The sequence below is a fragment of the Archocentrus centrarchus genome, chromosome 17, assembly GCF_007364275.1.
Source record: "Archocentrus centrarchus isolate MPI-CPG fArcCen1 chromosome 17, fArcCen1, whole genome shotgun sequence".
NCBI classification, from domain to species: Eukaryota; Metazoa; Chordata; class Actinopteri; order Cichliformes; family Cichlidae; genus Archocentrus; species Archocentrus centrarchus.
In genome coordinates, this window is record NC_044362.1 from 20918111 (window position 1) to 20979668 (window position 61558).

The 61558-nt window shown below is 40.6% G+C and overlaps 3 protein-coding genes across 5 annotated transcripts; 1 reads left to right on the top strand and 2 right to left on the bottom strand.

Annotated features, from left to right (window-relative positions):
* The first annotated feature begins 2838 nt into the window (after positions 1 to 2838).
* On the top strand, positions 2839 to 13985 carry thoc1 (THO complex 1). Its single transcript, XM_030751678.1, has 21 exons — positions 2839 to 2919; positions 3150 to 3223; positions 3354 to 3414; positions 3516 to 3585; positions 4610 to 4728; positions 4822 to 4870; positions 4953 to 5048; positions 5202 to 5284; positions 5365 to 5438; positions 5563 to 5671; positions 5804 to 5938; positions 7890 to 7990; positions 8107 to 8173; positions 9779 to 9829; positions 9953 to 10023; positions 10171 to 10266; positions 10452 to 10517; positions 10605 to 10688; positions 10803 to 10950; positions 11044 to 11128; positions 13601 to 13985. Exons 1-21 carry the CDS (start codon positions 2872 to 2874, stop codon positions 13876 to 13878), a joined length of 1965 nt encoding a protein of 654 aa, XP_030607538.1. The 5' UTR covers positions 2839 to 2871; the 3' UTR covers positions 13879 to 13985.
* Positions 13986 to 14062: 77 nt separating this feature from the next.
* On the bottom strand, positions 14063 to 23447 carry usp14 (ubiquitin specific peptidase 14 (tRNA-guanine transglycosylase)). Its single transcript, XM_030751790.1, has 16 exons — positions 23279 to 23447; positions 22274 to 22419; positions 21700 to 21732; positions 21474 to 21578; positions 20564 to 20667; positions 20396 to 20454; positions 20183 to 20313; positions 19974 to 20054; positions 19782 to 19864; positions 19500 to 19614; positions 17286 to 17351; positions 17105 to 17197; positions 16864 to 16992; positions 16698 to 16758; positions 15240 to 15347; positions 14063 to 15116 (listed from the first exon to the last, which is right to left on the bottom strand). The coding sequence occupies exons 1-16, from the start codon at positions 23292 to 23294 to the stop codon at positions 14971 to 14973; spliced, it is 1476 nt and encodes a 491-aa protein (XP_030607650.1). The 5' UTR covers positions 23295 to 23447; the 3' UTR covers positions 14063 to 14970.
* A 431-nt stretch (positions 23448 to 23878) lies between these two features.
* rock1 (Rho-associated, coiled-coil containing protein kinase 1) lies at positions 23879 to 59357 on the bottom strand. 3 transcript variants are annotated; one of them, XM_030752239.1, is made up of 33 exons: positions 58491 to 59357; positions 49110 to 49191; positions 47460 to 47560; positions 47202 to 47339; positions 46875 to 47050; positions 44730 to 44814; positions 43693 to 43837; positions 43458 to 43596; positions 43149 to 43240; positions 41276 to 41435; positions 40876 to 40948; positions 40688 to 40776; positions 40192 to 40240; positions 39862 to 39997; positions 38083 to 38174; positions 37729 to 37975; positions 37377 to 37483; positions 37129 to 37279; positions 36431 to 36591; positions 36169 to 36353; positions 35504 to 35573; positions 35322 to 35425; positions 34972 to 35137; positions 34741 to 34834; positions 34575 to 34663; positions 34277 to 34468; positions 34018 to 34183; positions 30840 to 30910; positions 30658 to 30746; positions 30460 to 30538; positions 30090 to 30351; positions 26161 to 26368; positions 23879 to 25433 (listed from the first exon to the last, which is right to left on the bottom strand). In XM_030752239.1, exons 1-33 carry the CDS (start codon positions 58581 to 58583, stop codon positions 25430 to 25432), a joined length of 4095 nt encoding a protein of 1364 aa, XP_030608099.1. In that variant the 5' UTR covers positions 58584 to 59357; the 3' UTR covers positions 23879 to 25429. The 3 variants fall into 3 exon arrangements, with proteins under 3 accessions (XP_030608099.1, XP_030608098.1, XP_030608096.1); XM_030752238.1 differs by lacking the exon at positions 23879 to 25433 and adding an exon at positions 25464 to 25891; XM_030752236.1 differs by lacking the exon at positions 23879 to 25433 and adding an exon at positions 25464 to 25894.
* Between the last annotated feature and the right edge of the window lie 2201 nt (positions 59358 to 61558).

Sequence of the window (61558 nt, forward strand, 5' to 3'; positions counted from 1 at the left end):
TTTTATAATATCTGTAAATACAGCATCAAATTTGTCTTATATTTTATGCAACAAGGTAATAATTAAATCCACCATTTATCTTAAAATAGCTTTAATTTATGAATAAAATAATGATAGACTGGATCTTTAATGATTGACATAACAGCTCAATGTTGCGTGTGACCTTTTGAACAATAGATCATATCAAAGCATTCAAGCCCTGCAGCCCAGTAGCTGCGATGTCAATTGTGTGCCCACAACACACGGAAATGTTCCTTCACAAAGACACATGCAAAAAACACATCAACATGACCTCTATCAGGTCTACTCATTAACACTGAATGCCAAACCTGAACACACTGGCCTGTCCCTGACCTGATCTCAACCTACATAGTACGCCTACAATAGAATTTTAATTTTAGTATCACTTCCATGCTTTAGATATAGAAATTAGAAAAGCTTAGCTTATCACCAGGAGAGGGTGAGTGTCAAATTTTCTCTAGGTTTAGAATGCACACACATACACCTATGTATGCAAACATACATGTACAAAACATACAAACATACAAAATGCAGCTTTCTAAGGCAATCTGGATGGCTTGGCAAAGTGTGAAAACTGCATTATTATTTTCATTTAAATATACAAGCATAAAAATTTCCAGCTGTTGACAAATTTCTTCAAGGCTCGAGGAGAAAAATTATGTTGTTTAGTCCCAAAAACTATACATATGATGGTTTTATGCTTTTCCAGATCCACTGTGGTCTGTAAGGCACATGGAAATAAGGCATATTTTTAAAACTGCACTTATTTTTGTTTTTAATCTCAGCCAGTTTATCAGATGGATTATTAAATCTAAACTTTTGCTTACATAAATTAAAAGAAAAGTGGGATATTATGTAATTGTTTATTGGGCTGACCCATCAAATTGCCCCGTATGTGGCCCATTAAGTAGAGTTTGACCCCCATGCTTTAAACTGTAACACAGGACCAAATGGTATAAAATACTGCCGCCTTCTGGTCTAACTTGGATTTATTCACTTGGCCACACTGAGGGGGTCACCATGCAGTTAAATCATTAGTTTATGAAGTTAATGAATTAAGCCAAATCCTAGACTAAAACAGCCTTTTAAACCAGATTAACAGAAATTATCTTTCTAAGTCATGATTTGAAATAATAGTATAAACAGATTTAGCCTAGTCCTCAATTATATGCACTGATTACTTGAAGGAAGATTAGAGCCATTCCAGGACTAAATTGAAGGTTTAAATAAACCTCACAGGATGCATGTTTATCTTCAGATTAATTTTGTTTGCTTGTTTTGCTAGGCAATTTCATTCACCCATTGCAGCAGTTTTAGAGATCATTTTCAAATGCACAAAGGAAATGATGTGGCAATTATTACACTTTTGGAATCCAAGCTTTCATCTGTGAGGATGGCCTGCACCAGTTTATACCAGGTGCTTATGACTTTAAGGTTTTTGGTATGTGATATTTTCTGCAGAGAAACTGAGGATTTCTGTGGGGTCAGTGAACCAAAGGTACTTGAGGTCAGTCACAGCATTTGCCGGGTTGTTTGAGAATTGAAAGGACATCAACCTCCCTGATGCAACAGCTACAAAGTACAATTCCATGAATGTGAGAACTTCCCAGGAGTCAAAGGTTGCATAGATTGAACGCATATAACACATATACCCAAAAATGTCACAAAAATTGTTTTTTCATAAATGTCCACAGTGTATGCACTCCCCAGATACAGTTTCAAAACAATGTGCATTGGAAAGGTGCAACTCATGATTCCTGTATTTTCCTAAACTAATCTCTGTGTACACAGTTTGAAAGGGGAGAGAATAATGAAATATTGCCCAGTGACAGCGGGTATGCTCAGAAGAATTTTTTTGTTTACACTATACTTGCACCCACTGGAGCTAATAATAAAGTTCTTTCAAATCAGATGAAACAAACAGTGAAAAGTTTGAAAGGAGAAAAAAAAAGGGCAAAGGGAGAAGTGCTCATATACTCATATACTGGTATATTGTCCAAAAGTTCCTGGCTCTTCATTATTCCTGTCTAATCTAAGTGGTGTTTGCCATTGTTTGCAGGTCCTCCACCAGGCTTAAGATTTTGATTTAGGCCTATAGTGTTTTTCAGTTCTTTTGTTCTTAGTTTCATAATATGTTGACATTTTTGGAAACATTTCTGATGTTTTTATTGCTCTTATGATCTATGAATTAATAAGTTCCTCTGTGGTTCTCTGTAGTTTTGTACCATTGTAGGTACGACGAAAAAGTATCTTGGACAGGGTGTGTCTGAAATATAAAAAATAAAAAAAAATATTTTTCACAATAAAAAGGCCAAAAGTGAATCAGTAAATAATGCTGAATAATTTTCAGCATGTACCATCAAAATATGTGCAGTAGAGGGTTAGATTTTGAGATAATAACCTGAAATTTTGATTTATGGATGTAATCTTATTTTCAGTCATAACAAGCTGACATACTCATTAGGGTTTAATTAAAGTTTGTCTTGCGTCTTGTCACTGTAATACAATCATTAAGCTTTACTTAGCCCAAATTACATCATCGTATGTTTGATGTAAGCCTTTTAAACAAAGCCAAATATCCTCCATTTAAGGAGGATCGATCAAGGAGCTGCTTACTAGTGCTGGCAACAATGTGCATTCATTTAATCTGTATTAAAAAAAATAATTTTAGATATTATCACCCTTCAATTATTAGGTTTGGATCTAAAGGGATGCAAATTTTTGTTAAATTCATTTTATCTGATTAGCAAAGTAATATGGTATACAACAGAAAACACTTTCGACCTCTTCCCACGCTCAAAGAAACCGGAAGAAGTTTGTCGGTACTTCCGGTTGCCAGAGGGAGAGACGATGTCGCCGTCCTCGTTTAATTTTGTCGACGCAAAAGACAAATTTACGGTAAGAAATCAGACATTTACAGCCCTGTACAAACATATGTGCAGTTATATATTGTATATCTTAGTTTAAATCATAGCTTGGGTTTGTTAGTGTAACATATCGCTTGTTTCTGCTCTGTTACCATAGCAGATAACCAGTGAAGCTAAGCTATCGCAGATGCTAACTGACGATGTCATTTCTTTCACAAATATCCTCTTCTTCCTCCTCTTCTCCCCTTCACACGATCTCAGGCTTCTGCCGTGCAGGCTCTGGCTGGAAAAAACATCAAACCTTTGATCAGTATTTTTAACCAGATCTCCGGCAAGTAAGTGATGTTATTTGTTGTTGCAGGGTATGGATGCACCATGTACTATGCTGTATTATAATTATAATTGCGGTAGAATATTTAGGAAAGTATGCATCTTTAGTGACCGCTTGTTCTTCTCCTGTTACAGTGAGGCAGAAAAAAAGACCACCCTCGACCAGGCTCTGAGGGGAGTTCTTGGTGATCTGATTGTAAGAAATGCTTTTTGTTTGTTTACTTTCTTGTAAACATTTGCTCGCGTATTTTTATTAATTTAACATCAAAATCCTAAAAACAAGTGTTTTGTCTGCAGGTTGAGCAGAAGGCAAGCTGTGATGACTTCCTGGCTCTCATTTACCTGAGCATTGATGCCGTAACAGAAAGTAAGTTACTCAGCAACTTAAAATTAATCCATTAAAAATACATAGGAACAGGTTTGCAGTTTGTGGAATCTGCCATGTTCCACCACTAAATACAGTAGCAAAAAGAACATCTCACTTCTGACTAATCACGTGTTATGTATGTGATTAGAGACGGGCCACATACGTAAAACACCAAAGGCAGAGCAGAAGAGAAGTCATAGGCATTTGCATGCCATGTGGGGACATTTCAGTTTGTGCCTCCACTTTCAGACTCAAAATATGAAGGATCATACCTGTGTTTTATTGTCAGAGAAGGGGTCCCCTTCACCAAAGAAACAAAAATGCAAGGGAAGCAGACAATGCCACTGGCATCTTAATAAAATTTCATCCTCTTCCTCCTCACCTCAGTATCGCTGTCATCGGTCAGAAGTGAGCTTCACTGACTCATATCAGACTCCTTTCAGAAAATTTTACAGCGTCTTACACAGTAAATAGACATGGACACATTGACCACTTTGGTAAACAGTGGACTCACACCCTTCCACAGATAGGGAAAAAGTCTGGGCAGATCCCGATCTGGTACAAACAGTAGCAGAAACATTCTGGCTGCAGCAGTTATGGGATGAAGTCTAGATTTAATATTTTTGATCTCTCTTGGCTGACTAAAACATGCTTGTCTTACAGCAGCTAGGACAAACAACAACAACAAATTTATCACATACATATATATGTAGTTAAATTTAGTCTCTGCATTTAACCCATCACACATGCAGTATGTAGCACACACTGCACAACATGTGGAGCAGGGGGCAGCTAGAAAGCACCCGGGGAGCAACCTGGGGAGGTCAAGGGCCCACAGTGATGCCAGTCCAAAGATTCAAACCAGCATCCTCTCAGTGATAAGCCCTCTTCGTCTCCCCTAGGCCACCACTCCTCCTTATGCACTTGAATTGGCAGGGGTAAAAAAGCAGAACTCAGTTGACTGCAATCTGTTGAATCTACTTAAAGTAAGAAGAAACTTACTAAGATGTTTGTTCCACTGCAGGTATCTGTTCTGCTACAACCCCTTTTGTCCTGCTGGGAGACGTGCTGGACTGTCTTCCTCTAGACCTGTGTGACAAAATTTTCTCCTTTGTTGAAGAGAACGTCTCCACCTGGAAGTCGGTAAATAAATTCCAGCTGTTTAGTAAAGGCCTCCACATAGTTGTCCTGCATATATTATTAGATCACCAAAGCTGTACTCTACTTTTCTCCCAGAACTCCTTCTACACTGCAGGGAAGAACTATTTGTTGAGGATGTGCAACGGTAAAGACCTTATCCTTTTTGACACAACTTTTTAATGTTTAAAATGCAGCGCAGTCTCTCATATATTTTTCTATTTGTGTAGATCTTTTAAGGCGGTTGTCTAAATCTCAGAACACAGTATTCTGTGGGCGAATCCAACTCTTCCTGGCGCGTCTCTTCCCTCTGTCTGAAAAATCAGGTGAGAACAGCAGTATTTTTTCTCTTAAATAAATAAGCCAACATAAACCTTTTGAAGACACACTTAGCAATCATTCACAATAGGTGGGCAACCACATCCTCTGCTTCTCTGATTGAGTGATTGTATTGTCCATTTATTTTGTTTTCGTTCCAGGCCTCAATCTCCAGAGCCAGTTTAATCTAGACAATATAACAGTGTTCAACAAAAATGAACAAGAAAGCACTCTCGGCCAGAAGGTACAGATCTGATTATGACTATGAGCACATTAAAAGTAATCAAATAATGTCAATGTAAAAGCATCTTACCATTTTTATAGCACACAGAAGAAAAGGAGGATGGTATGGAAGTGGAGGAAGGAGAAATGGGAGAGGATGATGCCCCAGCGCCATGGTAAGGTAGTCTTCCTCAAAAATAAACCGCAAGACTTCCAAATTTTTTATTTTTTTTTTTCTGTTCTGTTTGTTCAAGTGAACATTTTGCTTGGAAACTTTTCTGATTTTCATTTCTATTGCAGTTCTATTCCAATCGACTACAACTTGTACAGAAAGTTCTGGACGCTGCAGGACTACTTCAGAAATCCAGTCCAGTGTTACGATAAATTCTCATGGATGACATTCCTTAAGGTAATGCATCTTACTATGAGAAGGAAAGCAGAGGGGGAAAAAATGTTTTCCTAACATCAGATGCCCTTGCTCTGCAAATATCCAAGTATATGCTAAAAAGTAAGCAATCAATCACTCTTTTGTCCTACACAGTTCTCAGATGAGACTCTAGCGGTATTCAAAAGCTATAAGCTAGATGACATGCAGGCCTCTAAGAGGAAGCTAGAGGAGCTGAGAACATCGGGCGGAGAACATGTTTACTTTGCCAAGTTCCTCACAAGCGAGAAGGTGAGAAGACCTTATTTCCATACCATGCTAATTTAAGAGTCCTTCCAGCATGAACGCATCTACAAACTACATGTTCTAGTCATTAAAATGTCTTGGGTGGTTACTCTTTATCTATCTTTGCCTCAAGTGTGTTGTGTGTGTGGATGTGTCTGGTCATCCAAATCAGCTCCAATCTGCTTGCCCTGCAGCCCACGCTCACTCCTACATTTGCAAGCCCCACTCACTCTCCAGGTTCTCTTCCTACACGGTGTGCTAGTCCACACTGCCAAAGTTGTGTTTTGCTTAGTAGAAGCGGAACTCCAGGGGCTTAATTTGTAAATCTCGAGGTCCAAAGACCAAAACGGAGCACTCTTCTGGTGGGTCAGGCGAGAGAAAAAGTTATGGGTGCTAGTTGTTAGCCACTAAACAAAACTGTTAACACCAACACAACATTAAGACTTGCTGATAAGCTTTTACTGCACTTGAAGTAATATAGTGAGTTATTGTAAATTTGAGTAACATTAGTCACTTGACACACACAGCTAGGATAAAACATATATACCTACAAAGAAATGTTGAAATGGCTAATACTGTGTGGTGTTTTGAGAAGTTAATGACATTTGTTTGTCATTGCTGCGCTGGACGTCCAAGGTGAAAATTCATAGTCATGGTTCTGGCTTAGATTTGTTGGAGGGGTGTATTTATCTACACCGATCAAGCATAACATTATGACCACTGACTGGTGAAGTGGATAATACTGATTATCTCTTCATCATAGCACCTATTAGTGGGTGGGATATATCAGGGAGCAAGTGAACATTTTGTCCTCAAAGTTGATGTGTTAGAAGCAGGAAAAATGGGCAAGTGTGAGGATTTGAGCGAGTTTGACAAGGGCAAAATTGTGACCCAGGGCTAGATGACTCGGTCAGAGCATCTCCAAAACTGCAGCTCTTGTGGGGTGTTTCTGATCAAAAGTGGTCAGTATCTATCAAAAGTGGTCCAAGGAAGGAACGGTGGTGAACCAGCGACAGCATCATGGGTGACTAAGATTCATTGAGGCACATGGGGTGCGAAGGCTGACCTGTGTCGGCCAATCCAACAGACGAACTACTGTAGCTCTAATTGCCAAAAAAGTTCAGATAAAAAGGTGTCAGAATACACAGTGCATCGCTGTTTGTTGTGTGGGGCTGCACAGCCACAGACCAGTCAGGGTGCCCATGCTGACCCCTGTCCACCACTGAAAGCATCAACAATGAGCATGTGAGCATCGGAACTGGACCACGGAGCAATGGAAAAAGGTGGCCTCACATTTTCTTTTACATTACATGTATGGCTGTGTGCGTTGCTTACCTGGGGAACGCCTGGCACCAGGTGCGCTATGGGAAGAAGGCAAGTCAGTGGAAACAGTATGATGCTTTGGGAAATGTTCTGCTGGGAGATGAGACACTGGGTCCTACCATCCATGTGGATGTTACTTTGGCACGTACCACCTACCTAAGGATTCCTGCAGACCATTAACACCCTTTCATGGAAACAGTATTCCCTAATGGCTGTGGCCTCTTTCAGCAGGATAATATGCCCTACCACCAAGCAAAAATGATGGTTTGAGGAGCACAACGATGAGTTTGGTGTGTTGACTTGGCTTCCAAATTCTCTCGATCCCAACCCAATCAAGCATCTGTGGGATGTGCTGGACAAACAAGTCCGATCCATGAAGGCCCCACCTCGCAACTTGCTTGGATCTATTGCTAACAACCTGGTGCCAGATACCACAGCCACACCTTCAGGGGTCTAGTGGAGTCTATCAAGATGTCAGGACTGTTTTGGCAGCAAAAGGGGAACCAACACAAAATTAGGCAGGTGGTCATAATGTTACACTTGATTGGTGTATATAGATCGCTGATCTCCATTAAACATGCTGATTTGGAAAGACTGGGTTTGAACATTACCTCACTTTTATCTTTATAACCAGCTGATGGACTTGCAACTCAGCGACAGCAACTTCAGACGGCACATACTACTCCAGTACCTGATCCTCTTCCAGTACCTGAAGGGTCAGGTCAAGTTCAAAAGGTGAGCCATGTCTCTGCATTGACCATGTAAATAAACTTGATTTTGTCTGTTAAAGTATTTGTTGTTTTTGGTTTTTAGGAAGTCTATTTTTTCTTAATATTTTTCTCCTTATATAGTTCCAACTGTGTTCTGAATGATGACCAGGCAGCATGGATTGAAGAGACGACTAAACTGGTTTATCAGGTCAGTCCCAAGTTATTCTAACACAGATGTGCTAGTGGCTACTGTAATCAGTCAGTAAATAAAGCAGCCTAACCCTCTATGGCATGAATTTTCCAAGTGCCTAACACACACACACACTCACACACACACACCATCATCATCATTTATATACACACACTTATTGCTTACCCACACACATCTAAACCTAAACTGACCCCTGATCTCCCAACTGTTCCTCAAACCTGACTCTGGGATCCGCTCTTAGTTGCTCTCACCCTCATCAAGTTCATTGTCTTCACTGAGGGAATGACCTTAACAGTCACACTCTTTCATGAAGCTTGTATATCCCTTGTAAATGTCTGAATGAAGCTCCTGTTCCTTGCGTTCCCTTCAGAGAGAGGTCTGTGTGGGACAGGTAGAAGTAGCACAGCACAGCACGTTCAGTTGACAACAGACATGAATACTTGTGTCAGTTGGCTCTTTCTGAGTCATTTTTACCTGTAAACATAGTTGTAATCAGAGTTCTTGTATTTTAACTGAGTTTATGATGATTTTTGTGAGAAAAGCCAGAATTATAAAAAGCAGCAGGTTGGAAAATGCCTGTGTGTGACATCAAATCAGTAATTGATTATATTGTGTGAATGCAGAGTTGTAGTGAAGTAGATGCAGTTTGCACTCATGCAATGAAAGGTGACAACACAATAAACCCAGTCACAGTCCACCCAGTTTTTCCTGCAAGCATTTAATCCCAGCTAATATTAACATGAGCCACGTTATTATATTACCACCGTACTGATTAGGAATTTTGTTATTGTTTGGAGACATTAACATTAAAAAATAAAAGCAACACACTGGGTTTCAGTTCCTTGGCTGCCAGTAGCGCATGAAGACTCTTGTGTTTGTTCTTGCAGCCAGCAGCAGCACATTTGGCATGATTTGCTCATAACTTGACACCTGAGAGGAAGTGGCTCTGGGAAACTGCAGCTGTTCATCTGGAATTTAAAGTGGAGCTCCTGTGCTAATTTCCAAATCCATATTATTTTTCCACCAGTTCACGTGCCGTCTGCAACAAATCATTTCAGCTCCTTTACCTAAAGGTTGTTCTCCCTTTAGGCCAACTTTCTTCTTATTGGCTGCCTCTCACAAACAGAAGGTTTGAATAGCAGGTGCGTGGCGCTTCTGTGCTCGCAGCCGGAAATGTGAGTCTGAGTCTGACCACATTAAGGATATCCGCTCTTCTTAACAGAACCAAGAGCAAAAAAAAAAATGCAATCAGAAACTGAGCATTTAGAGCACACTGAAGCCTGAGCTTTTTGCTCACAGGAATTGCTTGTGTGAATTCATTATTTAAACCTTTGGACATATTTAATATGAGAATCCACCACTGTGACAGTGTATATAAGAGACAAAATGATGAAAAACAAGTTAGGTTCACTCTAAGTGGATGTCACTACGAGCTGCGAATCTGAACAGCTGATTCAGAAGAGCCTTTTGGTCTGTGGAGGAAAGAAAAGAAACAGAAATGGTCTTTTCTCATATTTTGTGGGCTCCTGATATGTTCAAAAACAATGGTAAATCCTAACTTTCTGTTATAAATACCCTTTAATCTGTGCTCCACTCTTGTAGCTGCTGAGGGAGATCCCGCCTGACGGAGACAAGTTTGCCACTATGGTTGAGGTAAGCCACGCTTTAGAAATACCGCTATGATTAAATGAAGCTTTTGTTTATATGCTCACAGCTTGTCAAGGCTTTTGTTCTCTGTACACTGGTCACACTATAAATGTTTGTCATCTTTGACAGCACATCCTCAACACAGAGGAGAACTGGAATGCCTGGAAAAACGAGGGATGTCCGAGCTTTGTGAAAGAAAGGTACAGCAGTGTAATGCTACTGAGTAGTGATGGCAGATAATCATTTTATTTGATTTACGCATGGATTAGTTAGATTTTACAGCAGCACAGAATGTGGGGCAGCATGCTAAAATAACAGGTGGCCCCGCTCGTTTTCCTCTTTAACAGAACAGTAGATGACAAACCCAAAAGACCCATGAGGAAAAGACAAGCTCCGGAAGACTTCCTTGGAAAAGGGCCAGACCGCAAGCTTTTTATGGGAAAGTATGTGATGGATTCCAGAGGATGGGCTAGGGGAGTGATGTGAAGATTGTTTTTGTTTTTTTCTTTTATATAAATACTGGTCTCAGATTTTCACTCTGTACTGGTGTCCATCCTGCTAAAATTTTGTTCTAAATGTAGTGAAACTGTAACTTTGATCATTCAAGCTTTTCTTGTCTTTTTGTTAGCGATGAGTTGACTCGGCTGTGGAACCTAAACCATGACAACATGGAGGCCTGCAAGTCAGACAGCAGGTCAGTGGTCCGGAAAAGAGTTCACGTTCAGCTTCTTTATACATACACTGTCAATCTGCCATTTTACACCTGAGGCGTTTGTTTTAGAGAGTTCATGCCGTCACTGGATGAGTTTTTCGCAGAAGCTATTGAACAGGCCGACCCAGCCAACATGGTAGAGGACGAGTACAAGTAAGATGGCGGTTACAAAATTTTCAAATGTTATTGCCCACCCTTCTACTAGAGTGATTTTTTTTTTTTTCCCCCTTCTGATTTCTTTACCCCTAATCCTGTAAATCCTCGCAGGGTTGTGCGAAACCCAAACTATGGCTGGCGGGCTTTGAGGCTGCTGTCCAGGAGAAGTCCCCACTTCTTCCAGCCCACAAACCAGAAGTTCAAAAGCCTGGCGGACTACCTCGACAGCATGGTTAGCAAGTTGGCCAAAGAACTACCGGTAAGAAATTTTTCTTTTTCTTTAAAAGCCCGTTTTCATCAGTTGATGGTGCTCATAAACCTGCTGACCATATATTTTTTTTCGTTCATGCAGAAGGATATCCCTTCTGAGGAGATAAAGACAGGAGAAGAGGATGATGATGATAATGGGGACAATCTTCTCAAAGACAGCAATGACAGTAAGTTGTCACTTATCTATATTTCACACTGGATCTTCTTGATTTCACATGCAGTTAAGTCTATAGGTGTTAGACAGTGAAACAAATTTTTCTGTAAGATTATCCAGTGAGCCCCTGATATGACTGTTCATTTATTTGTGAAGGAAGAAACCCAAAACACTTTAATTAAAAAATTAAGACATTTATTATATTAAAGAATCAGAAGATATCATGCACATGTGGGACTCAAGAGTTCAGGAAGAGACGGGCCTGTGTGTGCTCTGCCTCCCTCCCCCTCTGAGCCCATGTCCCTCACTAACCATGACATTTTTATACTGCCACTATCTACACGTAAAGAGAGTCTGTGTGCTGCGGTTTGACCTTCGTCGTTGGTCTTGTCCAGGCTGGTTCTCATGACTCAGCGATAAAATCCTGTACAAAAAGCACATCTTCTCCCCTTAATCAATACAGAGCAATTTTATTCAGATTAATAACAAAACATGGTGATGTTTTAATTGTATGTACTGTGGGTGAACCTTCAAGATAAGATACACTGAGACTGAGAAGTTAGTCTGGCACTTTCTAATGTTTAATGTATCGATTTATTTATTAAATTGTCTGTCGTTTGCTTCAGCCACTCTTTATTAATTCATTTTCTGGAGTTTACTTTTAAACATTTGCCATTTTATTCTTTGGGTTAAAAAAATAAAACACCAACACTCCTGTTATGGTGAGGCATCTGTTGTCCGTCTGTCCACAGTTCACAACAATCGCTTCTCCTAAGTTATTTTTAATTGGAATTTAATCACTTGATCACCTAATGGGTCTTCAGTTTAAGGCACAGGAATCGCTATACCTAAGAGTTTTGGCCATGATCATCCTGTTCATAAAATGCGTGTTTGCATGATTTATACATAAAAGCTGTCATTAGGTTTATTGATGGCATAATGATGTCTTATGCTAGGTTGGAGCCGGTCAATAACTAGGGCTGTGGCGCTGTTAACATGAGACTGTTAATGTTGGTAAATTTTGCATGCACAAAATGATCAAGAAAGAACTTCATGAAATACCAAATGATGTGATAGCTTGAAGTGTTGCTTTACCACACGTTGCATACCAGTTGCATCCTGTTAGTGAGGATCTTAGTGGTCAGGATCGTGGAGGAAGTACTCCCATTGATGCTCACAGTAAGAGGGTGTGGTTGGGGCTTTCCGATCACCATAATGCTAACTTCAGAGTTATTGGTCAATGCTATGACATGCTGATGCATTCACATAATTTCATGCTTTTATCGCCTTGACCATGTAGTCATCATACTAATGACAATTTCCTTTGGTGGCAAATGAGATTCATTTGTCCCAGTTATGTTTGCAGGTCCGCCTTGACTTCTCAGTGGATTTTTATTAGTTTAATACAGCCAACCTCTGACAAGAAAATTACCTCATTCTTTCCATGCTTCATACCTTACCTCAGCCTGTGAACTGTGTGATGGATTGTGAGCCAGATGAGCTACTACATCACTGATGATGTTTTTGCCTCTGTACACCACCATAGTGGATTCGAAATCAAACAAATATGTGATTGAAGACTTTCGGCTTTACTTTAAGGAGTTTAACAAAAATGTTCCATTAGCTGTAGTTAATGGAATATGGTCCCTCAGACTCTAATGTAACTGGATAAAGAGTTTCATGTCCAAGTGAGGCCTGTTCAAGTGTTTTTTCCATTAAGCCAGATATAAGAGCTGGAGTTGACTCCGGAGTGTTGAACTTGAATTTGGTAGCTGTTCACCAAAACTCTCAATATAAGGGCCAAAAAGCAATGCAAGTCACTAGGCTGAAGAAACCAAATAAATTTAAGCATTTGGTGATGTCTGAGATTTCAGGCATTGACTTTTCATCCAAGTATTAAAAAAAAAAAGTCCTAACATTTAAAATTATATTCATTTGAACAATCCATTTTGAGCCTCTGAAAATAAGGGATTATTTATTTTGAGAAAAATCTGTAATTCCTACTCAGTTAATGCTAAATTTTTGCTAAACCCCTTGATTTAAAGTTGAAAGTCTGCACTTCAGTCACATTGTACACCACCACAGTGGGTTTTAAATAGAGGCAAAATTACAAAAATTGTGTCATTGTCCAATTATCTATGAACATGGCTGATATCACTTGCACCAATATATATGCAAGTGTTTCAGTGAGCCAAAATGCAAAATACTGGACTGTGAAACAGAATTTGCATCTGTGCTATTCCTCCTATTCTGACTGTTGACTTTTTTTTCATACCCATAACTTAAGATCCTCTGTTCCAACTTTACATGTATTTATATCTCAATATCTACAGCTTAATGAGCCAGAAAGCTTCAACCCAACTTGACCTGTGTTTTACAAGTTCCCACTTCCTACGATCAAATCAGTTTATTGTGTACGTGCTAGCTCATTTCCAATCTTGGAGCAGGAGGCTATTTATATCCTTCTTATTCTGTTTTCTTCAAGGTCCGAGCATTCAGAGCAAACTCGTGACAAACCAGCAGATGGATGACGTAGCAGCCAAACTGGGCGCTCGGTGGAAGATCCTTGCTTCTCACTTGGAAGTGAAGGCGGCAGAGTTGCGAGAAATCGAAACGGACAGCGAAGATGTTGACATGCAGGCCAAACTGCTGCTGGTGGCATGGCAAGACAGAGAGGGAACACAAGCTACTGTGGAGAACCTGGTCACGGCTCTAAATGCTGCTGGATTCTCCCAGATTGCAGACAGCCTCAGTGAGGCTTAAACTCTGTTACTGTACTTCCATAACATTGTTCCAGTCATCCTTTTCATACCAAAAAATTGGAAAGCTTTTATATGTAGTATAGTATGTTGGCAGTTTTTTTTCCACTGTAGAAAATTCAATAAATTTTCCTTGTAAAAAGAAAAAAAAATGACTGGCACATTTGTTTTGATACACAACAATCTCATTTTGATGTAACACTTTATTTTCACCACCTATGATACGAGCTCAGTCAATAAGTTATTACAGAGTGTTGATGTTCAGATCTTACACACTGTGGCAGGGCGGTCAGGAAACCCGCACGGAGAAACAAGGTGAAGCACAGCATTTTTAAACGTGTAGATTAAAGCCCGAAATCAGTGTCAGCAAGAATGATGTTCAAAAGCTTATTGAGCAAACGGTCGCAGCTGAATCTCAAGCCTTTATTAAACCGCACACAGTTCACCACAAGGGCAACATGTTCTGAACCATTTCCCCACACACTTCCCTGAAAAGAGCATTAGTGAAGATTTGGCAGAAAGAACCTCATCTATCAATACATTTGAGAACAATTACAGGAGATGATGTGAGCCAAGCACTTAAAGACCTGAGATTGAACCCAAATTTCCCAGAGGGGCCAACAGGTGAACAAGGGCAAGTCTTTACAGTGTTCTGTAATACGTCTGAGACGACACAAGCCAGAATGTCAAGGACAGCAGCTTGGCTAGGCATTTCTGTACAAGATTAAATGACTAGAGAGAAATATTTTGCTTTAATGATATGAGCACCTTATCAAAGGCTTTAAAAAATATACAATGTGTATAAAACATTTAATGAAACTGCAGTGCTAGACTCCAAAACCTCTTGAGGATCCAGTCCAGAGATTGCCTCTCATCATATCTCCATTTTCAAAGCCCACTATGGTTGAATATTAACACCATTTAACCAGAATTTGTTTTACAAGCATCTGTGTTGGTTACAAAAAAAAAAAAAAATTAAGGTCATCAAATCTTTAAAGACACCAGTTTTATTGCACATCTATGCAGACAGTGCTTGGAAATGGCAAATTGTATGTATATTGGATGTTGTCTTTGTCTTCTGAGAAGTCTGCCACAGCTACTGTTCCTCTTCAAGTATGTCCAGCCGCCGAGGGCCATACAGTAGAACATACGCTATATGCCAGTCTCCACCACCTGACAGTCGCAGGATATCCTCTGGAGACACCAGACTCACCTTGTCATCATCAAACTTGACCCACTCATCTGTCAGAACGAGGCCAGAAGGAAGGGGGGGGGGGGTGAACACATGAAGCTCCTGCACATTATAATTTGGAACTGACAGATGTCACGATTCATGCTGCATTACTGTCAAACAACTGTGATTACCTTCTTTCCTTTTGACCCATCCCACATAGTGACCTGAGGAGCTCGAGCGGCCTTGGTGTGTCAGCACAGCCTGCAGGTCGTAGTAGCCGCTGTTGTTGGAACCAAGGTCTAAAAGAAAACGGATGCCATGCCTTTAATTCTGACTCATGATTCAAAGAAAAGCATCCTCACGGTGAAACACAAATACATACTTGGATTTCTCTGAAAACTTATGATCTTTGTAAGCCTATGTGACAAAGACAGTAAGAGAAAACTGCTTCCTGCCTTTTAATAGCCATAAAATAGAGTTATGCAAAAGTCTTGAGCCACCCCTCATTTATATTCATCTAGGAAAATGGGAAATAGGTGCAGCAATTTATTGAAACATGCAAACATACATGCAAATACAAGATATAAGATAGTTCTTCCTTTCTGAAGGAATCCATAACTGAGCCTCCAGTGTTTTACAGATGGCTGCAGACACTCACTGTTGTACACCTCTCTCCTGACCACATCATAGCAATAATGCCAATATGAGCTAAAAGTTTCTCATTTAAGACCTGGTGCCACTAATTTTCACTCCAGTTCTTGTGTAATTCGGTATACCTCAGCTGTTTCTCCCCTTTCAGACCATTTCTGATAAAGCTTTGTTGAACCGTAGATGGATCAGGTGGAGAGCCAGATGCATCTCTGAGGTCCTGTATCAGGTCTTTGCCAGATTTTACTGTAGACAGTATTTTGAAGCTTGCCACTTTTGTCCTCCACAGTTTCCTCAGATATTTTTTTTAAGGACACACTGCACACCATGCCAAGTTGTCAGCTATCAGCTCTTTGAGAAATCACCTTGTTGGTGCAAAAATACTATTTTATGCCTGTCAAATAGTGTTATTGTTGGCATTTTTCATAGAGTCAAGAAATAGTAACACATTGTGTTTTTGTGACAGGCTCCTAGTAACAAAGTGCCAAAAGATACCATTTAAAATTGGTTCTTTGCTAAGTTGTCTATTAACGTGCAGACTGGTTCATCCCTTGAGATGGGTGCCTTTTTATGGTTGAATTATTCATAGGTCACTGTTAAGTGGCTTAAAAATATCCTAGACTGAATGGACTGGATTCTGTACACTGAACTGCATGAAAAAGCAGACAGTGCCCAAAGAAAAATTTTTGAAGGACCTTCAGAAAGCCTGGAGAACTATTGTCCAAGACAACTTTTTAAAAAAAAAAGAAAAAAAGAATTTACAAAGTCTGTCACCTTAGAAGCAAAATATAAAGAAATCAGGGATGGGTTGAGACTTTTGCACAAGTGTAGATGTGAATATGTGTAGGGTTTATTTTTATAACATATTTAGATTCATTTTTATTCATCCACTTCAACACCTGATTCCTTTAACTAACATGAATGTGTTTTTCTACTCATGTACTAAGTTTCCTGTACTTTCACACAGTTATTGATGCTGAAGCAGTGTCACATGTACCTACCCTCTGGGAACGAGAAAGGCTCATATTTCATTTCTTTTGCTGCTTCGGGCTTCTTCATCAACTACAGAAAAAAGAAAATAAGGAGACTTACAGAACTGGTTATTATGTTTTAAATAGGAGTTCATCACCTACCAAATATGTGCAAACAGCCATAGTTCTACTTTACCTTTTGCTGCTGTTTCTCTATCTTCTTGTCCTCAACCTCCTTAAACTTTGACCTGATTGGTAACATCTTTTCCTGGAGCTCCGTAGTGCACAGCTCATAAACATCCAACATAAGTGGGAACTTGACATCCTAAAAGGAAAAAAAAAAAAAAAAAAAAAAAAAATTATACAGCATCCAGACTTAGACTTACATTTGCAGCTATAGTGAGCACTGTTAGAAATAACTGCAGCTGAAGACAAACCTTTAGAACTTTTGCATTGACAGACTCCTTCTCTTTGTAGAAAAATCTGACCATCTGAACAGTCAAGTAGGCAGGCAGACGGCTAAGTTTTGACTAACAGGAGGAAAGAAACCAAAAATAAATGTTACACTCAAGTCCGTACACACAGCTGACAATTTGAAATGACAAAAGGAAGACTTACAGATTTTATATACAGCGCATTTCTGTTCAGGGTTGGAGACATTTTTGTGATTTCTTCTTGCAGTCTCTGGGTGGGCAGAAACATTACTGGATCATCATTTTGCAGACAAATTAGGCATATGAATATTTCACATACATTCAATTCAATTTTATTTGTATAGTACCAAATCACAACAAACAGTCGCCTCAAGACACTCTGTATTGTAGGTAAAGCCCCTACATGTCTTGACCTCCTCTGAAGGTTTTTAAAAAGGGCAATGTAGCCAAGGTGCCCAACAGCTTCTAAAGGAGATCTGACACTCTTTATTACACTGAGGTGCAACGTCCAGAGCACATTAAATGAAGCCAAACATGAAGATCGAAAAAGCTGCATCTGTTAGACCTCATCTACTATCTGCAGTCATCAAATTGGACCTCTTCACTGTGTGTGCTGCTGGTGCATTTTAATGGATTATCTCAGTGGTTCCCAAAGTGTGGGCCACAGCCCCCTGGTGGGCCGCAGAGGTACTGCAGGAGGCCCATAGAACTTTAAGAAATTCAGTTTTGTTTTTTAAACCTTTATTTTGCAAGGTAAAATGTTTGAGAACCAGTTCTTGTTTACAAACATGAAATTACTCACAAGTATGCATAGTTACATATTTACACAAAGGTTTTTATTTATACAACAGAGGGGGGGGGGCCCCATGGGATTTTCTGGTTTTCAAGGAGCCGCAGTACTCTTGAATTTGGGAGCCACTGGATTATCTGATTAATATTATGGGCCTGCTGTGTGGTACAGACCATCCCAGAAGTTCGTGTTTCACTTTTGGTGAGTAAAATTCTACATCTGTCTGATGTGGTGGTCAATAACCCTGGGGCACCGCAGGAGACGATACGGTCTCCATTCCCGTTTACTCTGTAAACCTCAGATTTCCAGTCTAACAGTGAGTCGTGCCACCTGCAGAAGATCTCTATGACACTGCGGTGGTTAGATGTATTAGAGGTGGGCAGGAGTCGGAACAGGGAGCTGGTGAGGACCTTTGTGGAGTGTTCCAGCAGAAATCACCTCCTTGTGGGCGCCCAGGTAGCTCAGTGGTGGAGCAGGCGACCACATATAAATGCTGGGTTGAGGTTCGAGTCCCGGCCTGTCACCAGTTTGTCCGCATATCATCTCCCCTTTCCTGTCTCTCTCTACTATCAATGAAAGCCGCTGCGGCCAAAAATGCCATAAAAATAAATAAATCATCTTCTTGTGAATGTCATCAAGAAAAGAGATAGTGGTTGACTTCCGGAAGGGGGGAAAAGAAAAAAAAAACAAAAAAAAAAACTGCAGCTAAGCCCATTACGAGGAGATTGAAACAGTGGACAGCTACAGGTACTTGGGTGTTCACTTGAATGACAGAGTGGACTGGAGGACCAACAGTGTACAACAAGGGGATAAGCAGACTGTACTTTCTGATAAAGCTCAAGTCTTTCAATGTGTGCAGCAAGATGTTGGAGATCTTCTACCAGTTTTGCTTTGCTGTTGTCTGCTGGGGGAGGGGGTGGGGGGACAGTGCCAGAGATGTCAGTAGGATCAACAAACTAATCCACTAGGTTGGAACCATCACTGGCCAGAATCTGGAGGTGTTTTGAGTCAGTGAGGGACAGGAGGGCACTGAACAAAGTGCTCTCCATCACAGACAACCCATCACACCCACTCAATTCCACACTACAGAGTCAGCAGAGTTCATTCTCCCTCAGACTTATTCAACAAAAAGAACAGGAAATCATTCCGACCACCTAAAACTGTACAACAGCTCCTTTTCTCTTGACAAGTGAAAATACCTGTCACAACAAAGGTTTACACACATTTCTGTCTTATACCTTCTTGCTGCTGTTTCTTAGATTTATAGTATACATATTACTTATTAATATGTGCATGTGCGTTGCACATACAGTTTGTGAATGCAAGTTGCTAATCAAGCTAGTGTTAGATGTTAACTTAGTATTCCACCCTTTCATACAAGATAACTACTTCCCGCGCTCTCCTACTTTTCTGTCTACGCTTCACTGTCACACAATCCAATAAAGGCACAAAGACCAAAAAAAAACTATTTTTGGTGGAGGCAACAGACCAATGTTAAAGCTTCAAAATTCCCAGTCCAATACCAATGTGTGGCATCACAGTGGCTATATGCATCTTTGATGCCGTCTATGGTTTGCACACAGGCCTCTGCCTTTTCATGACACATACCAGCCTTAGTCCTGTTGCCAGGTATTTGACTTCTTGGTTGATGAAGCAGCTGAGCTGAAGCTGGCTTTCCTTGCCCTTGATTGGCTCTTCCTCTTCAGACTCTGTGCATTTCATGCTGAATAGTAGCGTTAAGAAGAATAATATCTCACTGCTGTATCTTATTTCATTTCAAACAACTATGGCACGGCAGTGTGACCTTTTATGCCGTCTATTCAACTCAAATCATACTGAACTAAGAATTAAAATGTACAAAGATCCGATTGACAGACAACAGAAGGATACGAAGTTTCAAATTCTACACCAAAATACTGGTCGATGAAGTTCTTCTTTGCAGAAGCAGAGGCAGCGCCACTCTCAGATTCAGTCTGAAGATTGAAAAGAAAAAAAAATTTAATTTCTTTTGAACTTATCCGACATCCATTCTCGCACTACAAAATAGAAGACAAAAAAAAAAGAAAAAGAAAAAAAGGTTACCTCCATGGCAGTTTCTTGTTCTTGTGGCTCCAGCTTCTGCTGAAGCACTCTCATCATCTGCAGCCAACACTCATTGGCATCCTGAATGAACAATAAAGCACAACAATGTCAAGACATGTTTCGCGCATTTTCTGTTATTATGAGACCATGTTAAGGATGCAAGGCTGAACAAATTTCAGCAATGCAGAACTGTACTTAATATTTTTCACCTGCTGAAGGTACTGCCCCTGTTCCCCCTTCTCAGCAAACTGTGGAAAGGCCATATGGAGGAACTGCAGCAAAATAATGGGTGGGAGGCTGGACGAGGTCTTATCCATAGTCTCATATAAGTCACGAAGGGCTAAGGATGCAAAAATAAACATTTTATTTGTAATAGCAAATTTAAGGCATTAATATGTCCATTTTGTCGCTATGCTTCACACCTGCTGTGATGTATTGAGATGGTGCATTTGCCCCTGAAGATCGCAGAGCACCTGAATACCTGTAGAGGGAGACGTGATGTGAGCACGAATAAAACAAACACCGAAGGGCAATTGTGCTTTAAACTTCTGAACGTGTTGCTGAGACACAGTAAATACAGTAAAAATGACCTCCTGAGTGCAGTTTTGAGCTCTGGCACAGAGCGTAGACACTGCACTGTGGCGTTCATATAGCAGGTGTTGCCCAAGTTTGTCAGTCCACAAGGCAGCTCCATCTGAAAACGACAACATTGAAAGTGAAATAAGTTCCTCTTAAGGTACAACAGTATCTGTATATAAGGGATATGTCATTAATTTAGTTTCATCATAGATGTGCAGAAGGGACAATACAGAATCAATGTATCAGTCTGAGTTGATTTCATCTTTATCATGTATTGTCATCTCTTTATATTTAAAAAAATATATAAAGAACACTGCTACATCTGAGAGCGTGAAACATAGTTGCAGTGGGGCTGTGACAATTTATGATGCACCTGTGCCAAACATCTCAAAACGGGGCTCAAAAAGAAACAGGTCTCATTTTTTGGCCTGTTTCTTCAACCAACTCCTCCCTCCTCATGTCTCTGCCTCACCTACTCTGCTGCATCTATCCCTGATGAGACCGACTATGTCCTCAGGAGGGGATGCACAGATGTACAAACTGATAAATGAGAAAGGGGGAAGGTCTTTCGTTTACCCGTTTCACTTTAAAAGAGACATTTATCCAGCATTTATCATCTGGGAAGTGTGTAATTCATACTGCATTTTGAGGCTGGTGCATACTCTATCTTCAATAAAATTTTGAGAAATACTGGCATAAAGCAAAACAAGCTTGTGGCTTAAATTTCTCTCTGAACCACACAAATGCTGAAACAACATAATTTATCATTTTCAAATGCTAAATGATTCCAGACATTTAGTTTACATTTCCCATTTAGTAAACATCAAGTAGAAGAAAACATTTCAATCGGTCACTTCAACACCGAAAGCTGTAATCGTTATCTTTGTTCAAGGCACAGTGGTAATTTTGAGGATTACTCACAGCTGAGGCCAGCTGCTCCTCAGTCATGTCCTCTACAAACATGGGCCGGACTGCAGGCTCCTCAGGCAGGGCATCTGCTGAGCCCATCATCAGCAGAGTCATCCCCTTCAAAAAAAAAACAAAAAAAATTTTATTGAATTTCAGTTTGTTTGTCACAATTTTGTGACAAAGATGTTAAACCTCAGTAGAACTCTGTAAAGAACCACTTGGAATATGCAGTACTCACATTTTTCAGTTTAATATTTCCCCACTCATCATCCTAGAATTGACATAAAACATTGATTAGCACCTTAACTTAAAATGGACAAGGGTTACTTTCTCTTTAGCCTTTAAGTTCCAAAACAAATGAAATACAAAACCGGTAGTATCACAATCTCTCTTCATATTTAATCCCTTTCATTTTTACAAGAGCCTAAATACAACCTCGAAATAGCTTATTTAAAAAAAAAAAAAAAAAAAAAAAAACACCACTCAAGCAGGAATAAATGGAGCACTGGTTTGAGCTGAGAATTGAAGTGCAACTACTCCAGAGAATGTGTGCAACAGCAAGAAGGTGCATTAAAGTGAAACTTGGACTTAAGTAGTATGTTTAAATTAAAAGGAGCTCATCGCTGCATGCAGTAGTGTGGTTTTCTGAGGTGTTGTGAACAACAATGGGGAGGGGGAGAGTTGTCAATATTCATTAATGTATACTTGTTTGGGGTGAGAGCAACTGGTTGGGCCAACTTCTCTGGACTTTGGATGGGAAACCTGCAGACACAAACATATTTTTAAGTCTTGACTGCTGTTGATATTAGTACCTTCAGAGTGCCTCCCTTGACCATGACCTTCTGTCTGTCTGGCTGAACTCCTGTCAGGGCAAAGAGCTGCGCCTTGAAAACCATGGGTGGCTCCTCGGTGTTGAGCTCTACTGCATCAAACTTCTCTTTGCCCCATTTCACATTTACTGAAAGAAACAGAAGCACTCAGTGTCAACATATCAGCTTTTCCAGGTGCATAATTGGGAAAACCATAACATGTATGACACAGCATCTAGTTAGCACCAGTGAAGCGTTCCAAGAAACCAGGACAGTCCTGCTGACTGAATAAACACAAAGTGGGAGCCAGCAAATATACGGGGCTCTGACTGCCAATGCAGCGTGATAAAGGTATTTATTAGCGATTACAGAAATCGATGTAAGATTACTGACACGGTAAGAAAACAAATAGTGATAATGTCTCTCCAAAAAACCGCAGCTGCAGTAAGAGCGTAACTGTACACTATGATTTGGCTAGCTTTGTTAGCAATGCTATCTATGCTAGTAAAAGGCTTGATTGCGTTTTTCCTCGCCATTCTGTTAAAAAAAAAAAAAGAGACAAACGTCTTTGGCTGCCAAAAGCACAATTAAAGTGCAGACATTGCGGTGAGAATCAGTGTATTTTCATAGCTAGTTAAACCACCTTACTTCTTAACCGCTAACTGGGTAACTGAGCCAGCTGACAGCAGCAGTAGCTCAGTTAGCTTAGCCAGCTTTGTCACGCACTCAGTTAACAGTGCTAACAAACAGCGAGCCGGCTACAGTGCTCTAACAATCCTGTGCGTTCCCTTGTCTCACACAAGTGTCTCCTGAAATAAATCTATCACTGGTCTATGAATAAGAGTCGGACAAGATTGACTACTAAGCGTTAGCGTGCTAACTGCAAATCATCAGCTAAGCTAACAGGCTAATGTAATTTATGCTGCCGCACTAAAACACGTGTACGGGTTCCTGTTTTTAATGTATTGTCCCCTTGGTAATAATTATGCTGTATTAAAAGTACTATACCTGTAAACACCGGCATATTTGGCAATCTTGTTTCCTCAGCTCGTTATTATTTCCCGTTTCGGTCCACCGGGGCGCGAATGAAGAGTTGCTAGTTCTCAGTCTGAACTTCATTCAAACAGAATGACGCTGCAACCTTATCGACGCGCTCTGGCATCTGCTAGTCGTCCTGCTGCCAGCTGCGGCGCATCCGAGCTACACACACCCAGATTATTCAAACCTCATTAATTACAGTATTTATGAGTCAGGGCTGTAACTATACGGATTCCTCAGTCTGATGAACTCCGAGTGAATGATAGTTATCACACAGCAAAGAGACTCGTCTGAGCCTGTGCGCTGCTCTCAACATAGACCAACTTTGTGGATGGAGCCCCTCTGGTCCTTCCACTCCCCATTTGATAAAACTAAACACACACACACACTCTTTTAGAATATATAAGCATAAAACTGCAGCTACCTACAACTAAAGGTGCCAGTGGTTAACCAGGAGATCCATTGCAAAGGCCTGGGTTTTATTCTGCACTAATGCATTTCCTACACATATGATGTACTGTTCCAAATAAAAGCTGAAAAGGCCCAAAATAAATCAAAACTACTATACAATGACAGACAGAGATATGTTTATTGACATATCCATCAGTGCGGACTCCAATGCAATTTTACCATGCAAATTATCCAAGACAAGAGCAGATCATAGTTCCAGTGCTTTTTTTTTAACTGAACAAAAAGTTACAAATAAAAAGACTGTGGAGGTATCCCATAATCCTTATGTCTCTCTCATATTATACACTGTGGGGGGTTTGCATTAATGGGACATTACTGTGTTAGAGAAAACTTGTAATTGTTAATGAGGACAATCATTGACACAGGTAGGCTTGTTTTCAGATACATCCTCCTCAAATTTGTGATATGAACCAAGTAAGGGAACTCTATTGCTGTGTGTTCATAAAGAGGTAATCTAATATATATATATATATATATATATATTTTATATATTCAAACCAGACAAAGCAAGTTCTGATAAAACCACACCTGTGGCAATTTCTTAAAAAATAAATGATGGAAGAGTTAAGATTTGTCTTGTTTCAGGAAAAAATAAAAATAAAAAACAGCAAAAAAAAAAAACATGGCAGTAAAAAAAATCAATATCCAAACATTAAGGCACTAGGTGGGCCAAATGCTACACCTGTTTAGTCTTCTACAAATAATTTACAGTCAAGTCAAACAGTGCAGTTTTACATTTGTTAACTTAATGTTTTCCTTTTGAACCACTTATCTATGAATCAATGTAAGGCAATACATTAAAAAGAAAAAAAATACACAAAAAGATATTACAATGTACCAAATAAACAAAAAAAAAAAGTTTACGACTCCTATATGCCATTACAATGGAATTTTCATTATGGCTTGGAGCAATAAAATAATAAAAACAATGCATAGATTTAAATGATGATCTTGCATGCTCCTCACTCAATACTCAAAACATCTAATACTCATGTCCCAATATGCGGTCCCAAACCTGATATAACTGACTTGCAGAGTGATAAGAATAAAGGCAACAAGGCCAGAGACATTAGATGAAGGCATTTAAAAAAAAAAAAAAAACAAACAAAAAAAAAAAAAACAAAACACTTGCATTAAAGCCCACATTATTTGACAGGTGGGGGAAAGAAATTACTAAATAGATATGAATTTTCCGCCCCTGAGACGCAACCTTTTGCCGTAGATCTGCAATCCCTGTATGACAGTACCTTAAACTGAACACATACATGCAGCAGTCCCAGCAAAACCCCCTTTTACCTTCCAGTTTCCTTTACAACTGTCATATGATATGAAGCACAGGATGTCTACATGACACTCCTTCTCTCGCTCCATTGTCCACCTTTAGTTCAAGACGCGTGCGCCATCTTCTGGTCGAAATGTAGAGCTGCAAGTTTGCTGAGCTGGACAGGTGACTTCCTCCATGAATCAGACATTTTAATGTCCATGATGCCTTACATCTTACATGTGTCACAATCTTCCAGCGTTGGTTATTTGTCAACATACATATATTTTTTTTGTTTTTTTATCTATGTAATACAGGTTTTCCGTTTTTGAGGATGAGGAAGGAGGGAAAGTTTAGAGTCCAGAAAAAAATCCCAACGATTCAGATGGTTAGCTGAAAGAAAGAACAGAGACAGGTGTCCAGTAAAAGAAAGGCCTTTTTTTTTTTTTTAACCTTAGTAACCCAATCCAACACAACAGAAACAAAAAAAAGCTGGTTACAGACACTGTAACACCTTTTTATCATGTTAGACCGGTAATGTAAAAATCTGACGCAGACCAATCCAATCAGAGTTGCCAGGTAAGAATAAAAAGTTAGTAGATGAACCCAACAGCACATGAGTGCCAAACAGAAAATCCCAAGTGTCAACTGCACAGAGCCAAGGAGTCAACCAGCTAACCAGGAAGTGTCACTTGTGTTAGAAACACCCAGTAACACAATAAATAGACAGGTTTAAAGCCAAAGAGAAAAGTCTATTAAAAAAACAAAACAAAAACAAAAACACTTTCTGAAGAAGTTCCTGTCAACAATTGCTTGATGTTGTGTCTGCTGCTTGGAGGCTGGACTGCGCTCTGCTACAACACAGGAGACAAACAGCAGGTCACATGACTGACTTGACCACATCTCAGGCCACAAGATAGTTTTTTTTTTTTTTTTTTTTTTTTTTTTAAAGACTAGTGACTGTAGCACACCCTCACTTGCTGCTTGAAAAAACACTAGTGTTTTAGTGTAGTCATTTAGAGTTATTTCAACATTAATGAAAATATGTATATGCAATTTGAGTTAATAAATAAGAATAAGGTCTGATGAGCTGGGTTTTAGTTCAAAGTTGTCAAGTTACCTCAGCTTTCCTGTATTGCTTTTAGGGTTCCTGCGGAAGGACTGGTTGGGTCCAGAGCGAGTGGACATAGAACGAGGTGAGGCTCTTGTGAACGTTGATGGCGGGGTCTTGGGAATCTTCTTTCCGAGATGGCCAATCCATTTCTTTTGCTCATCTTGGGTCACGGCCAGAAGCAACATGTCCCGGGCAGAGGTCACATCGTAGTTTACTGTACAGGATGACACAGTGTTACAGGTTAACAAGCCTTAAAACTTTGACCTCAAACTACCCGATGTCTTAATTTTGCACCCTTTAAACACACTTGCACATATTACACATATGAAGATGTGTAAACAAGACCTGATCATGACACTGATCAACAAGTGGCAGTAACGTACCAAAATGAGATGCTACTCAACAAGGATGTAAACAACGCAGAATTTAAAATACATAGAACAGCATGTCAACGTGATTTATGAGGAACTATCTGCTTTCAACACAAAGTCCACAAGGATATAAACAATGTTTTGTGAGTAACACTGAAAGTAACACACACACACACCTCCCTACAACAATAACCAATTTGTCCTGTTTACACCAAACTCTTCAAGAGTCAGTGCAAGTATCCTCAAATGCTTCACGGATTTTCAAGTCTCTCAACATAAACTAAATCCAAGATGGCGCTGGTGAGGTCAGCAGCCGTCGTACCTGCTCCTACGCTTTGTTTGTTTATATTAGGTTTAGCTCTAATTTTGGACTTTATAATTCCACCTGCTCTGTGTCATATCACGTATGACAGACAGACTCTTTTTAATATCAGAATACAGCACTCTGGCTGTATTCTGACACCTTTTTCTCCCGACCCGACTTGGCCTCGGGAGATACTGCGTTTCCAGTGGGCCAGCTCAAACAAAGGACGGACCAGGTCACGGACAAGGCCCCGAGGGAAAAGAGCCGGCGTAAGAGAGAGGCTGAGGCGCAGAGCGCACCAAACGCCACTGCCGAGCATCCTGTTGGCTAATGTCCAGTCACTGGATAACAAGCTGGACGAACTCAGGGCCAGGATACAGTTTCAGAGGGACATAAGGGACTGCAACATCATCTGTCTCACGGAGACATGGCTGACTCCCCTCATACCGGACCACGCCGTACAGCCGTCGGAGTTCTTCAGTGTTCATCGCACGGACAGAACGAGTGAGTCTGGAAAATCAAGAGGAGCAGGTGTGTGCCTAATGATTAATAACAACTGGTGTGACAGTAGGAATGTTGTCCTTCTGAAACAATCATGTTCACCTAACCTGGAGCTCCTAACCCTGAAATGCCGTCCCCACTACCTGCCCCGCGAGTTTACTTCGGTCATCTTCAGCGCCGTCTATATTCCACCTCAGGCGGACACAAACACTGCACTATCCGAGCTACATGAGGCTATTTCCACCTATCAGGCTAACCAGCGTGATGCGGCTCTCATCGTAGCCGGGGACTTTAACAGTGCAAACTTGAAAAAGCTGATACCGGAGTTGATTCAACACATCGACTGCCCCACCAGAGGAGAGAGGACCCTAGACCACTGCTATTCTCCATTCAAAGATGGCTACAAAGCAAAGTCTCTTCCGCCTTTTGGGAAGTCTGACCACACCTCTGTACTTCTCATGCCGAAATACAAACAACGGCTCAGGCAGGAACCCCCTGCTGTGAGAGAAGTGACACGGTGGTCTGATCAAACAGAGGCCGCTCTGCAGGGTGCGTTGGATTCAACCGACTGGGACATGTTTCGCAGCAGCGCGGGCGGAGACATCGAGGAGTTTACGGAAACTGTTGTGGGATTTATTGGGAAAGTTGTTGAAGACACTTCACTTAGGAGGACCATCAGGACTTTTCCCAACCAGAAGCCGTGGGTGGATAAATCTGTCCGCGACGCCCTGAGGTCCCGCACCGTTGCCTACAACTCCGGCCTCGCCTCTGGGAACATGGAGGACTACAAGGTTGCATCATACAACGTCCGCAGAGCGGTGAAAGAGGCTAAACATCGCTACGGCCGCAGACTGGAACAGCAACTACAACAGTCTGACCCCAGGGGACTGTGGCAGGGACTACGCACCATCACGGACTACAAAGCACCACACACACACCCGGTGACTGCCGACGCTTCTCTGGCTGATGAACTCAACATCTTTGCGCGCTTTGAGTCGGGAAGCCGACAGCCCGCTGCGCTCCCGGCCGGAGGGGCGGAGACACTCACTGTGACGGAGCGCGACGTGAGGAGGGCGTTTAGACGTGTAAACACCAGGAAAGCGGCTGGACCAGACGGTATTAGTGGACGTGTCCTTAAGACCTGCGCTGACCAGCTGGCACCTGTGTTTATGCTGATATTCAACCTCTCACTGAAACTGTGTGTGATTCCCACCTGCTTTAAAAAGTCCATCATAGTCCCTGTCCCAAAGAAACCACACCCCAGCAGCCCCAATGACTTCAGGCCCATAGCGCTCACCTCTGTGGTGATGAAGTGTTTTGAGAGACTCATCAAGACATTCATCACCTCCTCACTGCCCACCACCCTCGACCCACTACAGTTTGCATACCGGCCAGACAGATCCACAGATGACGCCATATCCTTCCTCCTCCACAAGACCCTTTCACACATAGACACCGGTAAGGGGAACTATGTGAGAGTGCTGTTTGTAGATTACAGCTCAGCATTCAACACCATAGTTCCCTCCAGGCTGGTCTCTAAGCTGCTGGACCTGGGCCTGGGCCCATCCCTGTGCAGGTGGGTTCACAGCTTCCTGACCAGCAGACCACAGGTGGTACGAGTGGGTCACCTCACCTCATCCTCCCTCACCCTCAACACTGGATCCCCCCAAGGCTGTGTGCTCAGCCCTCTGCTGTACTCACTGTACACCCATGACTGCGAGGCCACGTCAGAGTCCAACGTCATCATCAAGTTTGCTGACGACACTGCTGTTGTGGGACTAATCTCTCACAATGAGGAGACAGCCTACAGGAGAGAGGTCTCCCGCCTGGAGAACTGGTGCCAGGAGAACCACCTCCTGCTCAACGTCAGCAAAACAAAGGAACTGATCGTGGACTTCAGCAGGAAGCAGCAGAGGGACTACCATCCACTTGTCATCAGTGGTGCTGAGGTGGAAAGAGTGGACACCTTCAAATACCTGGGAGTGACCATCTCACAGGACCTGTCCTGGACTCATCACATAAACATCACTGTGAAGAAGGCCAGACAGCGTCTCTACCTCCTCATGTGGCTGAGAGACTTCAAGCTCCCACTCAAGGTGCTCAGGAACATTTACACCTGCACCATTGAGAGCATCGTGCGTGGGAGCATCACCACCTGGATGGGAAACTGCACCAAGCAGGACTTCATGGCCCTAAAAAGGGTGGTTCGTTCAGCTGAACGGACCATCAGAACCACCCTCCCCAACCTGCAGGACATTTACACCAAGCAGTGCAGGCTGAGGGCCATGAAGATCCTAAAACAGCCCAGCCACCCCGGACACTCTCTCTTCTCCCTGCTCCCATCAGGCCGGCGTTACCGCTGCCTGAGGACTAAGACTGAAAGGTTGAAGAAGAGTTTTTACCCACAAGCCATCCGTCTGCTCAACTCTGAGCCCTAACTGGACCATTATTGCACAATGTAAATATTATAATTTAAAAAGTGTGTATAGTGTATAGTATATAGAGTATAGTGTATAGTGTGAATTACTTTTTATTTTTATTCTTCTTATTTATATGTGTGTGTATATAAGGTTGCAGGTACAAAATACATTTCACTGTGCATTGTACTGTGTATAACTGTGCATGTGACAAATAAACACTATCTTATCTATCTTATCTTAAACTAGAAAATACCTTCAAAGATTTACAGTTAGGGACTGTTTATCGTCTTGAAAATGTTCATGATAAACGGCTTAACCTGCAAAGATAAGGAATTTTACCTTTGCAAGGAGCAATAACATCCTCCTTTTTGTCGAGGTGGTCCTTGTGGCACTTCACGTGGCAGCGACGACACTCCAGGGCCGGAGGCGGCTTGAAGACGTGCCACAGAGGCTTGGCGCAGGCCTCGCAGTTCGAAGGGAAATGATATAATGTGGGGATGAACTCGTGGCCTTTGTGTGGGAGACAGTTGGTCTTGTCGCCCTGGGGGACTGTCTCTACATCCGCCTCCTTCCTGCACTCTCCCTCATTGGCATACAAAATCTGAATAGTCAGAGAGCAAGAGACAGACTCAGTTCTGTGGCTGAGCAGACTCTGGTCCTGAATGCATGGAAATGCAAAAATAAAACTCAACAAGAATCAGCCTCCTACCTGGAAAATCCTTGGAATCTCATCCGTCTCTGCTCGGTAAACATCTCCTTGTGTGACTGGCCTCACGTGAAACAATTTGCTACACAAGAAAGTAAAAGAGAAATTCATCACCTTTGTAGAGAACTTGTTTTCTTCTCTAAAATTTTAAGGAAGACTGACAGCTAAAAGGGAGAAAATGACTGGAACAAAAACACTTACTCGATATCTAGTACCATAGAGGGGTTGGACTGCTCCTTATCCTGCTCGTCATTGTAGAACAGAATCTTCTTACTGCTCACAACCACGTACTGCACACATTGAAGAAACAATAAGAGGGTTGGTGGAACCTCTTGTTGGATAACAAGAAAAGCAAGTGAACAAAGGAAATGTGCAAAGCATACCTGCTTCTTCCATCCATATCTTTTGATATTAGCACGATTAGGAATAGACAGCCAACCCTCCAATCTGGACTCTAAAAGTTAGAATAGAAACAAAAAATGAAAAATCTGCACAATGAGTTACAGACACTAGGTGAAGGCCATGCAGCGAATTAAGTCCAAACTCAACTGGGGAGAAAAACAAAAGAACAAGTCAAAGGGTGTAACTGTCCCCCCCCCCAAAAAAATACAAATTAAAATTAAAATAAAAAAAAAAAAAAAGAAATCCATGGTGAACTCCTCAAGAGTTTGGCCGTGTTATGGTTAACTGCACTGGAGTAGGTGACAAGAGAAGAATGTAGCTATTCCACTCCCATGCAAGAGGAGAATATTAGTATGAGTAACTCCTTATAGCATGTTAAGAGAGCATGTAAAATTGTAAGACTGTTAAAATGCTGTTGTAGTATTTGTGCGGCTGGAATTCAATTGACTTGATCACTCACTCCTTTCACAGAAACAAATGTGCATTGCACGGTTTTTGTTTTGTTTTTACATCATCTGGTGTTAAAAATCATAAATGCGAGTGCATGCAGTTGAAACAACACAAGCTCAACGGGTTCGGTCAACTAAAAGGGATTTGTCTACTGAACGTGACATTGTGAGGGAAGTCTTCGTGTCCAAGCGAGCAGTATCTCTGGTGAGCATGCCGACACAAACACAAGAGTGCTGGTGCTGAAGAACACAGTACTGGGAATTAAAAGCAGCTTTGTGTTTCAGTGTTGGGATATATTTGAAAGGTGCTGAGAGTGACGTGGTATACCTCACACTGGGTGCTGTATCAGTAAACTTTGCTCTAATTTGGTTAACTTCACTGCTGAGGCCAGCCTCGTGACATTAAGAAAATTCACTGCCAGCGCTCTCTTAATATCCCGTCACTGGTCGTCATTCTTTTTTTTGTTGTTTTCCAGAGCTCATTTACGCCCCACACTCTGTCAGGCTGCTTTCAAAAGTGCTACTGAATTCTCCCAGCAGAGATGGCTGTCACACCTCTGGCAGAAGAATACTTGAGAAATTGAGGGGGGGGTTTCAACACACGTACACATAATAGCTGCAGCACAGGCTGGGCAAAAAAGGGCTGATTGACTCAGTTACTCACATAGGAAAAGGAATGGAAGTTACAAAGATAAGAAGAGCAAGGAGAACCAACTGGGCATGAGGGAAATAAAGAAGAGATTGATTTAACCACACCAACCAACATACATGAAAACACAGCCAGAACAAGATGTATTTATATACAGTACCAGTCAAAAGTTTGGACACACCTTCTAATTCAGTGGTTTTTCATTATTTGAAAATTGTCTGCATTGTAGATTAATAAAGTCAGCTAAACTATGAAGAAATAGATATGGAATTATTTAGTAAACAATAAAGCGTTAAACCAGAATATGTTTTATATTTTACATTCTTCAATGTAGGCAACTCTAGTTTAGATGCACATCTTGGCATTTTCTCAGTCAGCTTTATGAAGTAGTCACCTGGAGTGGCTTTCAGTTAACAGCTGTGGCTTGTCAAGGGTTAATTTCTTGAATTTCTTGCCCTCTTAATGTGTTTGAGGCCATCAGTTGTGTTGTGAAGAGGTAGAGTTGGTATACAGTGAATAGCCCTATTTGAGTAATGTTCTAATCCATATTATGGCAAGAAATACGCGACTAAATAAAGAAAAACGACAGTCCATCGTTACTTTAAAGAAATGAAGTTCAGTCAATCTGAAAAATTTCAAGAACTTTGAGAGTTTCCTGAAGTGCAGTCGCAAAGACCATCAAACGTTATGATGAAACTGTCTCTAATCAGGATCACCCCAGGAAAGGAAGACCAAGAGTTCCCTCTGTTGCACAGGAAAAGTTCAGAATTACCAGCCTCAGAAAGCACAACACCCCAGATAAGAGCCCACCTAAATGCTTCACAGAGTTCAAGTAGCACACACATCTCAACATCAACTATTCAGAGAAGACTGCGTGAATCTGGACTTTATGGTCCGATTGCTGCAAAGAAGCCACTTCTAAGGAAGAACAACAAGAGGAAGAGAATAGCTTGGGCCAAGGAACACAAGGAATGGACATCAGACCAGTGGGAATCTGTCCTTTGGTCTGATGAGTCTAAATTTGAGATTTTTGGTTCCAAACGCCAGATGTAGGATGTAGAAAAGGTGAGCGGATGGTTCCTACATGTGTAGTTCCCACTGTGAAGTATGGAGGAGGAAGTGTGATGGTATGGGGGTTGCATCAGATGACCTGGCCTCTGCAATCACCTGATCTAAATCCAACTGAGATGGTTTGGGATGAACTGGACCGCAGAGTGAAGGCAAAGCAGCCAACAAGTGCTCAGGACCTCTGAGAACTCCTTCAAGACTGTTGGAAAACCATTTCAGGTGATTACCTCATGAGGCTGATTCAAAGAATGCCACCCTAACCCTACCCTGAAGAATCTAAAATCTGAAACACATTTTGGTTTTAACAGGTTTATGTTTACTACATGATTCATTATGTGGTCCTTCATAGTCTGGATGACTTCAGTATTAATTTACAATGTAGGAAAAAAATATAAATAAATACAAACATTGAATGAGGAGGTGTGTCCAAACTTTTGACTGGTACTATACATGTTAAATCTCATTAAGAAAAAGATGCATTAAAACAGCATAATTCAGTAAGTACAGCTACTTCCCTTTAATTAATTTATAAATGCCTCAGCTTTCTACATCTTAATGTACCAAACTTGTTCTGTTAAAGAATCATACCCATTGTATTCTAAATACAGACAAAAATCACTTCTTTTGGCTCATAAATTTAAAACTCAAAGAATCAAACCTGGAAAAGAGACTTATTTCAGATGGGACAAAAGATGTAGTATAATTGCATTGCATCAAAGGCACCAAAACACTAAGTCCTACGCAGTAGCGTGGAAACAAAAAAAAAAAAAAAAAAAAAAATCATATTCAGAAAGTTATCCTTCAGGAATCAAGTCCACATTGAGAAGAATCAAAGTAAACCACAATCTGAAACGAGGGAAACGCCTAACTAACTTAAACAAAACCTGTGTTAATACATTAAAGTTAAGAGTGAAGAGTAGGTTTATTTTATAAATTGTTGCCGTGAATAGTAAAACAGCAGTTGCGTCCAGTTACGCCGGTTTGTGACCATACCTGCGATATTACTGTCAGTCTCATCTGGCTGCAGGCTGGTGACGCTGGAGTTATCCATGCGCTGCTGCAGGTCATTCAGTTTCTCTCGGAGCTGCTCGATGTCGCTCTCCTTGCTGTCCAGCTGCATCTGCAGCTCATTGCGGTATGTGCTTTCCTCTGCCAATTGCTGGTGATAGGAAGGTCAAGACGGACTAGGTTAAAGCCAAATACTCCTCTAGACTATCATACACAGCTGCAGCATGATGAAATGTTCACATACCGCCTGCATCTCGTTCAGCTCCTTCTGGTATTTGATGGCCATGTGGTTAAACTTCTCTTTCTCCTGATTGAGCTCCAGCTGAAGCTTGCGGTTCTCCTTCTCTTTTTTCCGCAGGTCAGCTGTACTACCCTTCTTCTTCTGATCCAGCTTCATGTCTTTACGATTCATGATCTCTGCCAGTTTGTTCACAGCCTGACAGACGGAAAAGGCAGAACAGTTGAAGGCATTAGCAACTGTTCTGCCTATTTACAGATACTGTAGGAAGTAATCCCCCCCGCCCCAAAATGGGGATCTTTACCTGGGTCTTCAGTGTGCGCTCCGTGTTGAGGACCTTCTCATAGTTGGCTTTGATTGATTTTTCAATCTCTTCCTTCTCAGCTGCGTATTCTGAAAGAGAAAAGGGGAATAAGCTTGTGCAAGATAATTACAAAAGAGAGATATAAAGTTCATCAAAAGGACAGCACCTTCCTCCTGAACACGAAGCTTCTCACTTAACTCAGTCTTCTCTCTACTGAGGTTCTCAACATCTTTGGTCAGAGTTTTATTGGATTCCTCAAGCTGCACAGAAACATGAAAATGAGCATTTTCCCCCATTTTAAGTGAACGGGATGAAACTGAGTAATGAGTATATCATCTTACTGAAAGATAAAGAAAATGTTCTCAGTGTGTTTGGAGGCATTTTAGGTTCTGCTCACCCGTACAATAGTAGCCTCCTTTTCCCCAATCTCCTGCTTATGCCTAGTCACTGCTTTCTTGTTCTCTTGGCTGAGCTCGAAGTACTGTTCCTCCTGAAGAGCCCGAGCAAGCTGTTCAGACTCTGCCTTGGTCACTGTCAGATCCAGCTGCGCAGACAAGGAATCCCTGTATGCAGGATAAAGAAAATTTAGTTTTTAAAACAAAAAAAAAAAAAAAAAGGAAAAGAGAAAAAAATCCTCATCACTTTAATTCCTCACCCACCCAGTGAGATAAAAGCTCAAAGAAATGAGGAATAGAACAGAAGGTTAAAGGTTATATAGATTTATAACAAGAAAACTGAGTCTCTTACCTTTCATTGCACAAATCTTGCACCTTCTTATTAACCTCCTGTATCTGCCGGTTCCTTTCATCAATCTCCTCTTTTAGTTCTTTGACCTGAGTTTTGTAAAGCGTCTGAGGGAGGAGAGACCGATCAGCTGAAGCTTTTCACAGTAAATGAGGAGGGACAGAGAAACTGTGACTTATACTTACAGAAAAATACTGTTCAGCCTCAAGCTGGTCCTGAAGTTCCCTCATCTGTCCCTCGTTGCCTCTGTATTGTCTGTTAACATGTCAAACAAATGTGTTAAGTGCTTGATTTCTTTTTTGTTGTTAATTTCTTCAGTAAATCCAACATCTATCAAATTTTACACAATAACCAACACTTTGCAGCAAGAAAAGCATGCCCAGCATGTTAATTCAGCCCATGTAGTAGAATAAAGTGCCTCGAGGATTAACAATCAAGTAGACGGAGCTGGACTGAGTGTAAACTAATCCTGTGGTGTAAACACTGTCAAACAGCAGCTTTGGCAGTCACGCTCTAAGCTGGAATAACAGCACTTTTATGAAAATAAGAAGCAATTGTACGGCAATTTACACCTTGACTTCCAAAGAGCATTAGTGGCTGGTGCAGCAGTAACAGAAAATAAGACCTCCTGGCCACAGCTACTGCCAGTTTGAGTTAAATTAATTGACATAATGGTGCGAGTAACCCGTTTCCAAATAAGTACAACACATAATCCTAATACCAACAATTACTGTCATCTATTTTCTCTCTATCGTAAAAAAGTTTAAAGCTCTATAATTAATGGGTAGATAACATTAAAAAGAAACACAAAGATTGGATTTTGTCATTTTAACTCAAAGATACAACTTACTTGGTCAGCTGTGCCAGCTGGAACTCCAGTGAGCGTTTACTCTCCAGTGCTGTGTTGATTTCTTGTTTGAGCTGTTTCTCCGAACACCTAAGACGATCCACCTCCTGCATGCGGGTCTTCAGGTCGTTCTGAGTCTGGATGCGTTTGCTTGACTCCTGCTCCATCTGTATTTGCAGACTCTTCACCTGGAGAAGAATGGTGGAAGAATTTTAGGAACCATACAGCTGTGACGCAAAACCACATATAATAACCACTCAATTACCTCATCCTCCAGCCTCTCTTTTTGCTTCATCAGCTGCTCCATTTTCTGCACAGACTGCTTGAGGTCAAACTCCAACATTGAGCACTGCTTCTCAACCTCCACCACCCGGCTCTCCGCCCTCATCCTCGCTCCGGTCTCCTCTGACATCTTCTGCTGAACAGCTGGAGAAGGAAAGTGACCGTCAACTAGTTAATATGTTGTTCTAAAGCCAAAAAAAACAGAATATCAAGAACCTTATTTAGAAACAGTGTTATTGGCTGTTTGGTATTCAGGGATAACTATTATTTACCAACTCTTACAGGTGTGTTCAGATAACATATGCAGGAATGGGGGAACAGAAAGACAACAGGTTTCAACTGGGAACCTGATCAAAGCGTGAAGATTGCACTGATATTTGATACACAAAACATATTTGCATTTTCACAGTTTTTTTTAAATATGCGTTACCAAGATAAGCCATCTGGGTGGACCTATTGCTTTATCATTCTATTGCCAAAAAAAAAAAAACTGCTTTACAGCCCAATTTAATATGCAACAAGGCAATGTCCCAACATGCGCACTGCTTTACACCATGAATTCCTCTCACCCAAGCAGCACCTGAAGGTGACTTCTGATCAGAACCACGAGGCACAAAGAAAAGGCAACATTTGAGAAAGCTAGAAAAAGGCGAAGTTGGATTTTAAAATATTTTTTTTTACCAGTCATGGCAGCTGATTTGGCTTCTTCAATAGACTCATATTTGTCAGTAAGTTGTGCCCGTGTCGCCCTGTACTCCATCTGTTCCTGCTCCAGACGCTGCTGTAAGGTCTTCAGCTTGTAATTCAGGTCTATCTCTATGTTGTTCTTTTCCTGTGGAAAAAGAAAACAACCAAAGAACACAATTATAAAACCAACCCCCACGCTTCTACAAGTAGGACACTACCACTGTTCAGCATGACTTGCATACCTTCTCCAGATTATTACTTCTTTCCTGGGCCTGTTTGCGTTCTGCCTCCACTTTGGAGAGACTGAGCTTCAAGTTTTTGTTATCCTCTTGCAACCCCGACAGTCTCGCTACGCGGAAAAGATAAAGTTCAACAGTTACGACATGGTATTTTTATCTCTCTATACAAGTATTTAGTTTTCAGAGTCTCTTCTTTCACACCAATTCATATGACTACAGCAATACTACTTTGAGTTTGTAAATATGCATTTCATACACAACTGTGTGGCATCCTTTGTAAATATTTGCTCAAGCATTCATAGATTTGAGGGTTTGTTTTTTTTAAATGATATATATATCAGTGTCATCCGGTCACCTTGGAGCTCCCTGATCTCTTCTGAGTCCTGACTGTAATTCCTCCGTTCAGAGTCCAGGGTACTCTGTAGAAGCAGGAGCTCCTTCTCCAGCTGCGCCTTCTCTCCTTCGACTGCACGGCTCCTCTCCTGCAGCTCACGGTTCAAATTCTCCAAATGGCTCATTGACTTTGCCATCTCCGTGTGGTTCTTCCTCAGTCTCGCTGCTGTGTCCGACTCTGCACGTAGCAAGTCGTTGGCCTCTTGCAGCTGCCAATCCACACAAAAAAATATATATTTTTAATTCAACACTAATGGGGAAAATGTTACATGTATTGTCCTTCAGTTTCCAGACTGTGCATGCGTCTAGTACAGACCTGATTCTGCAGCTGAGCAATCTTGTCATTTGAGGCTTGCGAGTTCTGACTGATTTTCTTCATATCTTCAAGCTGCTCCTTCAAAGTTGACACTAGAAAAAAAAAGGAAACAACATTTATTCTGATTCTCTTATTCTTTATTTTTTTTCAACTGCCTAGGCTCAAAGTTCTTCTTTGGTTGCCCCAAGATAAATTATGCATTTTAACAGCCTGGAGCCAACACACATCATTAACTTTATTATTAAAATTGGATATTAATTAAAAAGTGCCTCTGCATAATAGCAGCTGCTTGATTAGCTATGGTTGTGTTTATAAATGTAATGTGAAATTGTCAGAGCATCATCTGAGCTGCCCTTCAGTTATTCATATTTTCAGAGTGCTCAGAAGAGGGGTATCTGAGGAGCTGGGGGGGGCTGCAAGCAAACTGCTTTGCTTTATTTATACACACTTCATCTAGCTTACTGTTGGTACTGAAGCTTTTTTTTTTTAAATAATCAGCACCACATTATAAATTACCATTGAATATAAATTGGTGGATTTATTTGCTCTCAAAAGACTGGAACAAAGTATTAGCACAAAGAACATGCATGAAAAAATTTTTTTTTTTTCCTTTTTGGGTTTCTCTCAAAAAAATTTAACACATTAAAATAAAATTTAAAATAAAAACTGATAAGAGTACTGTTGAAATAGCGCACTGCTAAGCAGGATCGGTAACAGTAGTAGTAGCATTAAAATCTTAAAGGATACCCATGCATAAAACAGAAAAGTCAAATGAAGATGGCACCAGGATATCCAGTAATGCAGATAAGACATCAGTCTTTATCAAATCAAATAAACTAAGGAGTGTATTACAGTACTCTGTAAATACTAAACATCTACACTCACCAGACACTTTATTAGGATCATTTTGCTAGTTCCGGGTTGAACCCGCTTTTGCCTTCAGAACTGCCTTCATTTTTCATGGCATACATTCAGCAAGGTGCTTGTCATCTGCACAGCCATAACATGAATCCCCCGTTCACCACATTGATATCTGATGACTGCAGAGGCCATTTAAGTACAATAAACTTGCTGTCATGTTCAAGACCAGTTTGAGAAGATCTGAGCTTTGTGACACGGTGTGCTATCATACTGGAAGAAGCCATCAGAAGATGGGTACGCTGTGGTCATCAAAAAGGGATGGACATGGTCAGCGACAATACTCAGGGTAGGCTGTGGACCTTACCATCAGAATGTTACAGCAGAAATCAAGACTCGTACTCAGGTAGGCTGTGGTGTTAAAACAATGCTCAATTTGTACTAAGGGGCACAAAGTATGCCAAGAAAATATCCCCCCTACAACATTACACCAGCAGCAGCAGCACTTTGGCCAGTCTCCTCTGACTTCTGGCATCAACGAGGCATTTTCGTCCAGAGATCTGCCGCTTTTTCAAGCCATTCTTTGTAAACTTTAAAAGGTGGTTGTGTAAAAAAAAAAATAAAAAAATCCCAGTAGATTATTATTTTCTTAAAATTCTCAGACCAGTTTGTCTGGCACCAACAACCATGCTACATTCAAAGTCACTTAAATCAGCATTCTTTTGCATTCAGATGCACCATTGGAACTTTAGCAGGTCTAAATGCCTTCATGCACTGAGTTGCCACCATGTGATTGGCTGATTAGATATTTGCTTTAACAAGCAGCTGAAAGGTGTACCAAAGCGCACCTAAAAAAGTTACCGGTGAGTGTATTTTGCAAGGTATCTAATTCATACTTTAGTAGTATTTAATTAGTTTTACCTTCGTTTTCCAAATTGCGTCTCTTCTCTGCCTCTTGATCGGCTTTTCTTTGGTACTCTGTGAATCTGTGCTGCATCATAAGCTTGTCCTTCTCCAGCAGAGATATGCTGGACTCTGCACTCTTCCTCAGGTTCGCCTGAAGAAAGGAGCAAAAGAGCAAGTTTTGTTTTTAGTTTGTTTGTTTTTCATATCTTGCTGGCAACACCATGTTCTATTAACAAAACCTAAAAGCTGCAGATACAGTTTAGATTGTAATTTTCTTAATATAACTGCAACTTAGCTAACCGGAATTTATAACATGAAGAAAAAATATTGAAAAAGATCATTTACCTCTTCATCCAATTCTTTCATAATCTTTTCAATCTTGGTGTTTGATGTCCTAGAGAAAACATGAGAGCAATCAGTAAAATAAACCCACTGACTCTCTCTAACAGGGATGAAAAGCTGAAGCTTTTAAAGTCTCATGAAGACAGCTGCATTGAAAGGTCCCCTTTTCTCATAAAATCAAAGGTCCGCCAGGGGACAGAGGACGCACTGGGACCATGCCATTATAATGTGTCAGCCTTTTCCTTTTAGAGCTTGCATGTGTTTACAAATCCTCTATTGTATTCTCATCAGTCTGAAAGTTTTTGCAATGTGTCTTTAATCAAACTAAAGAAAAACTTCCCATTGGCTCAGTTTCCCATCATGGATTAAGTCTAGTCTTGGATTGAAAATCTTTTTTCAATGAAGACCTTCATTACTTTTTTCCCCTTTACATCTAGGATTTGCCTTAAACCATGTCTGAGAAACTGTCTCCAAATGTAAGATAATGGTTATTCCATACCTGCATTTCTGCTCCAACTCATCTTTCAGCTGCATTTCACTGTGGAGCTGCTCTTCTAGCTGGTAGATTCGTTTTTGCAGGTTCTCCAGCTGAGCAGAAACATGCCATTTCAACTGATCAGATAAGATGGTAGATATTCTACATGTCAGAAACTTGGTTTTAAATAAAAAAATCAGTCTTATACTCACATGACTCTTGTCTTCTTTTGTGGAACTGCTACGCTTGTCACTGGTCTTCTTGTCAGCGGAGCTTCGTAAAGGGCTGGGGGGGGGGGTATTAAATAACAATTAAATTAAAATCCTTTGATGTTTCTTCAATATTTTATATATTACATAAATACAAATCTAAAATTTAAGAGTGTTAAAGTGATACGATAAGTCTGTTACATTTGCTGAAAAATCAAGTATTTTAAACATTCAGACAGGAAATGTTTAAGTCTGCATCATGTCACAAACACCACTGTACAAAAAAAATCTGTCTTTTCTACATATGTCCATCATTTGGACAGCTTAGTGGCACAAGGAATTAGATCAACAATTGTGCATGCTGATCATGAACACGCTGTGGAGTCAAGTCTGGCAGACTTACTGTTGATTACTGTAATAGGTGAAGCCTACAAACGGAAGCTGGTTGCCCACAAAGGCCTTTGGTATGGGGAAGGTCTCCTCCTCTCCCCGATCCTCCTCGATGTCATCAAAGTTACTGGTGTCAACATCACTGCTCAGTTCAGGCACTACAGGGGCAGCCGCTGCACATGACAGAGGAGAGTGAATTGGTCATTACACAGGAAAAAACAGACCTGTTGGCCTACAGAGCACCACTGTCAAATGTTTTACTTGTACAATATGTGTTATATTGGAAAGAAAAGTAATTTGGCTGTAGGTCAACCATCATTGAGCTGATATGTTTTTTTATCGTTTATAAATTTCAAAATTTTGTAAAAAATAAATAAATAAATTTTTCTTAATCTGTCTGCAACATTCTGTAGACTTTTGCCTAATGAATATCAGAAATCATATCAAGTTTCAGAAAAGTTGGCCCACAAAATATGGGAGGAGTAGCAAATTAAGTAAATCAATCTACAGTATTTCTTGAAATTTTGGAAAATTTGTTTAAAAAAAAAAATTAAATAAATCAAAAATCAAAAATCAGCATTTTGTATAGATTTTCTCAATAAATAAGGGAGAAGTAGTGATTCAACTTAAATGTGAATGTACTGTTTATCTTCAAAATTGCAAAAAAAAAAAAAAAAAAAAAACACCCCCCCCCCCCCCCCGGGGGGGGGGGGGGGGGGTCCAATTTCATTATATACAAGTCCCCATGTGTTTGAAGTCTTGGCAGGTCTTTCACTACAGGGAATAACAGAATAATAAGATCACAGAAACAAAAAAAGTCAACAACGTTCTGATACAATACAAATATGATTCATGTTTTGTTTACATTAGTAAACGCCAGAGATACCATGACTGTCAAGTCACTGCCAAAACTGTGCTTACTTAATAACATAAAATAGTTTGCAAATGCAGCAACAGGTGCAGTATGACTTGTTTTATACCGATTAGAATCAAAAGATCATAAAGTACACATAGAATTAGAGATGAGTTTTTGACTTTGTATGCCAAAACTTTTGTAACCTAAAATGTTAGTTATTGTTTGTGAATCTGTAGCATTGCTCCACACACGATGTTCACAAAGGCTCATTAAGTTAATGTTAGCAGGCTGCTGTCACTGTGTAAGCAGTATTTTAAGAAAGACAACTAATTTATTGTTTTTACTGTCATAAATCATGCATCAGTGGGACTGACAACAGGATTTATGGTATCCTATCATCCCTAGTAAATACTGAATAAGTCTTTTTTATTTATTTATTTTAAGTACACAAGATTAAATGAAAAAACATATTTATTGGCTTGGCTAATTTTTTTCGTATTATGTATTATAAATATTTAAATCAGATACCACACCCAGACTAACTTTATTCTTTCTTTGGAAAGCCTCTTAAAAACAAGGGAGAGCAGCCAAATAGCAGAGCTGGTCAGCTCCTGAAACAGAACGGGGTGGGGGTGGTTATGGCACTAAAGTGCTGACTTCAGCCTAGTAAAGTATTAAATATAAAGCCAGCAAAGAATCAGCTATAGCCAGTGGATTTAGCACTACATTTCCAATTGCTCTTTGCTCCAGTGTCAATCTCAGCACATTAACATTTGCATTAAACTGCTTTCCCATTGTAGGCCCCATAAAATGCTGTGCTGCAAGTTATTACTGTGAACAGGAATCACATTTAGTCCTGGAAAGGATAGTGACTGAATGGCTCATCTACAAGAATTTCCTGCTACTGTCTGCAGTAGGTCAAATGGAAAACATGATCACTGCGTACATGACTGCAATAATAGTGAGCAGCAGCCAAATTAAATAGAGTTGTGAAAATAATCGGTAACCTCAAGAGTAAAAACGGGCTTACTTTCTCTGATGTTCTCCCATGTCCACTGGTCGTTCTTGAAGAAAGGATGCCTCTTGATCTCATCTACACCATTACGGCCAAGTCGAACTTCCCTGTGGGGGTCAGGAGCAGACAGAGAATCATTTCAGCAATTCTGTGTGGTAATGTCAAAAGAAGAACATTTTGCAAGTATTTCAATGCAAGGAGAGCCATTATCTCTGCTATCATATACATTTATGTCCAGTTTCTTTCTATAGGGTTCTCTGCATCTGAAAGAACTTCAGACAAAAACCACTTCATCATTTAGTGCTTGGTCTGTGGCCATCTAACCTGTCAGTCAGGAAAGCACAGATCAGATTCTTGGCATTATTGGATATGTCGCTGTCATCAGGGAAGGTCAGGGCATTTTTGTGGTTCATAATTTTGCTATAGGTCCCCACCAGTGAGTCTGCATAGAAAGGAGTATCACCTGTGCACAGGGGAAAAAAAAAACAAGAGCCACAGGTAAGTGATAGGTCTGGCTGCAAATATGCAAAATAACTCATCTCTTTGTGCAAATACTCACCAACTAACATTTCATACAAGAACACTCCCACCGACCACCAATCGCATTCTCTGCCATAATAGCCATCTCCTCCTTGGGATTTCAGTACCTCAGGCGAAATGTAGTCTGGAGTTCCCACTGCTGTGTCGCATCGTACCATACCATCCTGAAGGACACAAGCATCATCAAAACCACCAATTCCAACACTTCACTTTAAAATAATAATCATTACTATCACTATTATCATCATTATTGTTGATTATTTTTGTAAAAATGGCTTGGAGCAAGGACTAAATGACTAATCGGATTTTAATCACAATTGAAGTTTTGCCTTTCAACAATTATCAAAACAAAATAATCGTAATTAAAATTAATACTCTTTTACATTCATTGTAGCTAAAAAGCTCTTGGTCTGTTCTTGTGTTATAAATCAGCTGTGCGTCTTTCCTTATCAGCAGTGTGCTTTTGCCTCTCCCTAGAACCATAAACTTAGTCACTGTTTAGTCCAGTTCCAACTAAGACAACGAACAGAGCCTTCAGTTAACAAGATCTATCTTTAAGTTAGAACTCTTAAAGTTCCCATATATGATCAAAGTCAATTTTTGTGGCGTTATTTGATTTTTGTAAACTTCAAGGTGTCAAATATGAGCTATAAAAATCTGAAGTCACTTTCTGGCAGCATTCTTCCCAGCTTTACAGGCCAGTTACAATTTCCCTTCTTTCTAGATAAACAATCAATAAGTGTTAAGCTTTATTTATTAAAAAAAAAAAAAAAAAAACCCTGTGTACCCCAACACCTCAACCTAATTTTCCTTGTACAAAGACATTTTTAAAGTTTGGTGACTGCATAATCTTTAAGATAACGACAAGATTAATAGATTGGAATAAGCACGATTGGGTTGTCGCTATAATTGAGCAGCATTACCCGGAGACAAGAATATCTTTATAAAAAGCAATCAGCCAACCAAACTTTTCTTAAATAAAAAACAAACAAAACAAATACTTTAAACAATGTGATCTGATCACACAGTTGTGTTCAAGAAAACTGAACACGATACCTTGTTCATTTTCATGCAGGTCCCAAAGTCTGCAAGTTTTAAATGGCCCGCTTTGTCGAGCAACATGTTATCAGGCTTGACATCTCTGAGGAAACAAAAACATCATTATACATCAGTACAAACATGACACCAAAAATAAATAAATAAAAAAAATCATCCAAATCAAAACAGTTTATCAGGTATCACAAGGAAACCTGATAAACTAAACTCATCTACAACACTCAAAGGCTTCAGCTGTGTTCTCAGCCAGTGCATGGACATTGTAAAGATTAGAGGAAAAAAACAGCACTCCCAGTCAGATCTGTCTAAAAGCCATTGTAGCGATGGGTATGAGGAGAGCCAACGAGAATGGTACTCATATTTACTTGCACCAAAGCGCAAGTCTGATCGCCTCAGGAGGCCCTTTACACCAGCTGCTGTAAGACTAATTCACAATAATTTTGATTTTTATCCACGGTTGCATGTTTGTACATGTTAGTTTTATTTATTTATACATTATTAACTTTATTAGGAATTAATATTGTTTTGCTGTTTGGAATGTGTGATGTTATGTCTGTGTTGAATTTCCTTCAAAGGTTTAATAAATGATCCATCTTCCTATCTAAAAACTGCTTTTTACCATAATTACCAGCAAACTGATGGAAAAACACCACCACTGTACCCATCAATGTTATGAACACAAAGTGTTTCAGGACTGTTGTGTAGAGAAATGATATCATGTCCAAATGCATGCCATACTTGCTGCTCTGCTTTTGACTATATAAAGCTCGCTCTGGCCCACCCCATTTCACACACTGGCAAACATGCCTGTTGCACTGGCTGGCTGCTCGCTCCAAATGCCATTGGAGCAGCCAGCCAGTATAATCAGTTTATCTTTAGCCATCTTTTTTATATATTAGAAAACAAAATGAAGGTGACAGTGTTTTAGCCATACTGTGCTTGGTTCACCTATACTTATCCTGACTTGGACATTTCCAAAAACAAAATCCATACTATGTAGGAACCCTGCAAGTCTCAAGAAATTAAATACAGTCCTGGATGTTTTTTTTCCATTTTTGGCCACAGCGGCTTTTTGTGACAGTGGAGAGAGACAGGAAAAATGGGGGAAAGATACAGGGGAAGACACGCGGGCAAATCGGCGCCGGGCCGGGACGCGAACCCGCGCTGCCCGCACAGCGGCGTGTGTATGTGGTCGCCGGCTTCACCACTAAGCCACCCAGGCGCCCACTCCTGGATGTTTGAGGCGTGCAATCATACTTGCACACCACAGAGCACCTAAACCTTCATTGCCCAGAGTGAAAATTTGCACTCGAACATCACTATGTACAGCGTGCCTCACAGCAACCTTTTATGAATGGGAAATCTCCACCAGCAATCGGCCGATTATGCTGAATGAGCACACAAGCATATATCCCTAGACGGGGGTTGTTGTATTGATTGGCAGTTCTACGACAGTTTTCTGCTTCAACCAATCACTAGCAGCCTATCGGAAAGGCTTCAGCATTGAGAAATCTGACACTGGCGATCGCAATAATAGTTCAATTTAAATGAAAATTTTAAATGGATCCTGTGGATAAGTGGGAAAAACACAATACTGTCAAGCTTGACATATTTTTGACTTGAAGGTGGACAACACAATCAGCTATCGAAGTGTAAAAGCCCAGAAGAGGCAGGAGAAGTGCTGGTTACCGAGGTGAGTAATGAGCCTCAGCCAAGGCGGCCCCCAGACCCCCGGCCTTTGCATCACGCTATGCACTCGGCTATCAGGAAAATTCACACTCCTCACCTAAAGCTGAGGAGCGTGAACTTTCACACACCTGCAAAATGTATAAATCCAGGACTGGAAATAAAACAACAAAATGAGACAACAGCAACTGTAACTACTACATTTGTAGAATCAAATGCAGTCTCAGTTCTGAGTAGTAGTTGTAAAGCCCCTTGAAACCAATAGCACCTAGCAGCATTACTACTTGCTTACAATGCTTCCTCAGATCACAGGTTCCTACCACATCTCCTTGATCCTGCTACAAATCTCTCTCAACTACAGGGAAAAAAAAAAAACCTTAAGGACTGCTTCAAAAGAAAAAAGAAAAAGAAAAAGCACTTGCAATAGAAATGATGACATAATGTTGAGTCTTTTGTCACCTGTGAATGAAGCCCATAGAGTGGATTCCATCCAAGGCCAAGACCACCTCAGCTGTGTAAAAACGAGCCCACTTCTCTGGGACGTCATAGTTGCTCATCAAGTTAACCAAATCACCACCAGGCATATACTCCATCACCATGTAGAGGTAGCGGTCATCTTGGAATGCAAAAAAGAGCTGTAGAAGGGCAGGATTCAAACCATTAGGAAAAGGATTCAAATAGATCTTAACCACTCATTTCAGATTCATGTATGAGGTTGGATTTATATGGTCTACACAAACTAATATCTGACTAATAACTGCATTTTTAGATGCTTTCCCATCATACCTGAACAACCCATGCACTGTCGGCAAAGGCCATGATATCCCTCTCCTCCCAGAAGAAAGCAGAGTCTGACCTCTTGATCATCTCAAACTTGCTCAGCAGCTTCATGGCATATACTTTGCTTGTGGCTTTATGTCTTACCTGAAAAGATAATGAGGAAGCAATCAAGTGAGACTTGTCCACAAATTTGTTAAGTTTATAGCTACTGTGCTACTCAAAAAAAAAAAAAAAAAAATTAAAAAGACAAAATGGCATTCTTACCAACTGCACCTCTCCAAATGCACCCCTCCCAATAACTTTAACCACCTCATAGTCTTCTGCTTTCATCCGCAGATCACGAATTTTACTAATTGTCTCTTTGTCTGGGGGGGGGAGAAAAATGCAAAGGTTAATGTTACGAGTAGCACACAAAGCCCTTGTTATGGTATTGACCTTTAAGAGAAGGTGTATCCCCATCATTCAGGCATGACAGCCTCATTGTTTATATAATATAATATTTTCGTAGGTTGTCCAGATTTTTGGCAAGAAAAGCAGAACAAGTTGACAGCGTAGTGCAACTGCACAGCTGAGTGACGCCGTTTAGGGAAAGCTTGTTGCTTACTGAGAGTTGACCTCTCCCTGATGCAATAATTCCAGCTACCCTAAGGGAGACAGCGTCCACTGTTCAGCCAAATTTGGTCATAGCAGTACTAGTGGGATAATTTTCAATTCACATGAGTCACAACTAGCACGGGAATGCATGGAAAAGAGGGGTGCGGGGGCATCCAAGTTCAAGTGATCCAAAAATAGAAAGAAAGTACTAAGCTATTAGAATAAGAACATTTGTGAGTCATTTCCACCAAGAAAGAGTTCCTGGGATCATGATCCCTACTTGAAAAATCCCAGGCAAACATGAAGACATATAAACCGTGTTTAGAAATGGTCAAAATAGGAACCCAAGTTGCTGTTGTGTATATCTGCTCCTGAGGGTGGGTGATGGATTAATGTCAGTAGGTCCCAGCATCCATACAGTAGAGCAGAGAGTTGATTTGATTGTGGTGCAAACCACAATGCATGGCAGGGATTCAGAGCAACGAGCCCTTCAGGCAAATCATGCTACTGAAGATCACTGTCTCAGCAGAGACCTTCATTATTCCATATCCATCAATGCTTTACACAGACCAAGAGTAACTGAAGAGATGCCTAATGGCAGTTTTTGCCTAGGGGTTTACAGTAGCTTGAGTTGATAAACAAACATGACATATTATAGTGTAGTTTTACTCCAAACTTAAAAAAAAAAAAAAAAGATTTAGTGATTTTAGTTTCAAACTGATTTGCTGAAGTAGATACAGAATAAAATGAAAAATGATGTCTACAAAATATTTCACAAAGGGAGTCACGACAGAGTTATACTGTTAGGGGGAGAGTAAGCATTTGATTTTTGTGTAGTTACAGGTGCTATGACGTCAATATTTAACACAGGAAATTAAAGTTAGAACAACCACTTCCCACGCCAGACATTCTGGCATATACACTGTAGCATGGTAACTGCCCATTAGTAGAAATGTAACTGCAGAAAAATGAGCAGTTTAACCAGATCCATTAAAGAAAGAAAAGCCTCTGATTTATATTTTTTTATAGTTATGGGGGTTTCCCCATTCTTAGGACAGTGAAAAACAGAAGCCAGCCTTGACAGACATCAAGCAGGTCACCAACCATTTATGAAAACCCCTTTGTTGGGACACTAAGCAGCAGACACCTATTGTGTCCAGGCCCACATACAGGCCATGACCCAAAAAAAGCTTCCCCCTCCCTCTGTTACATATGGGTGCAAGTCTAGACTTACACCCATATGTAATAAGGGTCTGCGAACACAAATGGGTAATGAGAAAGAACAGGGACATCATAGGGGGGAAAATGCAATGTACTTACATCTATTCAAAAAGTTGTCAATGCTCTTGTTTTTCCGCAGGGCAGGGAAGTCAAGGTCGTATACCAGAGCATCCAAGCCATCCTGAAAGAAAAGCCGAAGGGTGACCACGCAGGAAAATAAACAGTTACTACGACAACACCACCACAAATCTGTCATCACACACAGCATGTGAAAACCAAACTGTGGGACAGTCAGTGCAAAACTGCACAACACTGACAGTTGGATTCCAGTCTGGATTACTTCACTACTGTGGAGCACTTGAGCATTTTGTAAAAAAGCACACTTGATTAAGCTCTAAAGCCTCTCTTGCATGACACTGATGCTTATAGAGATGAACCAATTTATCGGCCACTATTGATCAGCATAAATGCACATGAGATGAAGTTAACCGATGGCAGAGCGCATTTGTTTTTGTATTCAAATGTGAGAAATTTTCTAAGATTTAATTTGTGCACATTAAAAAAAATAAATGTGATGAAGGGCTGAAAAACTTCAAGCTGTTATTTAAAAAGATAAGCCAACTTATAATTTTAAGAACCAGAAGTGGAATCAAACCAGAATTTTGCAATCGGTGCATCCCTAATGATTAGTAATAACAATGTACTGAATTCACAAAATTATTGTCATAAAAAAAAAAAAAAAACTTTAGTCTTTACAATTTGTGATGTCTATAAATGATTGCAAAGATTTTTTTAACTTCTCTTTCCAACAAAGTCTTAGGTCAAACTGACATCTCAAGCTTTTATTTTTGTTTCTGCAGAGGCTGCAGCATCTCTGTCTGCAAGACAGCCAACTGTCAAAAGAATGTAAGCATGTGGCAAGTAATGGTAACCGCACGTATCAAAAACTCAATTTCCTATCACAGGTAGTAACAGCGATGATCCTGAACCTCTATATTGTTATAACTTGATTAGCATCATCTTTGTTAGATCCAACACCGAGGCTCAGAACAGTGATTGAATAATAAATAAACAAGTACTTAAAAGTATCCATTGCCATTTGTTTAAACTAAAATGAAACTTCAAGAGTTGCAAACAGAAACTGTCTTGCTTTAGGCTAGGCAAGAGCACAAGTGCCACTGGCAGGGTTTAATCTAATCTTCCATAATCCAGAATGGCTGAAAAAAGACGGGCACTCTCTAATGTACGTCAACTGTTATGCAGTCCCTCGAGCAGGTGCGAGCCAGATGTTGTCAAGGGTGAGCTAACCTACATTTGCTTTCCTTTAAAAAGGTGAGACATACATGTGCCACTATAAAGCTAGCAAGAGATACTATTAAAACTATAAAAGAATCCTGTTGGCAAAGCTGCATCCTCTCTGAGCTGTCTATCATAGCATGAAATCTTGTCATTCCAGTGGTGTGACTAATGTGTTAACACGCTTTTTTGTTTCTCTGAGCAAAGCAATGATGACACATGGTGAATCAGCAGCTTGGGAATCCTCTTAAGTCACTCTGCTGTGGAGGTCAGGGCAATCTACACAAACATAAAACAAGCAAGAGCCCTGCAGGATGGGCGAAAACAGGGAAATGCAGGTGGGAGGGGAAAAAAGGGAGGTAGAGGATGGTTGGATGGAAGAGCAAAAACAACTTAAACATTTACCGGGTCAGAATATGGGAAACTAATAAGTAGGAAGGTCTTCTGTTCAGTTTAGAACCCTTCAGGAGTCAACATTCAGGAGAGAATATTTACACAAGACAGACAGGGAGGGAAAAAACAGAGGCCTTCTGAGCCATATAGTATCCAAACAGCCTACACTTGGGGGGGGAATGCTGAAGAACTGAGTCCTTCAGGACCTTAATCACAAGGCTCTGCACTCAGCATTGCACGTTTGCATAACTTCCTGCCACAGAAAACTCTGGACAGCCACAGTAACATTCCTTAACAGGACTGTACACGTCAGAGAGCTATTTTAGTTATGTGGCCATACAAGTTCTCAACAAAAAAGTGAAGGAGGGAAAGAGGGGAAAAAAAACAAAAAAACCATCTCTCTCAAGTGTGGAGTCACACAGTGAGCCTTATTTTCAATCAGCATAACTGTTAAACGCTGTAACGGAAAGGCGGAGGGAGTGGAGATCTGGTGCACGTTGGGCTAACTAGCCCAATAGGAGAACAAATAAAGGAAGCAACAAAGAAAAGCCAGCATGCCTGACAGCCATGCTAAGGAAACACCAGTGCAACAAATGAGCCAGGTAGAGCAAATAAAAATACACTTTAAGATAAAAACAAAACAATACAATTGACAAATAGAATGTAACTTTTTTTTTTAAATGAGGATCTCAGTTTGAGAACGTAAAAGTGAACAGCACTGGGTGTGAGCACCAGTGTTTGAATCTCAGCATTTGCATCTTTGTGGCGTCACCTATCCATACAGAAAGAGGAACTGTGCCAAGATGTGAGGCCCAACTGAATACAGTCGTACCTGGAAGGGACAATACAGATAACATCCTTTGCCATTTTAAATCAATTGGCAAACTATTACTAAAATGGGTACTTGACCAATACCCCATAATGTAGGTTCATGCACTGATATACAACAGTACCTACAATGGCTTTACATCTATACTTTATATGAGCAATAGAGAAAGAAGGGTGCCCAATCATGTAAGTGTAGTCAACATAAAATAGAGGTGCTTTCCCGTATGCATGCTTTTCCACGTACTATGAAAACTATTTTTTAAAAATTGGATCTGTCTGAACAACCCATCAGTAACAGATCAGTTTTAGGTCTGTTTGCTGAGCTAAAGGGCTGCTACTGGCCAGCTGTCACAGTGGAGAAGCCGAGAGCTGGCCATCATCACCGACTTTGATAACCAAACTGTCAAACACAAATACAAACATAACTCCCAGTATGAATGATAATTAAGTTTGCTCTAATTTAAACTGGCCTTGGTGAATGAGAGCAAATTGGACCTGCCAACACTACAAGACAGAGCTACACACCCCAAAAGTGGTCCCTGATATCATTTGGCTGCTTTAAAATTAATCTTGTCCAGCTCCACTGCCGTGGACTAGAGGTAGGGACAGGGGTACTTGTTTTGCTCTGGACATCCACTGTGACCAGGAGGGCAACATTTAGTTCATGTGCCACCACACTAAGCTCACCAGGTTCAGCTCAAAAATGATGGCGCTGGAGTTCAAATGCAACATGATTCTCACTGACAGAAGAACTTGGGAAATAAAATATTTGCAGAGAAGAAACAAACAGAATTTTGAGATATTCCCTTTTGCAGCAACTGCACACAAATGTACGTTAGCGTTAGTCATGAGAAGCGAGTTCAGAGGATACTGTCAGAATCTGAGAAGTGCTTTCCACCTTCTGGGCTTGTTGCCAGCTCTCTGAACTAATGTGGATTGTAATGCCTCCAAAGTATTATCACTGTTCCACCTCCACAGCTGTGCTGCAGAGAAAGGATTTTGGGGTTTTTTTCTTAAACACTGCAAGACGACTGCAATGCCTGGTGTGAATGAATGGAAAATACTGCTGGAAGATATGCCTTGAACTTGTCAGCACTTCATGGATCAATCCATTTATGCGAGCCTGTTTTCTTTCAGATGAAAATCATCAACTCAAAGTACAGACACACAATGGCCACCTCGTGGATTTCAACCAGCTCCTACTGCCCTGATTACAAGAACGTGGCAGCAGTCCCACTTAGTAGAGGAAGATAATTGTTTCCATTTTCCAACACAAAAAAAACTAAGTTATTGTATCAGGATAACTTTCCTGTTTGTTGTGTGCATATTAAATTCACAGGCATAAATTAATAATAGCTTTGGTTTCCTATTTGGGCTGGTAGATCTTTTTATAGCTGCAAAAGAAAGTTTTTATTACTAACCCAGCTCAAAACTACACTACCAAATATGAGGCTGTTGGTACAGGAGTACTTGAAATACTTTTTCCTCAGCAAATAATTCAGAATACTTTTCAGTGACGAGTATTTTCCAGGCAAACAGAATGAAAAAAGGCACACGCGCACACACTATTGAATTAGAAATGAACACCGAGGATCCAAATTGTAAACAGCGGGCAAAAATGTGACACTTAATTCAAATTATACAGTTACTGAGATTATATGCTGCTGTAAAATTAAAATATCCCTGCAAGCTACATTATAAGTAAAAATCAGGAATATGATTTACTCAGCTCAACATGGGTTGGGCAGTAGCTGTGCACAGGATGTTTTATTATGTGGCAGTCTTGGGAAAAAATTGCAAGGAAAACAAACCAGAGCTTGAAGGGCTCCCTGTTATCCAGTTTCTGCTGATGCTGCTTCAGCCAAAGGGTGACACATCCCTGGGATTACTAACTAATCATATGAAAAACCAACTCATCACCATATTCTTGAAATGTGATAGCTATGTTAAAAAAAAAAAAAATGTATAGTTATACACAACACAGGCTGACATCACATTTGGTAATTATTTCATTTATTTCTTAATCTTAAGGGGAGAAAAGTGTACATACACACATACACACACACACACACACACACACACACAGAGAAGCTCTTTTCCAGACATTAAAGCCCGAGTTAAAATTTCCATGAGAGACTCGGCCACATCATCCCTTCTGTGCATGCCAGCACAAGGCATGTGGACTGGCCTAAGTTGAGCCCTTTTTCTCACTTCCTTTTCTGCCACCTCTTCAAGACAATATGCTTTCCACATGTGAGCAGCTGAGCAGGCTGCCCTTTCCACAGCGGGGTGTGCCCGTGTAAATGCAAACGTGATCACACAAACCAATGAAGCCATTCAAAGCATGAAACAGCATCACTTCCTCTCAGGTTAAAAACATTCAGAGAGAGAGAACGCGGAGCCATCTGGTACACTTGGAAACCACCAGTGAGACTTTAGCTTTAGTTTTTCTAACTGAGCACTTTGTCTAGACTACTTTTACACACTCCTGCTGCAGATAATATCAACTGACAGGAAATCCCATTTACCTTGAAAGGCTGCATATCTAACAACTCTACTGGATAAATGGCTATGACAGTGAGCTGAGAAGTGGCAAAACAGGGGCATTCCACTTTCTTATGAGGTCCCAGTGAGCGAGAATCACTGTCACAAATGCTTTCATGTGAAAATATAATGGAGTTATCCCAACAGTGGCGATCGCTCACTGGTTTCCACTGACCGAGCGGTGGATTCTCAAGCAAAACTCGGCTCCTTTACCTTTACTGCCAATGCCAACAAATGACCATTTTACTAAAGAGCAATTCAGTTTCAAATCAACCATCTTCACTAGACAAGGAACAAAGACAGCACCCCCAATAAGTAGGACAGACTAGCATTTCAGCCCTTAGTAAACAAGATAGAAGCTGAAAGGGCAAATTAAAAAAAGGAAGTATTCCATTTTTAAAAGATTGGATCATTTTAGTATGCATTCCTGCACATAATCAGTCAGTTGAGGGAAAGCAGTGCTACAAATAGCTCAGTCAATTGTTGTTCCCATAACTGAATAGCTGAGGAGAGCAGTTTACAACTGACAGCCTCTGAACCTTTTGACAATAGATGTGGATCAAAATCTGACTATAACCTTCAGCACAAATATATGTTTTTCCAAATCAAGAAGATGTACTTCATTATCAAAGGGTTCGGACTCGTGTGTTTTTGATTTCATTAAAAACAAATCAACAGAGCCCATACATTTCCTGTGTATCTTCCAAAGTATTACATACGTCCTTTGAGTGCTTTTGTTACTTCTAGGAAGCAATGGACAAATCAAAGCAGCTGAATGCTGTAGGTGATCACCACCATAAAAATGTAGCCACTGCAGTACTTTTTGTCAGAGTTGCATTAGCCCTGCAGTGGATGCAGCTGTGAGAAAAGCCAGTTAAACAACCAGTGGTGCATTCAAGGTCCCTGCATTTACCGGCGTCACTCTCTGACTGAAAAGACAGGGTGATATTATTATTACATATTTGCCCCAAATAATAAATGTTCAAACAAAATAGTACATGCCATGCCTCACTTTAGAATCAAAGGTCATTACACTGCACATCGTTTGTTTTGGTTGAATAACAAAACAGATGCAGCTTAGAGGGCTGGAATGTCCTGACAACAATGGCCTGGAGAATTTTGCCTTGACATATATGTCCCTTACACAGGCCTATACGCCAACTGAGAATACCACGAAAGAACGACAATCATGTCCTGGCAAAAATCTCCAGTAAATCTAAAACAACACAGATTATTGATGCATTATCAGTGCAAGACAACACCTTAAGAGGCAAGGCTTGTCCATTAAAGGCAAAGGTCGTGGAGGCAGGACATGGATTCACCAGCTGTTTTTCAAAAGTGGGGCCTTGGCAAACGTCTATGCAAGGAAATCGGGACGCACGCCACAAACATGTTTATGCTAGACAGAACTGTTTTTCAAGGTAAGTTTCACTTAACTGGACTAAATTCAGCATCACCACAATGAACCTCAATTACAGTAATACAAATAAGAACACTAAAAGTTTTCACACCAGCAATTTTTTAACCCTGAGGTTCTTTATCATTCTATACCATCATTTCATTATAAGGCATGAGAATCACTGACTCACTCAGCAGTGATGTTTTAAGACAAAATTTAAATTAAGTAGCATATACTGGCAGATGTAAAGCTCCAAATGCGATTTCAACACAAGAAATATCAATTATGTGTGTGTGTGTGTGTGTGCACGCTAGCTTATATCAGAATGTCACTAAGCTAAAACGTAAGTGTGTATGATTTGCACCACAAAGCTAATTTATCTGTTCCAGTGACCTACACAAACCGAACGGTGTGCAGCACTTCTGATTTTAGCTCACACTCTAAATCCCTTCAAAGTCAGCACATCCACCCTGACATGTAATACTCACACAGTTGCCATCTATGATTCTGGTTTATTGGCCTTGCCGTTTCCTGTAATTACTCTTATTACAGATTTAAAGTCCAAATAACAGATGAAAGAGGGATCAAACTCAGAGATTCACGCAGTCCAAGTGTCAAAGTAAGAACAAAGACTATGACAGGAAGCCTTTATATAGTGCACCTCAATTATCGCTCAGAGCAAGTCCTAACATATCAATTCATTTATTGTAATTTACAATAAACCACTTTACCACGTTAGTGCCAAGTGCAAGGGTGTTTGGGACATTTTTCAGTACTATCACAAACATCCAACAGATTTTTTTCAAGACTTAGATACAAACCAGTCATTGCTGTTTGACAGAACAAAACATTAACAATGCTCAGACCTTTAATGGCAACTGAGCTTTCCATCACAATGTCAGGAATTCTGTCTGATCAGATTGGCTCTTTAGAGGCCAATGTAGAGCACAATGATTGAGGAGGGGGCTGCCCATCTAGATAAGGCTCTCTTCACCCCAAGTGGGATTTATTTAGCGGGTGAAGATAAGGGCAGCAGGGCTGGAGAACAGTGAATGCTTATGCAAGCCCAAAGCTGAGCAGTAAGTTACAGGCCAAATGTCACCATCACACAACACAGGCCAAGCTCCTATAAGGGAAAAGTGTAATCCCAACAGTGATATACTTCAGACAGAGTGCTATGCCAGGTACAGAAACAGGGCCAATAAAAGGCCTGTATTGTGCATTCTGATGGAGCCTATTACTCATAGCCAAGCATGTTGGCTGCTTCATGCATTAAATGTCCTGATTCACAGCCCTCAGAAACATGAGTCTCCAGTCCACATAATTTTGGTTTATGGGTAGAGAGCAGAGCCCACACCCAGCTACCTCAGAGTTGCCTGCTTGGTCTCAACTCTCTCCAGACATGCAGAATGGCTGTGGGACACACAGGGAACTCCAGGCCAGTCAAAGACAAGAGGTTATTTGATTAGCATGGAATTTTATTAAGCTGTGGGTGGAGTTGCATGGTGGCAGAGAGCGCCTCAGCAAAAGGCCTCCATTCATTGATCAGGGGCGATCGCAGAGAGGGGAAAAAAAGACGAACAACACCCTTGTGTGTGTGGCTACCAGTGGGAACAGTCCCCACAGTTTTTTTTGCCATTAAAAATGCAGAGCATGTGCACTTCTAGGTGAGTTTAAGGGCCCCTTTCCTGCAACATGATGGGAGGTCAGTGCTAAGCAATTTTTCTTTACTAAATATCTAGCTACATCACCCTAAACACAAACACTCTTGAGTGTGTGGGTGGGGTTTGGGGACAAGCCCCTTTCCCAAGAAAATTAGTCCACTCCCATATCATACAATCAAGAGGAATCATTAATCAAAGAGCCATGTGTGCATTATAACTGGATGCGTTACCACAGGATTACTATGCAGATACCCACAGGTACTATTCAGTTTTTCCCGATTCAGTGGTGAACCCAAGGCGAAAAACTAGGTCATATGCAAAAACCCAAAACGTAGGTTTTAAGTCAGTCCCTGGAAATTCAGGGCAAGTTTTTTCCAACCAATTGCTTACATTAATTTTTCTTCCACCACAACAAACATCTGAGCACAACCGCTCCCTTTAGTCACCAAGAGGCAAATCCCTGTGAAAACACCGAGTGCGGCTGTCACCGAACCTGAAATGCTGCTGATAACAAACCTTTGACACAACAACATCCCCTTTGCTTTTACTCCACGATGAGTCAATTCCCGGGATTGCTGCATGTAATAAAAACCAAAAAAGGTGTTGCTCCAGGGTGAAGCACGTGGCAGCAGCCGCTTTTCCTCAGATACGAGTCCCTTCACGAGTTGTCACCCACAGGCAGGAAGCGGCTAGGAAAAACTCTAGCCAACAGGTGTACTGATGCAGCTGGAGCTCAGCAGGTTACAACAGGCTTGAAGAGGGCCTATCACTTTATATGAAGCTGAGGCAAACATCACATCTAACCAGTCACTTAATAAAAGATCTGAGCAGCACACCGATGACCAAAAGAAAAGTTTTATATCACTATCAGTTTGCAGTGCATGACAGGAAGACCACTAGTTTATCAAATTTAACTTACCTAAACCAAAAATAATTTGCGAAAGTGTGTGTCTCTGTGGAAAGCACAAAGGTTGTCATCTGTCAGTCTAACTTAGTACTGACTGCTTTTCAATTACTAGTTATTTGATATAAGAGCCAGCACAATACAGAATAAGATTGTTGCTATTTCCACCATATTAAAGTGCGTTTTTGTTTTTAGCCTTCAGTATCTGGAGATCTTAAAAATACGCTTCTTTCTTTTTTAAAAAGAAATAATAATAATACCCACTTCTTACATGTCAGTGCACGGAAGTTCAACCGAACTAAGCACCAATCTATTCTATGTCAGCATTTCTTCAGTGACAAGATGAAGTGTGCTGGTCTCGGAAAGAATTTCTGCTCCAAGGACTGGGCTGACCCCGAATTGGCTGAATCGCTACGTTATCCACTTAGCCCGCTACTATGCTAAAAACTTACCAGCAGACAATCCGTGTTTATTTCTGACTTTGGGTCTTTCAGCATGGCATCGATTTTTTCAAATCGAGCCTCCATAGTTTCCCCAGCAGACATTTTTTTTTTGCTGTTAAACTCAGTCCCAACGTTGAGTTATGAACAAAAAACAGCTCAATGGCGAGTGGCTAGCTAGCTTTAGCAGCTAGCGGTAGCTAGCTAGCCAAATGTTCCTTTCTTCGTGTGAACTTTCCGTCGCACTTCAAAGAAAACACATTGTTCTTCTCAAGCTTCCGCACGATTTAAGGTTGCACTGGACATGCAAACGCCACATTTTCGGATTCGAAATATGTTTCCCCAGTGCGAGTGGCAAACAACTTTAGTGGCACAGATAAATGCGGCGACAGATTAGTCAGCCTCCGTGGGATGCCACTGAGGATAAGGGCTTAAAATGTTGGTGCATCCAAACAAAAGGTAGTTAAAGCATTAATGCAACGTCTCTCTGAAAAAACAAAGTTTGTAAAGGAAAGCTAGTCCGGGCCCGTTCCCATATCTGTGTCAGGCCCCTGCAGAAAACGGCAAACCGATCTGACAGCTCAAAAGTAGAAGTGGTGGGAAAAAAAAAAACTTCTGCTTCTTCCAAATTTCGATGAGTGTAAAGACGGAGTCGTTACAACGTTTAACGGCAGTCCATCCGCTGGGTTCCGTGCGCTGTCACTGACCATCGACTGCTTCCCGGTCCAAAATGCTTTATCCCTCAGATGAAATACGGATAAATCAGGTTTGATGTGTATTACTTTTCGGAAAACAATCGCAGACGATACCCGATTTTCTCCAACAACCTGGCCAACATGTCCGCCTTCCTGTTCAAACACCCCGGAGAAGCGACTTCAAATATCAGGTACTGCGCATGTGCGAGATGCTACATCACGACTGAGGAAGGCAACACGTTGCTGCTCCCAAACGTTAAAAAGTTGCCTAAACGTTATGATCTCACGGAAAATCTCGCATCGGAGGAAAAAATACTTAAAAGCAGTTAAAATTATTTATCTTTCCTGGTAATATATATTACATATAATTCTATTTGGGGTTTTTTTATGAAAAAATATATTTTAGAAATACTGCTGGTTGTACTATAATAAATAACAGACGAACAGAACCACCATTCATCCAAATATGCATATGACACAGTTTAAACACTGTATATAATTAATATTTTTCCATTTTAATATTATAATAGTTATATTATTTCCATTGTATGTTGTTTGTTAAAAATTCTAATACTTTGCTGATGTTATTTTTAAATTAAAGTTGAGATTAAATGGACTGAGCTCATAATCTATCCTTCGTTGGCTGCCATTGTGTTGAACGAAATCACACACCCTCAGAATTACTCTTTCATAACTGACATGCACAATTGTGGTCAGAGGTTTATATACACTCATCATTAGCATGAATGTCACGGTAATATGGGGCTTTTAATTATTTCTTTGAACTCTTCTTTTTCCAGGGTGGAATGACTGTACAGTATGCATCTTTAACAACTTTCAAAAACAAGAATTGGGTGCACAAGTTTGAATTTATTTTGGATTCTCTCTAATCCACACAGGCTGAAAAGTATGCATCCAGGCTCAAATATATACATACACTCATTTAAATCTTTCAATAAATGGTACTGAAGGTTTTACAATGTCTTTTAACTTGACGAGGCTAAGGCCTGTTAAATTTCTTGTTAGTGATTAACATTGACTACAACTGGTAGTTTCTTTTTGCCAACACAAGAGACTCAGAGTGAGCGTTATTGTCATTCAGACTATGAGACATAATATGAACAAAATGTAATTTCTTAATTCTCTTTGTATGTGGTAGGTCAAACATAAAATTAAAATAATAAATAAAATAGAATTTAAATAAATAAATAAAATAAGTAAATAAACTAGGATAAGTATAATAGAATAATAATACACTAAACTTATCTAAAACTAAAACAAGTATAGCATCATTCTACTATAGCAGCAACAACTTGAAATGGTTTTAAGGTGCAGTGGTGACAGCAGAATAGCAGGATAACAGAACAGCAGCATGGAATTTATGCTGTTTTGATATGTGTAGTGTATGAGATACATAGTCAGTATATGGGGGCCGAACGGTTTCAGTCTAGGTGTTTTTGCCCTGCACAGCCTCCTTCCAAACGGGAGAGGGGTGAAGGGTCTGTGTGCAGGGTGGGTGGGGTCACAGGGGATGCCGGTAGCTCTTCCCCTGCATCTGGTGGTGTAGCTGTCGCTGATCGGTGGTTCTCTGTGCAGACTTAACCACTCTCTGCAGCGCCTCCTTCTCTGCCACCGTGCACCCAGCGCACCACGAGGCAGGTGGCCGTGACACTAAAAAGGATTTGTTTGACAGCACATATAAGATTGACCAATACTCAGAACAATGGGAAAGTCCAAGGAACTCAATGAAGATCTAAGAAGGAGAACTGTAGATTTACACAAGTCAGGAAGCTCTCTTGGAGCCATTTCTAAACAACTGTAGATTCCAAGAAGATTAGTTCAAACAATAGTACAAGTTATTCAAATGTGTCACCACTTTGCCAAGGTCTGGAAGAAGACCCAAACTGTCACCCTCAGATGAGAGGAAACTGGTTAGGATGTTCAGGAGCAACCAAGACTCAAGCCTGCCATGAACTGAAAACTGTTGAAACACCAGCATCACTGTCTTCAGTGCCATGGACTGAGAGGGTGCTGATCCATGCTCCAAAATTGACACCCTCAAGCTCGACTGAAATTTGCAGCTGCCCACATGGCCAAGCCACATACATTTTGGACAAAAGTTTTATGGTCAAATGTGACAAAGATTGAGCTATTTGGCCACAATGATATGAGGTATGACTGGAGGTGTAAAAGTGAGGCATTCAAACCTAAGTACACTGTGCCAGCTGTGCCAATGGTGGTGGTGGTAATGCTCTGGGTCTGTTTTGCTGCGTTTCTGACCAGAACTGTAGATTGTAACATACTAATGCCTGCAAGATCACTGTAACTCACGGAGACCCCTGCATGTCCATTGCGGTCTGCTGCGCCCTCCCTGTTTATTTATTT

What these genes read in the sequence shown, in the direction of transcription:
- thoc1 (XM_030751678.1), top strand. Translation starts at nt 2,872, where the DNA reads ATGTCGCCGTCCTCGTTTAATTTTGTCGACGCAAAAGACAAATTTACG. An exon ending in CATGGATGACATTCCTTAAG is followed by an intron (nt 5,672 to 5,803) that starts GTAATGCATCTT and finishes TGTCCTACACAG; the next exon opens with TTCTCAGATGAGACTCTAGC. An exon ending in CGACTAAACTGGTTTATCAG is followed by an intron (nt 8,174 to 9,778) that starts GTCAGTCCCAAG and finishes CCACTCTTGTAG; the next exon opens with CTGCTGAGGGAGATCCCGCC.
- usp14 (XM_030751790.1), bottom strand. An exon ending in AACAAGAAACTGCCATGGAG is followed by an intron (nt 19,865 to 19,973) that starts GTAACCTTTTTT and finishes TTCAATCTTCAG; the next exon opens with ACTGAATCTGAGAGTGGCGC. An exon ending in GGTGTAGAATTTGAAACTTC is followed by an intron (nt 19,615 to 19,781) that starts GTATCCTTCTGT and finishes GCTACTATTCAG; the next exon opens with CATGAAATGCACAGAGTCTG.
- rock1 (XM_030752236.1), bottom strand. Translation starts at nt 58,583, where the DNA reads ATGTCTGCTGGGGAAACTATGGAGGCTCGATTTGAAAAAATCGATGCC. An exon ending in ATGGGAGAACATCAGAGAAA is followed by an intron (nt 41,436 to 43,148) that starts GTAAGCCCGTTT and finishes TGTCATGTGCAG; the next exon opens with CGGCTGCCCCTGTAGTGCCT. An exon ending in AGGAGGCTACTATTGTACGG is followed by an intron (nt 34,835 to 34,971) that starts GTGAGCAGAACC and finishes GTTTCTGTGCAG; the next exon opens with CTTGAGGAATCCAATAAAAC.